The sequence below is a fragment of the Grampus griseus genome (assembly GCF_964374135.1).
Source record: "Grampus griseus genome assembly, chromosome: 3".
NCBI lineage: Eukaryota > Metazoa > Chordata > Mammalia > Artiodactyla > Delphinidae > Grampus > Grampus griseus.
This window is the reverse complement of record NC_139019.1, coordinates 49,382,397-49,454,485: the sequence shown is the minus strand read 5'-3', so window position 1 is coordinate 49,454,485 and position 72,089 is coordinate 49,382,397.

Genomic DNA, 72,089 nt, shown 5'->3' with positions numbered 1-72,089 from the left:
AACACAGAACTCACACCTTACACAAAAATTAACTCCAAATGGATCATAGACTTAAATGGAAAATACAACTTATAAAACATCTAGACAAAAACAGGAGAAAATATGAATAACCTTGGGTTTGTTGATGAGTTTTCAGATACAACATACCACAGGCAAGATCCATGAAAGAAAAAAAATTAATCAGTTTGATTGTATTAAAATTAAAAGCTTTTGCTCTATGAAAGATGCTATTAAGAAATTAGAAGATAAGTTTCGGACTGGAGAAAATACTTGAAAATCACACATATGATAAAGGATTTGTATCCAGATATGCAAAGAACTCTTAAAACTCAACAATAAGAAATGATCTCCCAAAATGGACTAAAGATCTGAACAGACACCTCACCAAAGAAGATATGCAAATGACAAATAAGCATATGAAAAGACAGTCAACATCATTTGTCATTAGGGAAATGGAAATCAAAACAACAATGAGGGCTTCCCTGGTGGCACAGTGGTTGAGAGTCCACCTGCCGATGCAGTGGACACGGGTTCGTGCCCCAGTCTGAGAGGATCCCACATGCCGCAGAGCAGCTGGGCCCGTGAGCCATGGTCGCTGAGCCTGTGCATCCGGAGCCTGTGCTCCACAACGGGAGAGGCCACAACAGTGAGAGGCCCGTGTACCGAAAAAAAAAAAAAAAAAAAACAATGAAACATCACTACACACCTATAAGAATGGCTAAAATCCAAAACACTGACAACCCCAAAGGCTGGCAAGGAGATGGAGCAGTAGGAACTCTCCCTCATTGCTGGCGGGAATGCAAAATGGTACAGCCACTTTAGAAGACAGCTTGATGGTTCTTATAAAACTTATCATAAACTTAAATATGACCCAGTATTCATGCTCTTAAATATTTACCTAATTGATTTGATAACTTATTTCTACACAAAAACCAGCAGGCAAATTTTTATAGCAGCTTTATTAATAATCACAGAAAGCCTTCAACAATCTAGATGTACTAAATAGGCAAATGCATAAACTTGGTACATTGATGCATAAACAAAGTTTGGTCCATTGATACTACGGAATACTATTTAGTATAAATAAACATAAATGAGCTATTAATCCACACTCAGCATGGATTAATCTTAAATATGCATTGCTGAGTGAAAGAAGCCGTTCTGAAAAGGCTACATACTGTATGATTCCAATTATATGACATTCTGAAAAAGGCAAAAGTATAGCTGTAGTAAAAAGATCAGTGTTTGCCAGAGGCTCAGGGGTAGAGGAAGGTAGCATGAGTAAAGCACAGGAGACTGATCTGTTTTTAGCATGGTCAATCTATTCTGTATGATATTATAATTGTGGATATGTAACACTATGCCTTTGTCACAAGCCATGAATTTTAAAGCACAGAGTGAACTTTACTGTATGCAAATTTTTAATAATATTTAGAAGGTTCTGGGATCCCAGGATATAGCCAATTATACAGGCTCCAAACAAAATGTTTTGAACTCTCAAGAAAACAGGGAATATTAGTCACATGAGTCTTTCATGAAGAACTACTAAGAGACAAATTTAGCCTACTTCACCCGAAAAATAAATGGAGAAAAATCAACAGAAGGACTAGTGAATAAAAACGTCAGTAAAATATAAAATAGAAGGAGTGCTCTCACAGATAATTATCTGGTTCCTGATTTTGAAAAGAATGTTCATATTTGCCTTCATTACCTCTGTATCCTATGGATTACTGGCAGTGCCTTTTATTAGGTGAAAAATTATTTTCTATACCTAATTCACTGTGTATTTTTCATCATGAATTGCTGTTGATTTTATGTTTTTTCTGTATCTACAATTATTTTTATATGTCCTTTCTTCTTTAATCTCTTTCTTATATTCCTGAGTTAAATCCTACTTAGTCACAGTATTTTAAGCTATTTTTACATTGCTGCTTTGAGTATGTACTCACTTTTTAAGAATATTTACTTTAAATTCACCTATAGCATTGTAAAACTTTTCCTATGTTCTATTCTTAAGAATAATGTGTGCATGACAGAGATGCGGAAGCTTTCAGAAAATTGCTTGAGTCTGCTAATATTTTGACATGTAAATTTTAACCATTGTACAATTTTTAATGGTTATAAATATATGCAGATAATTTTTAACTCAGGTTTGGTAAATTAGATTTTTAGAATATTTCCTGTTTTATTATGTTCTTAATCTACTGCCATTAAGTGATTTTCATTGTTTTCTTATTATATATGAATCTGAGTCCTATCCCGTTTCACTCCTAACATTATTTTATAGCTTTGAACTTTTTAAGTTGATAAATAGTGGTTTCTGTGTAGAAAATTATAGCATAGAAATATAATGTATAAATTGCAAACCTGTAAAGGAGAATAAATAGAATGAAAAGAAAATCAATCCAAAAGAAAGCTAGAAAGGAGGAAAACAGGATCCAAGATAAAGTGAGACAAGTAGAAATAAAAAAAAATAGGATACAAAAATAAAACCGAGCATGTAGTTATAAAAATAAATATGAATAGATCAAGTTCACAAAGCTAAGAACAAGAATAAATCCAAAGCATATGGAAGGATATAAAGATAAAAACAAAATTAATATTATGAAATATAAAATAATATTATAAAACAGAGACTTTTTAAAAGTTAGATATTAATATTCTAAAATGACTGATAAAACAGACAAAACTCTGGTAAGAGTTACCAAGAAAAAAAAATAGAAGGCACAAATTAACAATATTTGGAATAGGGGATTCTGGAGAAGATGGCGGAAGAGTAAGACACAGAGATCACCTTCCTCCCCACAGATAACATCAGAAATACATCTACACGTGGAACTGCTCCTATAGAACACCAACTGATCACTGGCAGAAGACCTCAGACCTCCCAAAAGGCAAGAAAATCCCCTCCTACCTGGGTAGGGCAAAAGAAAAGAAGAAAAAACAGAGACAAAAGAATAGGGATGGGACCTGCACCAGTGGGAGGGAGCTGTGAAGGAGGAAAGGTTTCCACACACTAGGAAGCCCCTTCGCGGGCAGAGACTGCGGATGGTGGAGGCGGGGAGCTTCAGAGTCATGGAGGAGAGCACAGCAACAGGGGTGCGGAGGGCAAAGCGGAGAGATTCCCGCACAGAGGATGGGTGCTGACCAGCACTCACCAGCCCGAGAGGGTTGTCTGCTCCCCTGCCGGGACGGGCGGGGGCTTGGAGCTGAGGCTCGGGCTTCAGAGGTCAGATTCCAGAGAGAGGACTGGGGTTGGCAGTGTGAACACAGCCTGAAGGGGGCTAGTGCACCACAGCTAGCCAGGAAGGAGTCCGGGAAAAAGTCTGGAGCTGCCGAAGAGAAAAGAGACTTTTTCTTGCCTCTTTGTTTCCTGGTGCATGAGGAGAGGGGATTAAGAGTGCTGCTTAAAGGAGCTCCAGAAATGGGCGCGAGCCGCAGCTATCAAAGTGGACACCAGACACGAGCATGAGATGCTAAGGCTGCTGCTACAGCCACAAAGAAACCTGTGTGCGAGCACAGGTCACTATCCACACCGCCCCTCCCGGGAGCCTGTGCAGCCCGCCACTGTCAGAATCCCGTGATACAGGGACAACTTCCCTGGGAGAACACACGGCACGCCTCAAGCTGGTGCAATGTCACGCAAGCCTCTGTGGCCGCAGGCTCGCCCGGCATTCGTACCCCTCTGTCCCCCTGGCCTGAGTGAGCTGGAGTCCCCGAATCAGCTGCTCCTTTAACCCTGTCCTGTCTGAGCGAAGAACAGACGCACTCAGGCAACCTACACACAGAGGTGGGGCCAAATCCAAAGCTGAACCAGTGAGCTGTGTGAACAAAGAAGAGAAAGGGAAATTTCTCCCAGCAACCTCCGGAGCAGTGGATTAAATCTCCACAATCAACATGACGTACCCTGCATCTGTGGAATACCTGAATAGATGACGCATCATCCCAAACTGAGGAGGTGGACTTTGGGAGCAAGATATATTATTTTTTCCCCTTTTCCTCTTTTTGTGAGTGTGTATGTGTATGCTTCTGTGTGAGATTTTGTCTGTATTGCTTTGCTTTCACGATTTGTCCTAGGGTTCTGACCATCCGGTTTTTTCTTTTTCTTTTTTTTTTTTTTACCCTTTAAAATTTTTTTTCATAATAATTATTTTTTATTTTAATAACTATTTTATTTTATCCTACTTTATTTTATCCTCTTCCTTCCTTCCTTCCTTCCTTTCTCTTTCTTTCTTTCTTTCTCTTTCTTTCTTTCTTATTTTTTCTCCCTTTTTCTGAGCCATGTGGATGAAAGGCTCTTGGTGCTCCAGCCAGTCATCAGGGCTGTGCCTCTGAAGTGGGAGAGCCAAGTTCAGGACATTGGTCCACAAGAGACCTCCAAGCTCCACATAATATCAAATGGCAAAAATCTCCCAGATATCTCCATCTCAACACCAAGACCCAGCTTCACTCAATGACCAGCAAGCTACAGTGCTGGAATCCCTATGCCAAACAACTAGCAACACAGGAACACAGTTCCACCCATTAGCAGAGAGGCTGCCTAAAATCATAATAAGGCCAAAGGCACCCCAAAACACACCAGCAGACGTGGACCTGCCCACCAGAAAGACAAGATCCAGCCTCATCCACCAGAACACAGGCACTAGTCCCCTCCACCAGGAAACTTACACAATCCACTGAACCAACCTTAGCCACTGGGGACAGACACCAAAAACAACAGGAACTACAAACCTGCAGACTGCAAAAAGGAGACCCCAAACACAGTAAGATAAGCAAGATGAAAAGACAGAAAAACACAGAGCAGATGAAGGAGCAAGGTAAAAACCCACCAGACCTAACAAACGAAGAAGAAATAGGCAGTCTACCTGAAAAAGAATTCAGAATAATGATAGTAAAGATGATCCATAATCTTAGAAATAGAATAAAGAAAATGCAAGAAACATTTAACAAGGACCTAGAAGAACTAAAGAGGAAACAAGCAATGATGAACAACACAATAAATGAAATTAAAAATACTCTAGATGGGATCAATAGCAGAATAACTGAGGCAAAAGAACGGATAAGTGACCTGGAAGATAAAATAGTGGAAATAACTACTGCAGAGCAGAATAAAGAAAAAAGAATGAAAAGAACTGAGGACAGACTCAGAGACCCCTGGGACAACATTAAAAGCACCAATATTCGAATTATAGGGATTCCAGAAGAAGAAGAGAAAAAGAAAGGGACTGAGAAAATATTTGAAGAGATTATAGTTGAAAACTTCCCTAATATGGGAAAGGAAACAGTTAATCAAGTCCAGGAAGCACAGAGAGCCCCATACAGGATAAATCCAAGGAAAACACACCAAGCCACATATTAATCAAACTGTCAAAATTTAATACAAAGAAAACATATTAAAAGCAGCAAGGGAAAAACAACAAATAACACACAGGGGAATCCCCAAAAGGTTAACAGCTGACCTTTCAGCAGAAACTCTGCAAGCCAGATGGGAGTCACAGGACATATTTAAAGTGATGAAGGAGAAAAACCTACAACCAAGATTACTCTACCCAGCAAGGATTTCATTCAGATTTGATGGAGAAATTAAAACCTTTACACGCAAGCAAAAGCTGAGAGAGTTCAGCACCACCAAACCAGGTTTACACCATAATGCTAAAGGAACTTCTCTAGGCAAGAAACACAACAGAAGGAAAAGAACTACAATAACAAACCCAAAACAATTAAGAAAATGGTAATAGGGACATACATATCGATAATTACCTTCAATGTAAATGGATTTAATGCTCGCACCAAAAGACACAGACTGGCTGAATGGATACAAAAACAAGACACATATATATGCTGTCTACAAGAGACCCACTTCAGACCTAGGGACACATACAGACTGAAAGTGAGGGGATGGAAAAAGATATTCCATGCAAATGGAGATCAGAAGAAAGCTGGAGTAGCAATTCTCATATCAGACAAAAGAGACTTTAAAATAAAGACTATCACAAGAGACAAAGAAGGACACTACATAATGATCAATGGATCGATCCAAAAAGAAGATATAACAATTGTAAATATTTATGCACCCAACATAGGAGCACCCCAATACATAAGGCAAATAGTAACAGCCATAAAAGGGGAAATCGACAGTAACACATTCATAGTAGGGGACTTTAACACCCCACTTTCACCAATGGACAGATCATCCAAAATGAAAATAAATAAGGAAACACAAGCTTTAAGTGATACATTAAACAAGATGGACTTAATAATATTTATAGGACATTCCATACAAAAACAACAGAATACATATTTTTCTCAAGTGCTCATGGAACATTCTCCAGGATAGATCATATCTTGGGTCACAAATCTAGCCTTGGTAAATTTAAGGAAATTGAAATCGTATCAAATACCTTTTCCGACCACAACACTATGAGACTAGATATCAATTACAGGAAAAGATCTGTAAAAAGTACAAACACATGGAGGCTAAGCAACACACTACTTAATAACAAAGTGATCACTGAAGAAATCAAAGAGGAAATCAAAAAATACCTAGAAACAAATGACAATGGAGACACAACAAGCCAAAACCTATGGGATGCAACAAAAACAGTTCTAAGAGGGAAGTTTATAGCAATACAATCCTACCTCAAGAAACAGGAAACATTTCAAATAAACAACCTAACCTTGCACCTAAAGCAATTAGAGAAAGAAGAACAAAAGAAACCCAAATTTAGCAGAAGGAAAGAAATCATAAAGATCAGAGCAGAAATAAATGAAAAAGAAATGAAGGAAACAATAGCAAAGATCAATAAAACTAAAAGCTGGTTCTTTGAGATGATAAACAAAATTGATAAACCATTAGCCAGACTCATCAAGATAAAAAGGGAGAATACTCAAATAAATAGAATTAGAAATGAAAAAGGAGAAGTAACAACTGACACTGCAGAAATACAAAAGATCATGAGAGATTACTACAAGCAACTCTATGCCAATAAAATGGACAACCTGGAAGAAATGGACAAATTCTTAGAAATGCACAACCTGCCAAGACTGAACCAGGAAGAAATAGAAAATATGAACAGACCAATCACAAGCACTGAAATTGAAACTGTGATTAAAAATCTTCCAACAAACAAAAGCCCAGAACCAGATGGCTTCACAGGCGAATTCTATCAAACATTTAGAGAAGAGCTAACACCTATCCTTCTCAAACTCTTCCAAAATATAGCAGAGGAAGGAATACTCCCAAACTCATTCTATAGGGCCAACATCACCCTGATACCAAAACCAGACAAAGATGTCACAAAGAAAGAAAACTACAGGCCAATATCACTGATGAACATAGATGCTAAATTCCTCAACAAAATACTACCAAACAGAATCCAACAGCACATTTAAAGGATCATACACCATGATCAAGTGGGGTTTATTCCAGGAATGCAAGGATTCTTCAATATACACAAATCAATCAATGTGATACACCATATTAACAAATTGAAGGAGAAAAACCATATGGTCATCTCAATACGTGGAAGCTTTTGACAAAATTCAACACCCATTTACGACAAAAACCTTGCAGAAAGTAGGCATAGAGGGAACTTTCATCAACATAATAAAGGCCATATATGACAAACCCACAGCCAACATTATCCTCAATGGTGAAAAACTGAAAGCATTTCCACTAAGATCAGGAACAAGACAAGGTTGCCCACTCTCACCACTCTTATTCAACATAGTTTTGGAAGTTCTAGCCACAGCAATCAGAGAAGAAAAATAAATAAAAGGAATCCAAATCAGAAAAGAAGTAAAGGTGTCACTGTTCGCAGGTGACATGATACTATACATAGAGAATCCTAAAGATGCTACCAGAAAACTACTAAAGCTAATCAATGAATTTGGTAAAGTAGCAGGATACAAAATTAATGCATAGAAATCTCTGGCATTCTTATACACTAATGATAAAAAATATGAAAGTGAAATCAAGAAAACACTCCCATTTACCACTGCAACAAAAAGAATAAAATATCTAGGAATAAACCTACCTAAGGAGATAAAAGACCTATATGCAGAAAATTATAAGACACTGATGAAAGAAATTAAAGATGATACAAAGGGATATACCATGTTCTTGAAATGGAAGAATCAACATTGTGAAAATGACTCTACTACACAAAGCAATCTACAGATTCAATGAAATCCCTATCAGACTACCACTGGCATTTTTTACAGAACTAGAACAAAAAAATTCACAATTTGTATGGAAACACAAAAGACCCTGAATAGCCAAAGCAATCTTGAGAACGAAAAATGGAGCTGGAGGAATCAGGCTCCCTGACTTCAGACTATACTACAAAGCTACAGTAATCAAGACAGTATGGTACTGGCACAAAAACAGAAATATAGATCAACGGAACAGGATAGAAAGCCCAGAGATAAACCCCTGTACATATGGTCCCCTTATCTTTGATAAAGGAGGCAAGAATATACAGTGGAGAAAAGACAGCTTCTTCAATAAATGGTGCTGTGAAAACTGGGCAGGTAAATGTAAAAGTATGAAATTAGAACACTCCCTAACACCATACACAAAAATAAACTCAAAATGGATTAAAGACCTAAATGTAAGGCCAGACACTACAAAATTCTTAGAGGAAAACATAGGCAGAACACTCTATGACATAAATCACAGCAAGGTCCTTTTTGACCCACCTCCTAGAGAAATGGAAATAAAAAAAATATAAACAAATGGGACCTAATGAAACTTAAAAGCATTTGCACAGCAAAGGAAACCATAAACAAGATGAAAAGCCAACCCTCAGAATGGGAGAAAATATTTGCGAATGAAGAAACTGACAAAGGATTAACCTCCAGAATTTACAAGCAGCTCATGCAGCTCAAATAAAACAAAAAACAAACAAAAAAAAAAAACAAAAAAAACCTACCAATCCAAAAATGGGCAGATGACCTAAATAGACATTTCTCCAAAGAAGATAATCAGATTGCCAACAAACACATGAAAGAATGCTCAACATCATTAATCATTAGAGAAATACAAATCAAAACTACAATGAGATATCATCTCACACCAGTCAGAATGGCCATCATCAAAAAATCTAGAAACAATAAATGCTGGAGAGGGTGTGGAGAAAAGGGAACACTCTTGCAGTGTTGGTGGGAATGTGAATTGGTACAGCCACTATGGAGAACAGTATGGAGGTTCCTTAGAAAACTACAAATAGAACTACCATATGACCCAGCAATCCCACTACTGGGCATATACCCTGAGAAAACCAAAATTCAAAAAGAGTCATGTACCAAAATGTTCATTGCAGCTCTATTTACAATAACCCAGAGATGGAAACAACTTAAGTGTCCATCATCGGATGAATGGATAAAGAAGATGTGGCACATATATAGAATGGAATATTACTCAGCCATAAAAAGAAACGAAATTGAGCTATTTGTAATGATGTGGATAGACCTAGAGTATGTCATACAGAGTGAAGTAAGTCAGAAAGAAAAAGACAAATACCGTATGCTAACACATATATATGGAATTTAAGAAAAAAAAATGTCATGAAGAACCTAGGGGTAAGACAGGAATAAAGACACAGACCTACTGGAGAACGGACTTGAGGATATGGGGAGGGGGAAGGGTGAGCTGTGACAAAGTGAGAGAGAGGCATGGACATATATATATACACTAACAAATGTAAGGTAGATAGCTAGTGGGAAGCAGCCGCATGGCACAGGTATATCGGCTCGGTGCTTTGTGACTGCCTGGAGGGGTGGGATAGGGTGGGTGGGAGGGAGGGAGATGCAAGAGGGAAGAGATATGGTAACATATGTATATATATAACTGATTCACTTTGTTATAAAGCAGAAACTAACACACCATTGAAAAGCAATTATACCCCAATAAAGTTGTTAAAAAAAAAAAAAACTACAAATAGAACTACCATACAACCCAGCAATCCTACCACTGGGCATATACCCTGAGAATACCATAATTCAAAAAGAGTCATGTACCAAAATGTTCATTGCAGCTCTATTTACAATAGCCAGGACATGGAAGCAACCCAAGTGTCCATCAGCAGATGAATGGATAAAGAAGATGTGGCACATATATACAATGGAATATTACTCAGCCATACAAAGAAACGAAATTGAGTTATTTGTAGTGAGGTGGATGGACCTGGAGTCTGTCATACAGAGTGAAGTAAGTCAGAAGGAGAAAAACAAATATCGTATGCTAACACATATATATAGAATCTAAGAAAAAAAATGTCATTAAGAGCCTAGGAGTAGGACGGGAATAAAGACACAGACCTACTAGAGCATGGCCTTGAGGATGTGGGGAGAGGGAAGGGTAAGCTGTGACGAAGTGAGAGAGTGGCGTGGACATATATACACTACCAAACGTAGGGTGGATAGCTAGTGGGAAGCAGCCACGTGGCACAGGGAGATCAACTAGGTGGTTTGTGACCACCTAGATGGTGGGATAGGGAGGGTCAGTGGGAGGGAGATGCAAGAGGGAAGAGATATGGGAACATATGTATATGTATAACTGATTCACTTGGTTGTAAAGCAGAAACTAATACACCATTGTAAAGCAATTATACTCCAATAAAGATGTTAAAAAGATATTTGGAATAAAAGAGGGTAAATTGTAAGGCAAAAATTTTTATGTTAGAAGTCTATTGATATAATAGACCAGTAAAGATGAAAACAGAGATGAGATGTCAAATTCCAAAAATATATATAACTTTCAAAAACTGGCTCAAGAAGACCCCTACTATTTACATAAACATTACATAATTTGAGTAAGAAGTTAAAAACATGTCTCCACAAAGAAAACTCCAGACCCAGACAGTCCAATAGGTGAGTTCCATGAAACTATCAAGGAACAGGTAATTCCAATTTACAAGACTTGTCCAGAGTTTTATAAAAAAAAAAGAGGGCCAACTCCTGAAATTGTTTATGAAATTAGTGTAACTAGAAACCAAAACCACGCAAGTACAATATGGGAAAAGAAAACAATAGACTGACCTCACGCAGGAACACACATTCAAAATCATAAACAAAATATAGACAAGCCAAATCCTGAATTATGTGAAAAATATAGTAAACCATAGGCAAGTTTTTTTTTTACACAGGAATGCAAAGTTGGTTAACTTTTAAAAACTCCAATTAATTTAATTTATTACATTAATGGATTAAAGGAGAAAACAATAGAATCTTATCAATAATGAAGGAAAATAACTTAAAATTCATTACCCCTTTATGATAAACAATTCAGCACATCAGCCCAAAAAAGAAAAAAACCCAAACAAACAAACATAACAAGCTAGTAAAATAAGAGAACTATCTTACCTGATAAAATGATAAATGTGGTATTTATAAAATGTATAGCAAACACAGTGATATGGCCAGATTTGTGATTAGGGGCTTTATCTTACTGGTTAAACAAAGAACTCTGAACTTTGGGGGGACTATTTTGGAGAATATTAAAGAACTTCAAGCAGATTCTCTGTCCATTTTGAAAAGATATTTCTATGGAATATGTAAGAGAAAAATTAAAATATAGGTCATGGTCTACAATCTAGTGTGTAACTCAAATAGAGAGGAATTGGAAGATTTGGAAATGAAGGGAGCGATATGAGATATTGAAGTAAAACAAAGTAAAAGATATCTTAATCCCAAACTCCTAATTTATCATATACACATTACTATATATAACATAGATAATCAACAAGGACCTACTTTATAGCAGAGGGAACTCTACTCAATATTCCGTAATAACATATAAGGGAAAAAAATCTGGAAAAGGATGGATATATGTATATGTATAAGTGAACCACTTTGTTATACACTTGAAACTAACACAACATTGTAAATCAACTATATCCCAATATAAAATAAAAATTACATTTAAAAAAAAGTAAAAGACTTTTAAAGAATTGCCTGTGAAGGGAGGAGAAGCAGAAATAGTGAAGATGTTTAGCTTTATTGAGTAGACACTGGGGGAAACAGGTAAGTCTCACTACCTGGAGGTGGGACATAGAACTACCCTTTAGGCAGCTGTGTGTACAAGTGTAAAGCTCAGCAGAATTGTGAGTGGTAACAGTAAGTGTAGTGCTTGAAGCCGTTCATTCAGAGGAGGTCATCCAAAGAGTAGGTACAGAGGTACGTTTAAATGGAAAACAAAAATAAAAAGAGGAGCATGAAAAGCCAAGGAAATCAGAGGAGAACTAAAGGAGACTTCTGTCATTAAAGGTTTTAAGAAGAAAAAACTGGCCAACCATGTAAAATACTACAAAGCTATAATTCCCTTTTGTTCCCTCATTTTTCACCAATCATAAATCTTCAAATCACACAAGATCTTTTGCAAAGACCATTAATGTATATCTGTGAGCCAGCACTATCAGATCTGTATAAAGAAAAAAAAATAGATATTTATCCCCACCTCTTACCTTGCCTTAATAGAAAGCTAGTTAGCTTCATCTGCCCCAGCAGAGTAAAACAGCTGTCATTAAGGAGGCATTGGTTAGGGCAAAGTCTCTACTAACTGAATTATACCTAAGACTACAACAGCACATTGGAAAATGTTTCTCACAGAAAATGAGACAAATAATATGACTGCAATTATCAATGGACTTCCAATTACTGAGCTTGATAAAGGGAGAATAGAACCCAACCAAGGCAAAATGTCAGGATAAAGGTGCCGTAAGTGGACAATGGCAAAAGTGTCCATGGGAGATTAATGCTAATTCATTTAAATCCACTTAAGAGCTAATTTCCAAGAATTTAATCAAGTACAATGTTTTCTTTCTTTTTCTCAGAAAAAAAAGAAACAGCAACATAGATAAAAGAAGGAAAATATATTCTATTTTGCTACTCTTTCAACAGCCCTCACTTAATTCCATTCTAAACCCAATTCTACTCGCCAGAAATGACTTTTTTAACAGCTTTATTGAGGTATAATTGACATACAATAAACTGCACATATTTGAAGTGCACATTATGCTGTTTCGATCACTGCAATCAAAATAATTAGTATGTCCGTCACTCCCAAAATTTCCTCATGTCCCTTTGTAAACCTTTCCTCCTTCCTCCTGTCCCCAACATACCACCCCCATATTTCCAGCCAGCCACTGATCTAATTTCTGTCACTATAGATCAGTTTATATTTTCTAGAACTTCACATAAATAGAACCCTACCTTGTATTACGTTCTTAGGACTGCCGTAACAAATTACCACAGGCCAAGTGACTTAAAACAACAGAAATGTATTCTCTAATAGTTCTAGGACTAGAAGTCTGAAATGAATGTGTTGATAAGACCACATTCTCTCTGAAGGCCCTAAAGAAGATGCCCTCCTTGACTCTTCTAGCTTCTGATAGTTGCTGGCAATCCTTGGCATTTCCTGTCTTGTGGCAGCATAACTCCAGTATCTGCCTCCGTTTTCACATGGTCTTCTTCCCTGTGTCTCCTCTATGTCTCTGTGTGCCCCCAAAGCTCTCTCTCCTTATAAGGAAATCAGTCATTGGATAATCCAGCAAAGAGTCTATTTTCAAATAAGGTCACATTCACAAGTACCATGCCTTAGGATTTCAACACACCTTTTGGGGACCAGAATTCAATCCATAATAGTCTGCCCCTGGTCTCCCAAAATTCATATCCTTCCCAAGTACAAAATACATTCACCCCTTTCCAACCTCCTCAAAAGACTTAACCCATTCTAGCACCAACTCTAAATCCAAAAATCTCATCTAAATGTCATTAACACAAAAAGTCCCAAAACTCATCTTCTAAATTATCTAAATCAAGTATAATAAGACTTGGGTTATGCTCCATCTTGGGGTAAAATTCTTCCCCACCTGTGGGCCTGTGAAACTAACAAACTAGTTATTTGCTCCCAAAATACAATGGTGGGACAGGTATAGAATAGATATTCCCATTCCAGTTGGGAAGGAATAAAGATGTTGCAGTTCCCAAGAACATCTCAAACCCAGCAAGGTAAATTTCATTAGGTTTCAAGGCATGAGAATACTCCTGGCGTCCTGAAAATGAGTCTATCTTTTCAGTCATCTGTGTTTTTTATACATTTAAGGTAAAAATAACTTTCTCTGAACCTGATTAATTCAGTGTTTATTGTAGTGACTCCTGGACCATCATCATAGGTAGATCAGGTAACAGAATTAAAGAGCTTCCAGGTCTTATGGTTTATACCTCTAGGGAGACACAAAGTCCTATTGGTGGGCAGGAAATGTAGACCAACTTCATCTCTATAATTCAGGTATTAAGATTTCTACCTCTCTACTTATTTAGATATAACTTTTTAATCATGAAGAAGCTTCCTGCTTATCCCTAGATAGAATTTTATAGTAAGGATACCATGCCCTATTACAATGGACAAATTGTATGTCTTGATTTTAACTAACAAGAAACCGAGGTGACCTTCCAAAGGCATTCTTTAACTTACTCTGCTGTATTAATCATGGAAATGTAGGCTGAGGCCACGTTTACCATGACTAGTTGTTTCTCTAGATCTTTTTAAAATTTTCCTGGGCTTTCAAGCTGTTTATTCATGTCAAACTGCATCAATGTACTTATTTGCATACCCTGTATAGGACTTTTCTTAACCTCTCCAGTTCCTACTCCTAGGGCACCATTAACTGCAGTCTCTTTTTACTCTGTATGGTCCTTGTAGGGATCAGAGAGAAGTGAAGTTAGCATTATGTAGCCCCACACTGATGCTCTAGAGTTCAAAAAATTTGAAGCTAGACTCTGGGGGTAATAGTCAACGCTTATTATCCCCCTGTTGGTATAATGAAATATAATTACTGCACTTTAACAGTGTTTAGTAATTACAGAATCCCACTTTCATAAAAAGAGAGGGCACGATTAGTAAATAAGTTATATTTTTTGACCACCTTGAGGAACCAGTGCAGGGCTTGGCTAGAGTTGTTAGGGTGAATGTGTTGGAGTCTTCGAATCCCCCCAATATTCACAGATGCAGATGTCACTATTTGGGGATGACATCCTGCTCCACCAAGCTGGTCTACAGGTCTAGTACTTTATCTTAAAAGCCAACATCCAAAATACCTGTATCAACCTAAATGGGAAAAGAATTTGAAAAAGAATAGATACATATATGTATAACTGAATCACTTTGCTATACACCTGAAACTAACACAATATTGTTAATCAAATATACTCCAATATAAAATAAAACGTTTAAAAAAAGAAAAAAGACAATGACAGGAAAATAATTACTGCCAAATCCAGCAATTAGAAATGGTTTTGGTAAAATGGTAGGAATAGATGCCAAGACGCAATGAGTTGAAAAATTACAAATAAATTAAACTAATTATTAAAGAACACTCCTCAAATTTTTTTAGAAATAAAGAGAAGAAACGGGGTAGGAGCTAAAATTAGATGCTCTGATAAAGAAGCCAAGAAAGAAAAATGAAGATACTCCAAATGGGAGGCTGAGTGAGGCTGGAGATAATGGAAGACAATACACCAGATGAAGGTCACTCAACTGGGGCTCAAAGACCATCCAAATAAGTTAGCTGCTATTATCAGGGAAGTGATTTGTTTAGTTTTGTAGAGGAAGTTCTATAAGTAGTCAGTCAAGGTTCCAGATGAAATGTGAATTCCCACTTTGAGATCCTGTGTTAGGGTTATTGCTCACACTGCCTTTTCTTTCAAGTCGTCACAGACTGTATATAAAGCTTTTTTAACTGATATATTCCATAACATGTTTTGTAATGAGCTATTAGAGAATGTACTATACTTGCAGCTAATAATCATTTTATAACACTGAATTAAACATTTTAAAAGCATATTAATTTCTATGTTATCAACAAGACCTTAACATCCTTATGCATAACAAACATACCAAAAAGGTAGAATTCTTCTAAAAACTACCAGAAAGTGTTAGAAGATGAGGTCTCATTTAAATGCTAATTAAATTTTTTTTTCACATAGCAGACATTTTCAGAGTTAACCTTATTTGGCCATAGTTTATAGCAAAATAATAAAACTGACTTTCAAAAGAGTTTAACTTTTTGCATTTCTAGAAGATTATAATTATTCCTCTGTCCTCTGAGGCTTATAATTTGATAGCCTGTCACTCTTAATAAATAGACCAGTTTTGCAATTCTAATATAATCCTATCACATCTTATTATTAGATGATCATTAATACTTAAACCCAATGATCTCTTCTTGCCCTCTGTTAATATATACTGTCATCCCTTATAAAAGAGATTAAAGGAAACAGAGAGTGTGTTCTCCCTGGGGAGAGGGATGAAATTTGTAATAAACTGGCAAGTAAACCTCATGAATAGCTTCTACACAGTGTCCCCATTCTGATCTAAATCTTTAACCAGTTCAAAAAATAAATAACTAAAAAGTAAAAATACGGATAGGACATAATGAGCCCAAGCACAAACCATGTCAAGAGAGAATCTACTGGGACAATGTCCTTGCTCAGACAACTAAAGGACCACATCTACGTTTCTACCTCTAACTCACTTCTACTTTAGATTTGAGGAGCCTGTGGAATAGTCCAAGTGTCCAAATATTGAACAGGATGCTAAATATCTCACAAGAAAGGGTAGCTGGAAACAACTTGATTTCTGTTTTAGCACTTTCTGTGTTAGCCTTTGATGTTCTAGTGATGAGGCTTTCATGTCTGCTTATGTTCTGGACTCTCAGACCTAGCATTCACTCCTTCATGTTACCTCAAAGCCAAGAGTATTTATACAAAAAGAAATTGGGGAAAAAACAAAGTGGAAGACCAAGTGTATTTGCTTCAGTAGGAGTGGGTTAATAAGGGGGAGAAAGAGTCAAGCAGGAGAGCACCACTGGAGAAAACCCCTCAAACTCTTTTTCTTCTCATGAGTCTCCCTCCAAGATGTGATAACTACTTTTAAAGGTGAGGTTTCCAACAACAGAGAACAATGGTGTCATAAATTACTATTTATTTATTTCAACATTTTGTTAAATAGTAATTTTCCCTAGTGGTTAAACCAGATAGAATGTTATGGTATTAATGGTTCTTGGCTGTGAGGCTTATATTTCATTTGCAATCAAATCAGCAGGCTCCTCATCCTCTAAAGCAATCTGGATTTAAAAAAAAGAAAAGTTACAGCCATCAGAATACTCAAGAGGAAACAAAACCGCACAATAAGGAAGAAAAACCTTTTCAAATTAATTTTTCAAAGGCTCCTAGATGTTATAGCATTAGGAAACCTCCTCCTGGTGTAATTAATGAAGTCTCTGCACTTAAAATGGACCCAAAGCAAATTTAGAATCTTTATTTTAATTAAAAAGGGCTCCGCTGTGAAGAAGTGACCTTCTTGACACCAAAAGGCATAGGACAGAACAAGGCAGAATACTTACAAGAGAACTAATGTAATAAACCTGAAAATGTGAAGGAGATCAAGAGGGATACAATTCTCTCAGCCAGAGCTGACCAAGGTTTTCACTATTTCCTTAGAAAGGAGAAAGTAAAATGCTAATCTCAAAACCCCAGTCTGTAACATTTTAGTTGTTGCATCTTCAAAATAGCTAAATTCTATAAAGTTCTAAGTCTGTAACTCGTGTTCAGTCATTTACAACATACCTTTTTGTTGTTCTGATGAAGCCCCTCTGGGAGTGGGATTTATAGTTATGTGGCCCGTGTGGACCCTGATGGACAAGGGCTGGTGCCCAGAATGGGCAGATCACCCAAGTAAGCCCACCTTGCAGAATAGTACCTTAACATTTATTCCTGAGTAAGAGAATTATAACACCTGATTTTATTCATTCTTCTACAAGCATTCATTGAGCACCTACAATGTGTACTGCCTTCTGAGTAATACAAAAATAACAATTCTTGGGTGGGTAAGAAGAGGGTTCCTAAGGCATATGAATAAATGCCAAATTAAGGACATATCAAAATCTCCTGATTCCTCCTTAAAATTACTCTACCCCCCCCCAACTATTCTGCAATGGCACATGGCCACACATCTCTTACAAACATTTCTACTCTATTATAGTAAGTTACTAGGGAGAAGTTACTGACATTTAAGTTTATGTGCCCAGGGTATTAAAAATATAGTGGGTGCTTTGGAGTATGTCTTTGGAATGAATTAATGAATTCAAAGAACAGAGACTTTACTTTTAGTTCATGTGATCTCTGGAAAGATATCAAGAAGAAGAAGGAAACTCAACAGACATGAAACAAAGAAATTATGATAGAAATAGTGGTGGGACATAATTTAGGAGAAAATGCCTCTGGTCTGGATAATGTAACTGGAAGATGTGCACCCTGTCTCCTGCTTCAGAGTTCTCCTCCCCTGTGATCTACTCCTAGATCAGCCATCAAAATGTAACACCTACAAAAAATGAACAATTACTTAAGACAACTGGAGCTGATTTTTATTTTAATTCAATCTTCAAGACATATTCAGGTAATGGAGGGAAAAGAAACTTTTGATTTGAATTTTCCAGACAAATTATAGCTGTAGACATAGCGCTATTTTTCAGTGAAGTTCCATTCTCTTAAGACATTTTGTCTATTTATTGCATGTTATGGGCTAAATTGGGTCCCATCAAAACTTCTTATGGCCAACAAACACATGAAAGAATGCTCAACATCATTAATCATTAGAGAAATGCAAATCAAAACTACAATGAGATATCATCTCACATCAGTCAGAATGGCCATGATCAAAAAACCTAGAAACAATAAATGCTGGAGAGGGTGTGGAGAAAAGGGGACACTCTTGCACTGCTGGTGGGAATGTGAATTGGTACAGCCACTATGGAGAACAGTATGGAGGTTCCTTAAAACACTACAAATAGAATTACCATATGACGCAGCAATCCCACTACTGGGCATATACCCTGAGAAAACCATAATTCAAAAAGAGTCATGGGGCTTCCCTGGTGGCGCAGTGGTTGAGAGTCCGCCTGCCGATGCAGGGGACACGGGTTCGTGTCCCGGTCCGGGAAGATCCCACATGCTGTGGAGCAGCTGGGCCCGTGAGCCATGGCCGCTGAGCCTGCGTGTCCGGAGCCTGTGCTCCACAATGGGAGAGGCCACAACAGTGAGAGGCCCATGTACCGCAAAAAAAAATAAAAATAAAAAAAAAAAGTATAAAAAAAAAAAAAGAGTCATGTACCAAAATGTTCATTGCAGCTCTATTTACAATAGCCCAGAGATGGAAACAACTTAAGTGTCCATCATTGGATGAATGGATAAAGAAGATGTGGCACATATATACAATGGAATATTACTCAGCCATAGAAAGAAACGAAATTGAGGTATCTGTAATGAGGTGGATAGACCTAGAGTCTGTCATACAGAGTGAAGTAAATCAGAAAGAGAAAGACAAATACCGTATGCTAACACATATATATGGAATTTAAGAAAAAAATGTCATGAAGAACCTAGGGGAAAGACAGGAATAAAGACACAGAGCTACTAGAGAATGGACTTGAGGATATGGGAAGGGGGAGGGGGACCTGTGACAAAGTGAGAGAGAGGCATGGACATATATACACTACCAAACGTAAGGTAGATAGCTAGTGGGAAGCAGTCACATAGCACAGGGAGATCAGCTCGGTGCTTTGTGACCGCCTGGAGGGGTGGGACAGGGAGGGTGGGAGGGAGGGAGAGGCAAGAGGGAAGAGATATGGGAACATATGTATATGTATAACTGATTCACTTTGTTATAAAGCAGAAACTAACACACCATTGTAAAACAACTATACCCCAATAAAGATGTTTAAAAAAAAATTCATATGTAGGGCTTCCCATGTGGCACAGCGGTTGAGAGTCCACCTGCCGATGCAGGGGACACGGGTTCGTGCCCCGGTCTGGGAAGATCCCACATGCCGCGGAGTGGCTAGGCCCGTGAGCCATGGCCGCTGAGCTTGCACGTCCGGAGCCTGTGCTCCACAACGGGAGAGGTCACAACAGTGAGAGGCCCGCGTACTGAAAAAAAAAAAAAAATTCATATGTTGCAATCCTAATACCCCCATACCTCAGAATTTAATTGTATTTATTTATTTATTTATTTATTTATTGGCCATAAATGCATGAGTTTATTTCTGGAAACCCAATTGCATTCCACTGATCTATATGTCTATCATTACACCAGTGTCATACTGTTTTATTTTTTTAATAGATCTTTATTGAAGTATAATTGCTTCACAATATTGGTTAGTTTCTGTTGTTTAACAAACTGAATCAGCCATATGCATATATATTGTCCCCATATCCCCTGCGTCTTGAGCCTCCCTCCACCCTCCCTATCCCACCCCTCTAGGTCATCACAAAGCACCAAGCTGATCTCCCTGTGCTATGCAGCTGCCTCCCACTAGCTAACTATTTTACATTCGGTAGTGTATATATGTCGATGCTACTTTCACTTCACCCCAGCTTCCCTCTCCCACCCTGTGTCCTCAAGTCCATTCTCTATGACTACATCTTTTATTTCTGCTCTGCAACTAGGTTCATCAATACCAATTTTATTTTTTTTAGGTTCCATACATATGTGTTAGCATATGGTATTTGTGTTTCTCTTGCTGACTTACTTCACTCTTTATGACAGACTCTAGGTCCATCCACCTCACTACAAATAACTCAATTTCATTTCTTTTTATGACTGAGTAATATTCCATTGTATATATGTGACACATCTTCTTTATCCATTCATCTGTTGATGGACATTTAGGTTGGTTCCATGCTCTGGCTATTGGAAATAGTGCTGCAATGAACATTGTGATACATGTCTCTTTTTGAATTGTGGTTTTATCAGGGTATATGCCCAGTAGTGGGATTGCTGGGTGATATGGCAGTTCTATTTTAGTTTTTTAAAGAAGCTCCATTCTGTTTTCCATGGTGATTGTATCAATTTACATTCCCACAAACAGTGCAGGAGGGTTCCCTTTTTAACCACACCCTTTCCAGCATTTTTCTAGATTTTTTGATGATGGCCATTCTGACTGGTGTGAGGTGAAACCTCATTGTAGTTTTTATTTCCATTTCTCTAATAATTAGTGATGTTGAGCATTTTTTCATGTGCCTCCTGGCCAGCTGTACATCTTCTTTGGTGAAATGTCTATTTAGGTCTTCCACCCATTTTTTAACTGTATTGTTTGTTTTTTTGATATTGAGCTCCATGAGCTGTTTGTATATTTTGGATATTAATCCTTTGTCTGTTGTTTCATTTGCAAATATTTTCTCCCATTCTGAGGGCTGTCTTTTTGTTGTTTATGGTTGCCTTTGCTGTGCAAAAGCTTTGAAGTTTCATTAGGTTCCATTTGTTTGTTTTTGTTTTTATTTGCATTACTCCAGGAGGTGGATCAAAAAAGATCTTGCTGTGATTTATGTCAAAGAGTGTTCTTCCTATGTTTTCCTCTAAGAGTTTTATAGTGTCCGGTCTTACATTTAGGTCTTCAATCCATTTTGAGTTTATTTTTGAGTATGTTGTTAGGGAGTGTTCTAATTTCATTCTTTTCCGTGTAGCTGTCCAGTTTTCCCAGCTCCACTTATTGAAGAGGCTGTCTTTTCTCCTTTGTATGCTCTTGCCTCCTTTGTCATAAATTAGGTGTCCATATGTGCGTGGGTTTATCTCTGGGCATTCTATCCTGTACTACTGATCTATATCTCTGTTTTCGTGCCAGTACCATACTGTCTTGATTACTGTAGCTCTGTGGTATAATTTGAAGTCGGGGAGGCTGATTCCTCCAACTCCATTTTTTTCCTCAAGATTGCTTTGGCTATTCAGTGTCTTTTGTGTTTCCATACAAATTGTAAAATTTTTTGTTCTAATTCTGTGAAGAATGCCATTGGTAGTTTGATAGGGATTGCACTGAATCTGTAGATTGCTTTGGGTGGTATAGTCATTTTCACAACATTGATTCTTCCAATCCAAAACATGGTATATTTCTCCATCTGTTTATGTCATCTTTGATTTCCTTCATTAGCGTTTTATAGTGTTCTGAGTACAAGTCTTTCGCCTCCTTAGGCAGAGGGAGAAAGACTTAGGCAGGTTTATTCCTAGGTATTTTATTCTTTTTGTTGCAATGGTAAATGGGAGTGTTTCCTTAGTTTCTCTTCTGATTTTTCATTGTTGGTGTATAGGAATGCCAGAGATTTCTCTGCATTAATTTTGTATCCTGCAACCTTACCAAATTCATTGATTAGTTCTAGGAGTTTTCTGGGGGCATCTTTAGGATTTTCTATGTATAGTATCATGTCATCTGCAAAGAGTGACAGTTTTACTTCTTCTTTTCCAATTTGTATTACTTTTATTTCTTTTTCTTCTCTGATTGCCATGGATAGGACTTCCAAAACTATGTTAAATAACAAGTTTTTTAACAAGTTTTTAACAAGACATCCTTGTCTTGTTCCTGATCTTATTGGAAATGTTTTCAGTTTTTCACCATTGAGTATAATGCTTCCTGTGGGTTTGTCATATATGGTCTTTATTATGTTGAGGTAGGTTCTCTCTATGTGCATTCTCTGGAGAGATTTTATCATAAATGGGTGTTGAATTTTGTTAAAGCTTTTTCTGCATCTATTGAGATGATCATGTGGTTTTTATTCCTTAATTTATTAATGTGGTGTATCACATTGATTGATTTGCATATACTGAAGAATCCATGCATCCCTGTGATAAATCTCACTTGATCATGGTGGATGATCCTTTTAATGTGTTGTTGAATTCTGTTTGCTAGTATTTGGTTCAGGATTTCTGCATCTATGTTCATCAGTCATATTCATCTGTAATTTTCTTTTTTTGTGATATCTTTTTCTGGTTTTGGTTTCAGGGGATGGTGGCTTCATAGAATGAATTTGGGAGTGTTTCTCCCTCTGCAATTTTTTGGAAAAGTTTGATAAGGATCAGTGTTAGCTCTTCTCTAAATGTTTCACAGAATTCGCCTGTGAAGCCATCTGGTCCTGGACTTTTGTTTGTTGGAAGATTTTAAATTACGGTTTCAATTTCATTGCTTGTGATAGGTCTATTCATATTTTTTAATTCTTCCTGGTTCAGTCTTGGAAAATTGTACCTTTCCAAGAATTTGTCCACTTCTTCATGGTTGTCCATTTTATTGGCATATAGTTTGTAGTATTCTCTTACAAATCTTTGTATTTCTGCAGTGTCAGTTGTGATTTTTCCTTTTTCATTTCTAATTTTATTGATTTGAGTCCTCTCCCTTTTTTTCTTGATGAGTCTGGCTAAGGGTTTATCAATTTTGTTTATCTTCTCAAAGAACCAGCTTTTAGTTTTATTGATCTTTGCTATTGTTTTCTTCATTACTATTTTATTTCTGCTCTGATCTTTATGATTTCTTTCCTTCTACTGACTTTGGGTTTTCTTTGATCTTCTTTCTCTAGTTGTTTTAGGTGTAGGGGTAGACTGTTTATTTGAGATTTTTCTTGAGGTGAGATTGAATTGCTATAAACTTCCCTCTTAGAACTGCTTTTGCTGCGTCCCATAGATTTTGGGTTGTCGTGTTTTTGTTGTCATTTGTTTCTATGTATCTTTTGATTTCCTCTTTGATTTCTTCAGTCATCTCTTGGTATTTAGTAGCATATTGTTTAGCCTCCATGTGTTTGTGTTTTTTATGTTTTTTTCCCCCTGTAATTTATTTCTAATCTCATAGCGTTGTGGCTGGAAAAGATGCTTGATATGATTTCAATTTTCTTAAATTTACCAAGGCTTGATTTGTGACCCAAGATGTGATCCTGGAGAATGTTCCATGTGCACTTGAGAAGAAAGTGTATTCTGCCACTTTCAGGTGGAATGTTCTATAAATATCAATTAAATCTATCTGGTCTATTGTGTCCTTCAAAGCTTGTGCTTCCTTATTTATTTTCTGTTTGGATGATCTGTCCATTGGTGTAAGTGGGGTGTTAAAGTTCCCTACAATTATTGTGTTACTATCGATTTCTCCTTTCATGGTTGTTGGCATTTGCCTTATGTACTGAGGTGTTCCAATGTTGGGTGCATAAACATTTATAATTGTTATATCTTCTTCTTGGGTTGATTCTTTGATCATTATGTAGTGTTCCTCCTTATCTCTTGTAACAGTCTTTATTTTAAAGTCTATTTTATCTGATATTAGTATTGCTACTGCAGCTTTCTTTTGATTTCCATTTGCATGGAATATCTTTTTCCATCCCTTCACTTTCAGTCTGTATGTGTCCCTAGGTCTGAAGTGGGTCTCTTGTAGACAGCATATATATGGGTCTTGTTTTTGTATCCGTTCAGCCAGTCTTTTCTTTTGGTTGGGGCATTTAATCCATTTACAATCAAGGTTATTATCAATATGTATGTTCCTATTACATTTTCTTAATTGTTTTGGATTTGTTTTTGTGGGTCTTTTTTTTTCTCTTGTGCTTCCCACCTAGAGAAGTTTCTTTAGCATTTGTTTTAAAGCTGGTTTTGTGGTGCTGAATTCTCTTAGCTTTCACTTGTCAGAAAAGCTTTTGATTTCTTCATTGAATCTGAATGAGATCCTTGCTGGGTAGTGTAATCTTGGTTGTGGGTTTTTCTCTTTCATCATTTTAAGTATATCCTGCCACTCCCTTCTGGCCTGCAGAGTTTCTGCTGAAAAATCTGCTGATAACCTTATGGGTATTCCCTGGTATGTTATTTTTTGCTTTTTCCTTGATGCTTTTAATATTTTTCTTTGTACTTAACTTTATATAGTTTGATTAATATGTCTCAGTGTGTTTCTCCTTGGGTTTATCCTGTATGGGACTCTCTGCATTTCCTGGATTTGGGTGGGTATTTCCTTTCCCATGTTAGGGAAGTTTTCAACTATAATCTCTTCAAATATTTTCTCAGACCCTTACTTTTTCTCTTCTTCTCCTGGGACCCCCATAATTCAAATATTGGTGCATTTAGTGTTGTCCCAGAGGTCTCTGAGATTGTCTTCAATTCTTTTCCTTGTTTTTTCTTTATTCTGCTGCTTGGCAGTTATTTCCACCATTTTGTCTTCCAGCTCACTTATTTATTCTTCTGCCTCAGTTATTCTGTTATTGATTCCTTCTAGTGTATTTTTCATTTCAGTTATTGTGTTGTTCATCTGTATTTGTTCTTTAGTTCTTCTAGATCTTTGTTAAACATTCCTTGTATTTTCTCAATCCATGCCTCCATTCTATTTCCGAGATTCTGGATCATCTTTACTATCATTACTGTGAATTCTTTTTCATGTTAATTGCCTGTTTCCTCTTCATTTATTTGGTCTTGTAGGTTTTTACCTTGCTCCTTCATCTGTCACATATTTTTTTACCGCCTCATTTTTTTTTATTTTTATGAGTGGGATTGTGTTCCTGTCTTACTGGTTGTTTGGCCTGAGGCTTCCAACACTGTAGTTTGTAGACTGTTGGGTAGAGCTGGGTCTTGGTGCTGAGACAGGGACCTCCATGAGACCTCACTCCAGTAAATATTTCCCGAGGTCTGAGTTTCTCTATTAGTTCAGTGGTTCAGACTCGGAGCTCCCACCACAGAAGCTTCCTTCACCTGACCCCCGGCTCATGAACGAAGATCCCCCAAGCTGCGTGAGTGGCAAAAAAAAAAAAAAAAAAATTAGGCTAGGAAACTAACAGGTATGTTAGGAAGAATACAAAAATATTGAAACAACCAGAAGATACATCAGCACCACAATAGAAAAAAAAAATGTGGAATGCTTCACGAATTTGCATGTCATCCCTGCACAGGGACCATGCTAATCTTCTCTGTATCATTCCAATTTTAGTAATATGTGCTGCTGAGGTGAGCACTAATTGTATTTATTAAGAGTCCTTAAAGAGGTAACTGAATTGATATGAGTTCATTGGGGTGAGCCCTAATCCAACATGACTGATGTCCTTATAAGAAAAGGAAGTGTGGACATGGACACATACAGAGGGAAGATGATATGAAGACAACAGGGAGAAAATGGCCATCTAATAAGTCAGAGAGAGGCCTGGAACACATCCTTCCCTCAGAAGAAATCAACTCTGCCAATGCCTTAATTGAGGACTTCCAGCCTCTAGAACTGTGAGAAAATAAATTTCAGTTGTTTAAGTCACCAGCTGTGGAACTTTGTTACGGCAGCCCTAGCAAACTAATACACTGCATTTAAATTTTGTAGCCCTTTAGCCATGCTTCAGTTGTTGTTTCCTTCATTTTTCCTAGGGGATTGGAAAAGTCTGCCCATCTTTGACACTCCCACTTTTGCATGGAGGGGATATTATGTGCAAACCAGTGGCCTTGGAGATAACTGGTCCCTTAGGCTGACTCCCTCCCAGAGAAGGCAAATTCATCCCAGCCACTGAACTATCTCTTAGGGAAAAAAAAAAGAAAGAAAATATTTCTGTAACGAGGTAATGACCTCTACTGGCAGCTGTGTGGAATTACAGAGATCCCAGTTAGTCTCAAGACTTAGGGAGAAAAAAAAATAGAACAGGTTTAAATGTTAAGAAGTGGTGACCTCAGAGGAATTTCTAAGGGAGAACACTGTTACCATCAACCAGTAAATAAATCTAAATTAAAGGAAAGTGTAGCAGAATAAAATAGAAGGAAAACCTTCAAATCATGTGTTGCTTATTGCTGCTGAGGGCAAGGTGGGCGAAAGGGAGGGTCACACCCAGTCAGGGGCATCTCCACACTCACATCCTCTGAAAGATTTCTAGCTCCTTGCTACTCAGAGTGTGCTCTGGGGACCAGCAGCTGAGGTCCCACCACAGAGTTGTTGAATGAAAATCTAAATTTTTTAACAAGCTTCCCAGATGATCTATAAACGCGTTAAAGCTTGAGGTGCACTGCAGACTTATTCAGAAAGGTGACATCTTTGTTCTCCTCTGGTAATTCAAAGGCAAATCAACCTAAAGAAGGTTCTAAGTTCCTAAGCTCATTTTTCTTCACATTAGTGCGTATTATCCAAATACCCATAAAATGTACAGGTTGAATTAACAAATGTTTAATTAGTCATTTTTTAAAAAATTTTTAATCCTGAAAACAACTAATGACAGCTTGGAACTCTCTGATTTCCAGGGTTTTCCATGGAAATGATGATCCTTCTAGCCCTCCTGTTAATCATCCTGTGTCAGGGAAGCAGGAAGTTTGAATTTTAACTCTTCTTAATGAATGCATTTCACATACCAGAATTACCTCGGCAATTTGCTCAAGAGCTCTAGAAGGCATTACTAGATTGCAGTTCAAATTCATTTCATCTGCTTCCTAAACTGGCCCTATTGTTCATCTTCACACTATTCTAATGCATGGTACCAAGAAACAGCTACTTTTGTTCAAAAAGAAAAACAGTTTTTCTTGTAAGTGCCCCTAAAAGCAGAGTGTATTAATTTGTTTAAAACACAGTTTATATCTGGTGGTGTTCTGGTGAATGTTTAATAACCAGCTTTCAATACAAAGTTGAAGCTATAATTTACAGCACTTGCCAATTGCCATAGTATAAATTCTCCCATCTTGAACAATTTCACGATACCAACATGATCATGAAGTTGGGGAAATATGCACAAGTTGCTTCATGACAGTACAAGCAGGCATCACTATGTATTTCCAAAATACCATCAAATACCTTCCCATTTCCCAGACTACCTTCAAAATACATGTCAGTGCACAGTATATGTGCTGTGCAATTGTACAACCTTAATATATACCAATAGAAAACTACCAGGTTTGGGATAAAATACTAGTTTTATTAATGATGTGATTAATGCTTTTATTATAACAGTAAGATGGTGATATAAAAATTCAATGCTATGAAACTCTCAGGAGCAGAGATTCAAAACATCTACTCCAAAATTTACTCTAGTAACCTTACCCTTCCCACACTTCCCTGTAGGAGCTGTCTTCTACATAAAGAAGGCTAAGTTTGTATTTAGTGTCCTTGCAACTACCTTAAGGTAGTTCTCCTAGTTATGACAACCCTTCCCACGGTCTTCATTACCAATTACTTTTTGCTGGCAGTTTAAGGCCTTTCAATCTGGGCCAGTCATGCCTCTGGCAGTTTCTGTGCTCCATCTTTAATTTCTCCATCTCACACCAGAAAAACCTGTCTATGTTTTTATTAATTTCCGAGGTCCATGATCCACCTCATAAATTAATTCATTAGATTTTCACCATCAATGCCACCATACAATGGAATGACACTGTTATGGGTTTAACTGTAATCTCCCCAAAATGTTTAAGTCTTAACCATCAGTACCTGTGAATGTAACCTTATTTGGTAATAAGGTCTTCACAGATGATCAAGTTAAGATGAAATCATTAGGATGGATCCTTACATAATAAGACTTGTATCCTCATAAAAAGGAGAAATTTGGACACAGAGCCAGACATGCCTGGAAAGAAGAACACCTTGATTTCAGACTTCCTAGCCTCCAGAACTGAGACAATAGGTTTCTGTTGTTTAAACCAATCAGTTGATGGCAGACCTAGCAAATTAACACAGTCACAATCAGAAGAGGCATGTCTCAACTAATTTTTTTTTACTCACATCCAACTTGGAGAATTAGTGATACTTTTATTCTTATAAAACTTGACCAAATTCTAGGTTATTCTAATAATTACGTCACTTTCATTCTCTGTATTCTGAGATGCTTTCATAATAGGAAGGAAAACAGTAGAGATACAGTTGGGCATCATACACAACACTGACTGCATCAATGAGAAAGAAAAGCACATGTGAACACAACTAGTCATAAGTGTCATGATAGAAAAAGTGGCTGAGAAATGCTACAATATTTGGTACAAAACTATTATCAACTTGCTAATGCAGTTACTAACTCCTACAAAAGGGGACTTAAATATGTAACTAAAGAGACCTCACTTTAACCCATTCCTCTAATGCAGAAATTTCCGAAACTGAAAGCAGGCTGGTGTAGATGTTCTGAGGAAGAAAAACCTACTTGGAATCCTTTGAATTGGTGCTATAGTCAGCCACAAACTCCATCTACATTAAAGGCAAGCTCTGAAAATTAGTTTCTAAACCCAAAGGCACAAAAACAGAAATGTAACTGCTAAAACTCTTATTTATTGAATCATAACATTTTAGATCCTGGAGGGATCTGGGAGCCTCATATTTTATAAGAAAGAAGTAAAACCTAGAGGTACTTCTCTAAGGTTGTAATTAAAGGGAAAACTCAACCCCATTTCTTAGTTTCTTATATTCTAGTCCCAACTACCAGAAATGAAGTTTATGAACCTGATCATGTCTCTTAGTCACTTCAAGAGAGCTTTTATAAAAATGCACATTTCCAGGGCCCAAGCTTAAAAATTCAGATTCAAATCCCAAGTTTTGCTCATGGATCTGTACTTAAATTCTTGGGGACTTCGGCCGTGTAGGGAAGTCTGAAACCACTTTTGAAAAAAATTCTGCCCAGAGACCTCTTACCTTTGGTCTGCTTCTCATTTCACTCAGACTCAGCTCTGTGTGATGATTATCACATCTTCTCTAATCCTGAGAAAAATGCTTAGGGTCCTGTGGACCTGCTGATAATACAGGTTCACACTGACTCTGATAATGTAGAAGCTGCTTCCCTTGACTCCTGGGCAAGTCCTTAGTACACAGAATATTTCAGAGCAGAAGAGGAAAAACAAACCTGAAACGTCTTAAAACAACCTTTTTTGAACGCTCTCATTTCATACTCATTTTCTGCTCCTTAATTTGCCCGAGTACATTCAATTTTCAGCCTCACACGAATAGCCATTTTCCCATTCACCAAGGGTAAGATGATTTATGTAGGGTGAGTTGTAATAAGCACAGGTTTCATTTATTTTCTATCATTGCTGTATCTCCTAGGGGAAGAGTTGATTTTAAAACAATAAACCAAAATGAAAAATTTATAAAACTATGGTGAAGTGAATCACAATTAGTTATAAAATTTGATAGTTCAAACTGGGACCTAGGATATCCCAGGGGATGGGGAGACTGAGGAGAACACAGGAGAGAGCTGAATGTAGGAAATTTAGAGGTGTAAATAACTTCGCATTGGTGGTAGTGGTGGTAGAGGTTGTCAACTGCAAAGTGTGCGACTAGAATGAAGCTGAGTCTATATTCTGGGCATCCATCCTGAGCTTTCTCACTCTCACACTTGAAGCTCCCGTGCAACACCAGAGAGGGAGACTGAAACTTCAAAGTTTAAGAGGTATGGTTGTACTGAAGATTTTACCTGTGAAACATCTCTCAAATATTCTTTCCCTTCTTCATCCCAGCTCTAACTCCTTAGGTGAGACCCTCATCAACTCTCTCCTGAAGTAGCTCAGGAGCCTCTAACTGATTTCCTTGCTTCCAGATTCTTCCATACTCATGCCCTTTCAGCAATACTTCTTTCCCATCTGAGCACTTCACCCTCAGTATCTCCAGCTCCCACACCCCACACCCCAGAGATCACAAGGCTTCTGGAAAATAGGAACTATCTCCTCTTGCCGCCTGTTCGGAGATTCCTGCTGTAGAACACAGGTTCAGGCTGAACTCCTGTAGCCTATACAGCCTGCAGTAATGTCAGGGTTTCTATTCCAAACTGGAGAACCCAAGGAGGATCTGGAAGAGTCATATTTTGAAATCTTCCTAGTTGGGCTGTCTCTCCTTTGGAGCCCTATTTATTTGCAAAGGACAAGAAAAAACAGGGCAATGGGGCTCTTTTGGAATTTGTGCTTCAGAGTCTAGGGTTGACCTTTTTGCCTTTGTTTCCAGCACTGAAACATGAGACCAGTTCGGTTCAGTGGCATACAGCGTGATTAGGACTAAAATCAATTTCATATTCCTTTAGGTCTCCTCAGAAACTGCAATGTGAACCACAATTTTCCTATCTTTTTAATAATGAAATAGATATAGCACATCTTTATATTGACATTTTATGACTTCATATTTCGTTATGGAATACTTCCGTAATGAGCAAGGCATCTTCTGACACAGAGGTGTCCTGAACAAATCACCTCTGGACAAATGAATATGAACCTATGGAACTTTAGGTTCAGGTGAAGCATTTGCACAGTCCTGCAGTGTCCCAGTAGAATAGGGATAAACCTTCCAGCCCTCTGGTACTGCTCTCCAAGAAGTGAGAAGGAATCCAGAAGCTTAAGTACATGCTGTCAGAGAAATTCGAGTCGCCGAGCTTTCTTTTAGGGATATATATCTACAGAGCCCAAGAGGCATAGACGTACATGTTACCTGTCTTAGAAGATCACAGAAAGCTCCTAGATACCTGAATGTGGGGAAATTCGTCCTCATGACTACAGCTTAAGGAAGCCAACACTAGCCAGGCAAGAACTGTGATTTTCCAGCCACCTTGGAGTCCCCCTGGCCATGGTGAAAGCCTAAGTCCCTCACTTCCTTGGCTTTCAAAGACCTTCAGAAAGGAAGAAGGAAGAATTAGAGAGTTCTTGCTGGCTTTTCTTTAGCCTCTACCCCTAGTTACTCCTAAGTGGACAAATACATACAACATAGTGTTGTCCTAAATAAGAACTCAGGAACTGTGGAGTATAAGTCACCATGAAGGCTAGAGAAATCTCAGTAAGTCTGGTAACTGCTCATCTTAGGGGTACAAACGATTAAAAATAATCACAGTAAGGTGCATGGTGTAGCTCTAGAGTCCAGCATTTTCGTATTTCAACTATTCCTTTGATTCTGTAGCTTTTGTCTCTAACTTTGTGTCACCTCTTTCTGGGCCTGATGTCTTCTCTGTGGTCATTACACCATTGATGTCACAGCTGTGTCTGAAGCTTTCAATCTATGCACAGCTCTTGGAGAAATTTGCTCCTTTAACCCTGCTTATCTTCTGTCCAAGTCTCCGCTAGTGTGCTCCTCTCTGTGGAACTGTTCCCTGGCAGTGTGAGGCCCATCATCTATTCAAAGGCGATGATGTATACAGAGGCACCTGGTGCATATAGGTGCCTAAATATTAGTTCCCTTCTCTCAGGGCTACCAGGGAGGACTCCCCACTCAAGCCTAACTCTTTGAGATGAGACTCCCTGAGGCAATACCTCAGCTTTATTCTCTACCATCAAATATCACCTACAATCCTAATCTATTGATATATCTGTGCATCTGCTTTCATTCAAAACCATCTCGAACTTAAACCAGCCTTTGTTTCTGTTATTATTTCCCCCCATTTGTGTTCCTCCCTTGGATAATGACTTCCTCGTCCAAATTAACTTTCACAAATACCTTAATTTACAAAAGCTATAAATAAAATTCTATCAATGCGAGTGGAGATGACACCTGAACGGGGGCACCCTGGTGAGAATTGGTGTCCTGACCTTACAAGCCTTCTTCAGACACCCCAAAGGTGGCTAAGATTGCCTTTGGCAGATTAGCCAAGGGCCCATTTCTTGAGAGCAAAAAATCAAGGCCCTCTGAGCTTTTCCAACTAACAATCGAGAAGCATATAACAACTAATAAAGTTAAATTCATGCATTCTTAAGGAGAAGGGAAACTTCAATCATTCTCCCTATGCTCTGGAAAATTCATGAATAAATATGTTATTGCAAATAGCTCCCACCTCAGAGATAGGTTTGTAAGAGGATGTCCTGTCCTTAAACTAAACTGCCTTCTTAAGCAGCTCTCCCACCTGGCAGTATATCTGGCAGAATTAGTGAGTAGGAATGACCTTTACTCAGTCTGTAATCTGAACATGTAATTGATGACAGACTCCAAAAGGATACTAACATCTGACCTGGTAATATTACATTTTCAAGGTAATTTGTGTCATAATGGTTCATTTAAAAACATGTACAAGCAATCTTATGCAGCATTGAATATAATTACTTGTTCACATTCTCAGGATCTAAAAGAAGCAGAATAGGCTTTTTTAAATCAATAGAAAAGCCTAAACCTAATGGATTATTCATTTAAACCTGTTCTGCTGATCCACAGATTTACAGTCCCAACACAGTTCTGAGCAGAGCTGGGTCAGAGTGAAAGAATCTATCCTACCCACCTCCCACTCTGAGGAAAAACTAGGTGTCAGGGGAAAAGAAGGCTGCAAAGAAGTTCCAGTGGGCAAGAAATTAGAGTCCAAGACAGTTTTAGGATGAACCAAGTTCTACATTAAAGCAGAAAGTGATGTGGTTCATTTTTCTATTCTAACTGTGTTATTCATAACAGCCTAGGATTTAGGAAAATAAGCCTAGGTGTCTTGGGTGGGCAGCAGCAGGAGATATGAGTGGCTGAGAAGAGCTTGGAGAGCACCAAGCATGGGCTGAGGGCTCCTTCTGAATGGAATGTGTCCTGGTTGGTAAGGCAAGAAAACTAGGGGGTTATTTTGACTCAATAAATGATTCTAAGAACAGTACTATTCTACACCTCTGTACCTTAGTAGCTTTCTGGGGTGAAATGAGTATGGAAAGGAGGGTTTTATGGTGAAAGGGATGCCTTCCCTTCCAATGACATGATGCACGGATGAAAGACAGGAGCAGGTTTCTGGATCAGAGGACTAAGCCAACCGACCAAGGTGATAGCAGGGCTCATTAAGCTTCCAGCCACACCAGGGCCTGCAAAACTGACAACATGAGGGTTCTGGGACTCCTCAGTGTATCTCCAGCCACATAACAGGGATGGGACGCAAGGGCTCAAGAGGTGTCACAACATTTTCAAAAATAAAAAAGCAAATTTGGTTCATTTTTAAATACTCACATAGGCCATATAACAACCTGGGAGTCTGCAGAAATTTTTGAAAGGGATCGGGGGGAGTGGAAACATGGAGAAAGCTGTATCCATAGGACAGTCAAATATTGAGTACTTCCATATTAAATAAGTGAATTCAAATGCCAAGGTTCAATAGCCATTCAATCAGATACAATGTTACATTTATATTATCCTTGTTTATTTTGCTATTAGAGATTGATTTTTACAAACCTGCATTCTGGATTACATTTTCTGAATTCTGTAATCTGAATTCTGTCATTGTAAATCAAAAACTCACACATTCAGGGCTTCCCTGGTGGCGCAGTGGTTGAGAGTCTGCCTGCCAATGCAGGGGACACAGGTTCGTGCCCCAGTCTGGGAAGATCCCACATGCCGCTGAGCGGCTGGGCCCATGAGCCATGGCCGCTGAGCTTGCACATCCGGAGCCTGTGCTCCTCAACGGGAGAGACCACAACAATGAGAGGCCCGCATACCGCCAAAAAAAAAAAAAAAAAAAAACAACTCACATTCAAATATCACTTCATCATCACATGGGTATAATTTAAAACACATACACACTATTTAACTTTAATTGCTTTCAATACCCAACAGAGTAAACTTCTCAAAGCATTCATATTTACAGAAGTAAAAATCCATGCCTACTTTAACAACAGCTGTCTAATAAATTGAAATTGAAGCAATAAAGACTTGTAACACGTATCAGGTGAGAAAAAGGTAGACTCATATTCAGATATGGTTTGCTGTCATGACTCATTTCCCCAACCCTCTTGACAATAATGGGGAAAAGCACATAAATGAAATGTTAATTAAGAGTTCATACCAAAATCCTGCTAAGCAAAAATTCTAACTCCTATTTTTCGGTTAGTAGGAAAAGTCAAACATTGACAACATTTATTACTATGGTGTTATGATAACAGATGAACATTTTCCCCAATCTATACCTCATTGCCAGGAATCTGAGGTTCAGGTGTCAGCTGTTAGAAACGAGCCTCCTCCATCTGGAATTTCTAGAAGGTAATGGGCATAAAGGTACTTATCACAGAACCCAGCAGGCAGTCCATAACTGTTAGTTTCTTTTCCCATCCTCCTTCCAACATTACTAACTCACCTGGTCGTAATTATGTCTAGTTCTCATAAGTCTTCCAAGCTCGAAATGAAATATGAACAAATTCCACTGCCTCAAAATATACATAAAAAAGAAAGGTCAACTCTTCTTATCTCTTTTAAGTGTCCTATGCCTATAAATCCCACTTTCCTTAGCTCCAACAACTGTCTACTGATGGGTGACCATCGTGGCCCTCTGTATCCTCTCTGTGCAGCATTGTGTCCCCCTCATCAGGATCTCCACATTCGCCTTGCAGGGATCCACAGGAGACTGGTAGGGACCCAAGTAACAGCATTCAGAAGGGAAACGTTTACTCTCAAGTACTATCAAGTACCATGGCAGAAAGTGAGTAGTGCAAAATGGCACTACCTCTAGGATAAACGAATGTCATTAATTTTAATGTGACTTGGTTATAACAACAAAGGGAAGAGAGAAAATATGTATTATCCTGTTTCTTATTTTTCCTAATACTTTCTATCTCCTTTACCATGGATGACTGATAAGAAATCTATAAATACACTCACTTTACAAGTATTGACATTCTCTGATACATAAAACTTCACAATTTTCTTTAATAAAAATATTCAGAAAATTAATACTTCACTGTTCTGGGAAATTGCCTAAAAGAAATGACCCCAATGAGTCCTCTAGTGGTCTCTGTTATGTTTTATTCCTCTCATATAAAATATTCATTCAACAAATATTTATTGAATGTCTACTATGTACCAAGTATTGTAACCACCACGTACTGAAGTTACAAGAGGGAATTAGAGCGATATGGTCCCTGCTCTCACAGAAATTATATTCTAGTGAGGAAGACTAAAACTTAGCAAGCTGCAACTCTTCCTAGAGTCCCTTAAAAAAAAAATGCACAGGGTGTTGCGATGGAGATGATTAACATGACTGTAAGAAGAGGGCCTAAAGGAGACAGAGCAGAGCAGTCAGGAAAGGCCATTTTGAGCAGGTGACCAGTGATCTGACACTTGAAGAACAAGAAGAAGCAATCCTCCCAAGGGCTGGAGGAAGCACATCTCAGGCTACGGGAAGAGCTAGGGACCTCTGCCTCAGAAAACACTGTGAGCCTTAGCGATTGCCTTGAGGAAGGAAGGCTACATGGTTAGACATTTCTCTTTGCTTGAGATCCTCTTCTGTCAGCCCTTATGTACCTCCAGGAGAACACACACTGCCCCCTTGACTCAGGTACATTTCCAAACTGCCCAAGGATGCCCCACGTGTGGTGTCCATCACGGCATGCCTCCATTGTTCAATCTCACATGAGTAAAGAACTCACTGAGTGACAACCAAAATTAGTCATACTGACTTTGCTTTCTGAAACAAAATCAGAATGCAAGGCTGAAAATCACTAACACAGTGATTTTCATGCTGTGCTCTGCAAAGACAAATGCTCACTCTGAGACTACCTTTATATGAGGCCAAGAAAGTAGAGCTCTACCTCACTATGATCATTTTCATCTATTTAACATAATAGAATCTGTTCAAGAATTCAGTTAATAAAAGAGTTTTGTGAATAAAAGGGATTTGAAAACCATGGTTTCCAGCCTGTTCTAGGACCTCTGAATGAATGCAACTCTCTCAAGTATGGAAGAGATGTTGGCAAATGCTCTTGAGTTCCTCCAGGCTACCTCCTATTTTTCCAATCACTAAAGTTAAATCTTTTCTTTCCTGGTTCCCCAGCTCACATCCCATTTTGGCTTTGTACCTTGCATCCAGTCCTCTGCCTACTTGATAAGCCAACTTCTTTATCCTTACTTTAGGACAAAAAAAAAGACCAAAATCCTTAAAATTAAGATGCAGAGATCATTAATGTATAAAACTAGATCAATCCAGAAACAAACATTTTAAACATTGATTCTAAGTATGTTACTGATTTTCATTAGGGAAAAATTGAGAAAAATAATTAAAAATTCAACTTTCCAACTTTTCAAAATAAATACATGAAAATATACAATGTGATCCAAACACAAATCAAAATACATTGTATAGTCTCTTATTATGACCTTCTCTTTCGTCAGAATATATCTCCCTTCCGTCATCTCTTTACTCTGGAAGGAAAAAAAGACAAAATCAAGAGTTGAAAGAAGAGAGAAAAAAATACAAAGACTGAAAAAAAGTAGAAAGAGAAAGAGAACAGGACTGTTGCAGATAGGTTTAAAAAACAAAAGGTCATCTTTCAAACTTCCAAAAAACTGCTATCTCTAAAATTATTAACCAGATATTCCCATATATATTGTTGTTCAGTGACTTCATATTAGTAGCCTACAGAATGAGCAACCTGCAGAAGGCATCCATCCTCGTTTTTATGAAAATTTTATCAGCAGACTCACTGCATGCCAAGCCCAGGTGGACTGGTCCCTGATGATTTTCAGGGCAGCATGACACAGCTTTCTGGGTTTTCCTTCAGGGTTAGTTAAAATTAGATGCTAAGCACTCGAGGAACAAGGGAACTCATTTTTAGCTGTCACAGATGCCTATGCACCCCAGAGAAGATACTGATATTGCATTAGGCATGGTGGAGATGCCCACTTAATGTCTTGGTCAAATTCATTTACCTGTTGTGATGAGTTCATTTCCACAATGCAATTTCCAATCTGAAGCATGAAATCGAAATCAGCCAACTATATTCTAGCTTGTAATGCAGTGCAATGAACAAGTAGAATTAAAATCAGCGTAGCTCATCACTGCCCAGAAAATTAGTGAAAACCTCAGATTCACAAATCACAGGATTTATGTATGCAGTGAAATCTAAAAAATTATCTGTTATTTAACTCTAAAATAAACACATTTGAACATTGATACTCAAAGTATTCCTCATTTGAATTATACAGAGCTTAGGAAACCAACATGTGTTCTCAAAACACAAGAGCAGGAATAATTTACTGGTCTATTTACATATTAGCAGCACATGGCAGCATTTACAGGCTGTTCCTGTAATCTGTCCAAACCAAATTCATTAATTGGATTTCCTCAGCCTCCTGATATAGAAGATAAATCTGTAAATGTATATACCAGAAGATGTGCCCTTGGATTTCCCTGGGGGGTGAAAAAAACATGTTAAAACAAAACCACAAACACAAGAGGACAGCTATCAGCTTTCAATTATCCTTCAGAGCAGACAGAATGTTCATTTTACATTTTAGGACTTAATAATAGAGAAAATAACTCTATGATCTCTAGTCACTTCTTGAAATTCAAACCTGGGACTCCATTGGGCCTCTAGAGATGTAAACAGTGAGCTCTTCTAAAAAGTTTGGAAAAGAGGCTTCCAGTAGAATAAGAAGGCAATCACCCTTCTGAAGAAATCTAGAGGGACACCATTTTCGCATGCCAGATTGTAAGAGGCAAAATAAACCCTTCCATTTCTACCTTGGGCATGGCTACCATTGCCACCCATTCCAAATAGCCCTACACTGGCTTAGGATGAGGTGGGATTTGGAGGTGCTCACACATCTTTACCCAGCCCCTCCTCCCCCCTAGTAATGAGATAGTGGTGTCCTCCAGCATAATATTTTTGTCTTCGTAAGACCATATGTCCTGGGTTGTCACTCACATTGCTTTACCAAGAAGCAAACACATTATTTACTTAATTGATAAATACAGTTCTAATTAGAATCCCATCTGCATTCATCCTCTTGTAAAATTGCATGTAAATGAGCATGTTTGTTTTTTTGTCGTAATCATAGTCTTATGATGCATTTAAAAATATTTACATAGATAGACCTAGAGATTGCCATACTGAGTGAAGTCAGAGAAAAACAAATATCATATGATATCGTTTATATGTAGAATCTAAAAAAATGGTACAAATGAACCTATTTACAAAACAAAAGTAGAGTCACAGATGTAGAAAACAAACTTATGGTTACCAAGGGAGAACGGCGGTGGAGGGGATAAACTGGGAGATTGGGATTGACATATACACACTGTTATATACAAAATAGATAACTAATAAGAACCTACTGTATAACACAGGGAACTCTATTCAGTTCTCTGTAATGACCTATATGGGAATAGAATCTAAAAAAGAGTGGATATATGTATATGTATAACTGATTCATTTTGCTGTACAGCAGAAACTAACACAACATTGTAAATCAACTACACTCCAATAAAAATTAATTTAAATAAAAATATTTAGAAGAAACATAAAATAAGCCCTTATTCTTAAGAACTATTAAAAGACAAGTAGATCATAGTGCATAAATAAAAGAGGACTCTTAAATAAACACATGTATATCACCTTCATATCAACATAAATATTTTATTTGAGAAGTCATATAACATAACCTTGAAATATTAGTAAAAGTTTGAATTTCTCCCTCTTGATTCTATAATTAGAAGCTAAACTAACCAATCATTTCCACTAAACACAGTGTTTCTACTACAATTTATTATAGTAACATGTTACTATAATCAATATACATCTGTCTTGTGCTTTGTATGTCTTTCCGCCCACCATAATTACTGTAAAGGCAATGTTATAAAACCACACTTTAATTCTTTATCTTGACTATAAATAGAAGGGTTTAGCAAGCCTTCATGGCCTTATATTTTGTGAACTTTATCTGTATACTGTAACTATAAATCCTCTAGCTTAATACATTACAAGTCAGCTATATTACTTTGTCTGCTTAATAGACAATTTATTTATTTTTTTTAACATCTTTATTGGGGTATAATTGCTTTACAATGGTGTGTTAGTTTCTGCTTTATAACAAAGTGAATCAGTTATACATATACATATGTTCCCATATCTCTTCCCTCTTGCGTCTCCCTTAATAGACAATTTAAACTAAATAATTGATAACCCTTGAGTTTTCTTTTGAGGAAAAAACTTATTATTTTATCCAGAAGGTGAGTCACTTAATCACATCTACGTTCACTCCTCTCATGAACACAGCACATCCACGAACCTCATAGGTGTCCGCAGGTCATCAGGTCAGTCACTTTTCCCCAGATCCACCCTGATTCTTATGTATACCACCACTCTATATTACTAGGGTAATTCCAGCATGCCTTTTGCCGGAGAATACACAAATTCTAAAATAATGAACCATTATTACAGGAAATAAAGATTAAGCCTTGAGGGAATACATCCAAGAAGGTAAGTTTGAATTGATATTTGGTGGAGAGATTTGCAGATAAAGGACAAAGGTTTAGAATATGAGATGTATCCCCCAAAAAGGGGAAAAATCAAGGCTGGACTTCAAGGGCAGACACTAAACCTTTCCACTGCCTCATGAAAACTTTATAGTTCCTTAGGTAGGAAAAGGATTCCCAATTAGTTAAGTTTACAGTGGGTACAGCTTTACCATTTTCCCTACAGTTGGCCTTATCAGTGGCCCTTTGACCCTAAAACTTTGGGGTGAATTGGTAATTGATAACATCCTACTAGATGCTCCTTAGCTTGCATGCTTATTACTAAGTTCTCTCTCCTAAAGAGATATGGAGCATAAATTACATGAATCATGCAGACATAATTCAACCTCAATGCTGAATGAGAAGCTTTTCCAAAGAAGCATAAGCTCAACTGCCTGTGATGTTCTCTTCAGGGACAGGCTCTGTCACAAGCAGAAATAAATCTTTAAATGTGATTTAAGCCTCTAGATAAGTTACTGACATACTCCTATTGACTAATGTCAAAATTTTATATACAACTATTCCAAGTTAATATGACTGATGTGTTTCTCGGCTGATTGGCTAGTCACTACCTCTTTTGATTGATGTTCATTAAGTTAATCAGTAAATTGGCACTTTAAGGTTCAATTTGCGCGTCTGGAGCCTGTGCTCCACAAGAAGAGAGGCCACGACAGTGAGAGGCCCACGCACCGCGATGAAGAGTGGCCCCTGCTCCCCACAACTAGAGAAAGCCCTCGCACAGAAACGAAGACCCAACACAGCCAAAAATAAATAAATAGATAAATAAATAAATAAAGTTCAATTTGATAGGTGTGTGTGTGTGTGTGTGTGTGTGTGTATATATATATATGTATAAAGTTAACATAAATTTTCATTAGTAAGGATTTTTTTTTTTTCTGGTACGCGGGCCTCTCACTGTTGTGGCCTCTCCCGCCACGGAGCATAGGCTCCAGATGCGCAGGTTCAGCGGCCATGGCTCATGGGCCCAGCCGCTCCGCGGCATGTGGGATCTTCCCGGACCGGGGCACGAACCCGTGTCCCCTGCACTGGCAGGCAGACTCAACCACTGCGCCACCAGGGAAGCCCAGTAAGGAATTTTTAAAAGGTACACATACGTGGCATGTTAAGGAGCTCGGTATTTCAAAAACAGGTTTCTGCTCTAGAATTTACCATAGTCATCAGTAGAATCTTGCAGTACATGATTGTATAAGTATGTCTGATAAAACTGTCCAAATGATTTCTGTGGAACTTCCCAAATCCTGTATTTCAGACATCATTATATTGGATTTACAGAATGGCTCATCTCTACTCACACTTAACAAAAAGTAAGGGAAGGGGAAGATGTTAGCAGAGAAAAGCTTCCAATCATACTCATTGCAACTATTTGATAGATTGAACTGGTGGAAATAGGAGATTTTCCATCAAAGTTAGAAACTTAACCACCATAGTCACAGATGAAAAGCTGTGATTTAAAATATTAGAAGTTTTAAAAAATTTTATTAGACCAGAGAACTAATAAATGTCTATATTATGGGAAACAAGAGCTGGCATCCAGAGAGAGAATGAGACAGAAAGAGAGATCTTGTGCTCTGGTCACACAGAGGGAAGGAAGGGAGGAAGGAAACTAAATTGACAGCATTTTTCTCCAGATTCCATTTGACAGCCTAAATTCCTAAGGCAGTAAACATTTCTTTAAGGTCTGTGACCTCATTTTGACGCTTTCCAAAAGGCATCTTCTTAATATAATCACTTTAAAATATAATTTCCAAAATACCCCAGTTCCCAGGTAAATAAAAATATTTTCATTAGCAGAGGATGGAATGGGAGAGGATTGCAGTTTAGTCACCTGATCACATTATCAGAGAGCTCTGCTCCTGACCTGAGATGGCTATAACAAACAAACAAACAAAAAAAGAAAAGAAGAAGAATCCAATATCACCCATATTTTATTTTATTTTTTTAACACCTTTATTGGAGTATAATTGCTTTACAATGTTGTGTTAGTTTCTGCTGTATAACAAAGTGAATCAGCTGTATGTATACATACATCCCCATATCCCCTTCCTCTCACCCGTATTTTAAATGTTGAGTGACCTGATATTAGTGGACTGATGGGAAAAGAAGAACATTTCACTTCTCAAAAGAATATCTTTTGAAATTTAAAAAAAAAAGAATATCTGGAAATAATGGACATAGAAATTGCTAAAACAAGAGCCTTAAGCTTACCCAAACTCTACCTGTTTTTTCTGATTGGAGAGGAAGTAATCAAATTACCCTAAGACTGTGGCTTAGTTTAGCAGGGCAGAAAGTAATCAGAAATAATTTGAATTGTGCCAAATACCACCCATCAATACACACTGTTGTGCCTGAAACTCCAAAACTCAGGGTCATTCCTCAAAGTCAAGGCATTTTTTTTCTATAGACTTGTGTTAGAATAAATAATAATATCTGGGAAGGATAAAAATTTACACCTTCATTTTTATTGTTATAATAGTCTCTTCCATACTGAATTCATCACAGAAATTTATTTCTGAAAGACTTCACCAAGCCTTAATATGCTAATGAGAATTGTGAATCTTTAAGACGATGGTATAGAATGCAGAATTTTACAAACTTATTTTGCCAAGTAACTCTTTTTCTATCCCCCTGAGTTGTATCTACTGATATCTGGAGGAACACTAGAAGTTGGGTTTGGGAAAGCATGGGTTATCAGATACTCTCATCTAACAGAAAACATGGCCTTGGGGTCAGGAGAGCAAGGACATGTAAGTTTAAATAGAAGCTAGGCAGAAAGGAAAGGGCTGCAGCAGAGACACAGCCAGAAGCAGACCCAGGTGTGAAGTCTCCGTGAGCCAGAGCATGTGAGTGAGCACTAGGGAAATGTAAAGTGTGGGAAAGTTCTGGGAACAGGGACAGAGGACGCAGGTGGGAGTAAGAGACACTCGAGATGAACTCTGTCTACTGCACAGTTCAGCATAGGCAGGCACTGTTCTTCCAGGACACAAAGCTTACTGTGAACAGATAATTTTTAGGGGTCTTATTAGCTCAGTGCTTTTAATCAACTGGGCTAAACATCCTGTCTGGCCACACTGTCTGTATCAGAAACCGAAGTAATATAAAAGGTTATATATTTTTATCTCTTAATTTGTTTGCAGGATATTAAGCCTGCCTTTGTTAGATAAGAAAGTGAGCAGGATTATTACTGAACTGTCTTCAGAAAGATCAGGAACTAGGCCCCTTCCAAAGTCCTGTTATCACCCTAGGAATGCTATTACCCTGTCTCTTTAAGTGTCCAGAGTCATGTGTCCTGCTTTTCTCCCTTAATTCTAACCCTGTTAAAACCTTTTCTTACAAATGACTGTTGAGTTTATGTACATTATGACTTAAAATCCTGCTAAGGCTTAAAATCTTACCCCTCCCTGGGGGAGCTGTACTTTCATGACTTATGTGTATGTTCAAAGACAGATGTCCTTTCCTGACAAGGGGGCGGCCAACTAGGATTCTTTCTCAGTTTATATCATTGTCTTTAGGCAACAAAATCCCATTCTTCTCTCTCTGTAATTGTTTAATCTTTCTACCAAAATTTTGTTTTCCTTTATAGCATCACTTACTTGACAGTAGTAGCTATATCTATCACAGTTGGTTCTTTGGGACTCTAGTAATCTAAGACAATTAAATTCATGCTTCTGAAAATAGCATTTTTCCATTATAGTAAAAACAAAAAATCAACTTTTTTTAAATAACTAGCCTTCCCCAAACTGATTTTTACAGTAACATACAGGCCAACCAATCATGAAAGAGGAAATCATTCTTGGGAGAGAAACAGGAAAGGGATTACAAGAGTCATTTTAAACTTGAAGCTGTTTCCATGTGTTGACCTAAATAATTTGACAAATATCAGAAAACTTCAAATAACATCATTGTTTAATCAAGAAATCTGAAAAAGAGTAAAGGATCTAAGCTTTTCACCTTGGAACTATAAAGCAGAATTCAAAACTGACATTATAAGCCTCAGTTTCTTAGCCTGAAGAAAGAATCCCTGTAATGTTTAAAAAAAAATTTAATAAAAATTAAAGTCATCACCATTATCTTCAATGTAATCAGCAAGACAGCTGGGGTAATAAAGAATGGGCTCCAGCTGAGGTCACATGATCTATCTCCACCACTCACTTGCTGTGTGAGCTTAAGCAAATTAAACAAGAAAGTTTAGCCTCAGTTTCCTTGTAAGAAATATGGGAACAAAATAGTTTCTTCACAGATTGGGAGGATGAAAAGAGAACTGATGTATGTAAGAGCTCTTTGTATGCTCTAAAGCACAATTCAAGTATTAGTTACGGGAAGGGTTTCTAATAAATAGAATGCACATTTCCACCAAGCTGCTTTGCCCCCAGAAATCTTAATAAACTTTTTCTGCATCCCATTTCCAAGTCCAAAGCTTTCTCCAAATTTCCAGCTTTCCTTCCTCAAAGCTCTGACTGTACTCCAATATTTGTGTGGGTCATCATGCTTAGGCATCCTATCAGTTGTATAGAATTTTCCGCCCTTTCTCCAGTAGTCTCAGGGAACCCAATCAGTCAGTTTACAGTTGTCCTCCCTTATCCTCAGGAGGATATGTTCGAAGACCCCCAGTGGATGTCTGAAACAACAGATAGTACCAAACCCTATATATACTATGTGCTTTTCCTATAATAAATAGCTATGATAAAGTTTAATTCATAAATTAGGCACAGTAAGAGAATATCTGCATTGCCAGCCTCCCTACTCTTGTACTTTGGGGCCAGTTTTAAGTAAAATAAGGGTTACTTGAATACAAGCACTGTGATACCACTACAGTTGATCTGATAACCCAGAAGGCTACCAAATGACTAAGGCAGGATGGAGCAGGATGGTGCCAGATTTCATCACGCTACTCAGAACACTACCCAATTTTTATAACTTATCTATGTTTTATTTCTGGAATCTTCCATTTAATAGTTTAGACCATGGTTGACTGTGGGTAACTGAAACCATGGAAAGTGAAACCACAGTAAAGGAGGGACCACTGTATTGTGAAATAAGTTATTATACTGAAGATTTCAGGCTTCTGCCATCTCTCCACCTGTGCTCCTGATATCTGATCCTCTCTGCTGAGAGCAGTTGCATGGCAAGTGCAGCCTATTCTTCCATTACAAATGCTTTTCTCACAGGGAGTGGTCTCATGTGCCAGTGAATATAGTTATCACCAGCTATCCTATGCATATAACGATTGTAAAAATGAAGATAGAACACAGTTGAAAAGTTATTATAGCAAACTTGACCTACCATAGCCACCCTTGCAAATTATGAAAAATGCTCCTTTTGATTTCTACACTCAGGAAAATGATGTAATCCTGAAGCACAGATGGGAAGGGGGGAATGCAGTACACCCAAGAGGAATTCATGGCTCTTTTACACATTAAACCTACTCTACCCTTTGAGGAAGGGGGGTGGGGGTGGGGAAGAGAGCAGGAGAAGGGCAGTCCCCATGGAAATGACCTTGGTCTTTTTCACTAGACAACACAAGTGCCAGGGTCCCAGTGTTCCATCTTCAAAAGACAGACTTGACTTAGCAACTACCCAGCAACTTTCCAGAGACCTAAGAACCTCTAGGCGACTTCTACTGTTCTTCTATTTACTCTTCTATTTATTCTTCTATTCTTCTATTTAATTGAACAAATAATATTTGGGGAATAAGAAGTTTTCATGGGTAATAAAGCATTCAAAAAATTGGCCATCCTTTCTAGAACTGTAGATGAAATGTATTTGACTCTCCTGGGATCCTGAATTGCTATATCCTGATCAGAGGCCTTATGTAATTTGAGAAAAAAGACGTTTGCATGCAAAGAAATATATATGTTCTCTATGCCTTCCTAAAAATGTCTTTCGTTTTTTCTCCTAGTAATCCGGCTTTTTAGAGAAAAGCCAGATTATATTAAATTAAATTATAATAAATTATAAATGGATCTGGCATTTATTTTCTACTATTTTCTACTCACAGAGATTATTCAAAAGACCATAGCTATAATAATTATTATTTTATTTATTTTAGCTTTTCATTGCCCACAGAACATTTTTATCTGATCTTCCAGAAAACTTGAATGGATGGAAAATACTACTGTGATGATTATTTCAATTTTATAATGAGGAAACTGAGTCTCAAAGCAGTTAATAAACTTGCCTAAGACCACATAACTAATAAAGGGCAGTGCCGGAACTCAAACAGATCTTCTGATTTTTCACCCCATGATCCTATGCTTCAGCGAAACAAATTTGCTGAATCATATGCAGCAAATCAATGCAAAAGCAAAATCTTAAATATGATATTTTGAACCCAGAGTGAGTCTTCATGTTATCTAAAACATTTTCCTCATAAGCATCTTAGTTTCAATAGAACACTATTAGAGTAAAGCTATATCTATTAGTGGTGGAGAAATATTGTAACCATTGATAGTCCCGACTTTCAGATTTTTCTAAGGATTGTCTTTATAAAACAGATTAATGTCTACAGTTTTTCCCTCTTCAAATATGAAGAATAGAAGCAATATTGGTAATGTTGTTGTCCTGGCCAGGGTGCTTTGCTGTAGCCAACAAACCCTGTGTTACTGGTTTAAGCAGAGAGAAGACAGAGGGAGTCCACAGAATCTTTGTAAGGCTGAAGAGTCAGAATCCAAGCTGAGCTTCTGGGGAGAACACCCAGAGCTACATCTCAGAGCCAACCTACCAAGAAGGAAACTGCTTCCTCTGCCATCATCAGAAAGTGCCTAAGTCAGGGGGCTGCTACCATCACTGTCAGTAATAGAGCCTTCCTCAGTGCAATTGTCTAAATGTGTGTGTCCCCCCACAAAATTTGTACGTTGAAATCCTAATCCCTAAGGTGATGGTATTAGGATTTGGGGCCTTTGGGAGGCGTTTAGGTCATGACCACAGGGCCCTCATGAATGGGATTAGCGCCCTTATAAAAGAGGTTACAGAGAGATCCCTTGCCCTTTCTCTGCCATGTGAGGATACAATGAGAAGTCTGCAACCCAGAAGAGGGCCTTCACCTGACCTGGCACCCTGATCTTGGACTTCCAGGCTCCAAAACTGGAAGAAATAAATTTCTGTTGTTTATAAGCTACGCAGCCTGTGGTATTTTGTTACAGCAGCCCAAACGGATTAACACACTTTCTCTGTCTCAGTACCTGCTGCAACATGGAAACTCAGCACCATGCCTCTTCACTACACGTGACTCAATTCTGCATGAAGTCTCTTGCAGGTATATCTGGTGGGTAGAATCTAAATCACTTATTCTTCTCCAAAAACAAAGTTTTCATTTGTTAGTTTCCTCACTAGGATAGTAAGACATAATTCAATGGAATTATTACAAAATGGGAAGGCTTTTAAAAATATTTTTGTGCAACCAGATATAACAGAAGTCCATTACAGAGTTTAACTGTTCAAATGAGAATAACAATAGAACTATCATATGGTATTGTCATATGGATTAAGTGAAATAGAATACATAAAATGCTTAATACAATCAGTACAAAGGAAATCATCAATAGATATTGTATATTATAATGTAAAGGTCTGCTGAGTAGAACCTTTCCTACTATTCTGGAATTGGCAGTGAGGCCTCACAGCTGAGGACACAGAATTGTCTAGTAACACACTTCCTAAATAAACGTACAAGCAACTGGGGAGCAGGACAGCCCCTCCAAGTTCTTGTAAAAGGTGAGTATATTCTCTCTGTTGCTCCAAAACATCCCTCAGGACTCTCCCCCGAGACAGAAACAGAAAAGTAGAGAGGGAGAAAGGGAAGAAGGGGTTGAGGATCCACAGACTCACACGTGACTGATTCTAAGGTCTAATCAGGGTACTGAAGCTTTTCCTCATGGAAGGAGGAAGGAAGGCGAGTGCTCATCCACCAAAGTCCAGTGAGGGCTCCACCAAAAGACCACTTGTAGGATTTGGGGGTGTCTACAGGAAAAAGAGACGAGCATCTCATTCCTAGTGTTACTGCTAATCTGAATAGACAAGAAAGTTGAACACAGATGGCAAAAGTGAAGGAAGGAACGGAAGCCATGTGGTGTCTGGTGATGTTTGAGTACGTGAATGATGTGTGATGTATGAGTGATGTATGAGTCTCTCATATGTCAAGAGAACACTGGAACATAGTAGCAAGGCTTGAGTTATGAGCTCACATCCTAAATAGGAGGGCTCTCTGTTGCTTCAGGAAGCAGCAGGAGCTTATGGCCATGTGATATACTAATGGTGAAGGAATCTGGAGGCCAAAGGAAAAGTTTGAGCTGGAGATGGATATTCCATGAGAGTAATTATGAAGTGGGTCCCTCCCACAGTCCACCTAAAAAGCTTACACATGTGTCCATACATCTATTTCTATCTTCTCCCTCTCATGCCATCTCCTTCCTCCCTAGTCCAACACACCAGAGGAGGAAAAGGGGAGGGAAATGGACTTTAATAGCGAGGGCCTCCTCCCCCCCCCCCAGTGCTGCATGCCCCCTCAGGCCACTGATGAACCCTGAGCTAGGAAGAGGGGGTAGGTGTGATTGAAGTTTTATATTGGACTGGACTAGACTTAATAACTGAAATTTATTTGGAAGCTATGAGATCTGACAAAGATGTTATTAAGATCTAGGAAAGCCAGATTCAACAGAATAATGTCAAAGGCACTGGCTGAGAAGAAATTAGACCCTTGCATGTTTGTATCCATTAGGATAAACTTTCAAAAACCAGTTACAATGGGATTGCTTTTATTATTTGTATTCACTCCCCTGTTTTTCTGTCAGGACTTGGTTCACCTTAGAAAGATAAAGCAACTAGAACCAAGATAGCCAGTGGCCTCAGCTAATGCCATGAAAGTGTCTCACCATCCTCTGAAACTTTTCTCACCAATATAGGCCCAAATTTCTACACTATGTAGGCAAGGCAGATGGAGGACAATGAACTATGGTTTTTCTTCTTTAACATTTTTTTTTCTCTGCCTATTTGTTTGCACCCAACGCATATCTTAACTGGAGCAGTATCTAGGAGAATGTATCTTCATGCTCTCTGTTAGACCATGATCTGCTTCCCCACAACCCCTGATTTACAATGTTGGAATGTTGTAGCACAGCTTCTGAAACTTAAAAAGGCACATAACTCACCTAGGAATTTTGTGAAAATGTAAATTCTGATTTTATATGTCTATGGAAAAACCTGATATCCTGTTTTTCTAACACATTTCCAGGTCTGTGGACCACATCTTGTGTGACAAGGCTCTAGAGTAGAGAATACTCCACCTCATTAAATGAGAGAACCAACAAAAAAACCACACCACACACAAAGCTTTCCAGATCCTCTGAAAAGACATCAGTAAGAGCAAACAAGCAGGAATTCTATTTATTCTGCCATTACAACATTGTTCAGACTGTATTCTGTATGCTTTAGGACTAGATTTTTCATATCTACACTGGTCTCTTTTCATGGTAATGTTTATCACCTGATAGGAATCATATTTTTCTTTCTAGTACATGAGATATTCTTAGAATATTTAATAAAATTCATTTCTCACCTGAGAAAATCAACTGAAGTCAACATTTAAAAGGTGACCTGTGGTGTCAGGAGGAGTCAATCTACAAATTTGACTTATGAGGGGAAAGAAAAGGTGTGGGACCTTAATCACAAAATTCCTAACAATTGAATTCTGTTCAATTCCATGTATGTGCTAGAGTTCAACTTGTCTTTCATCTTACATAGGATTATTCTGCTTCATCTTCTTTTCGTTCTCCTCTTGTGTCATTGTTTATATTTAATAAAATCAAGTATTAGGTATTTTTAGGATAGTCATAGATTTGAATACTCTTGTTAGGGGAACCACTGACTGAAACCACCCTGGCCAGGCATGAGTTATCTTAAAACAGGAGGTCCCGGTAAGGAACTTGGAACTAACAAGCTACCACCAACCAGAAGAATTTGGGAAAGGTCAAAAGGAGAGAAGAGATGCCAGTCCATATGCCTACCAACCTCCCAGAATCCTTCTCGCTGGAATCCATCTTGGCTAAGTGATGCACGTGCCACCAGGAAGGACCCTGAGTCAGAATGATTAGCCAGAGACAACCAGGAAACTAACCCCATTACCATAAAGCTGAGACTGCGAGTCACATGGCAGAGCAGCCCTCCTGGGTTCCCTTACCCTACTGCTCTCTGCCCAGGCAGCCATTCCCAATAAAGTCTCTGTCAGCACATGTGTCTCCTTGGACAATTCATTTCTGAGTGTTAGACCCACTCTAACACTCTAAGAGACCACTCTCGAGCCCTGGAAGAGATGTCCCTTCCTGCAACACTCTGATCTGTGGACAAACTATTTGACCTGATGATGTTCACTTTTGAAACAGGAGGAAAGGGGGCAGGGCACAACCGCTAAAAGAATGACATAGCCATAGTACATAACAAAAATTAGTGAGAACCAACTGGGTCCAAGATGGCAGAATATTCGACTTCCACTAGACCTTGAGCCTCATTATAAGCTCATTGTGACACATTAGCATGTTAAGTGACACACCCACCAATGCCATGACAGTTCTGAGGCTAACCATAAAAGGTCAGAAAGTGGGAGGTGGCCCAATTTCTGGAAATCCCCACCCCTTCCCCAAAATAACTGGAATAATCCTCCCACTCATTAGCCTATGAAATTACCCAGCCCATAAAAATTAACCACCCCATATTTTGAAGCCTCTTGCCTCTTGCCTTCCAAGATGGCCCACACTGTCTATGGAGTGTGTTTCTTTCTAAATAAATCCGATTCTTACCTATCACTGCATCTCCGAATCCTTTCGCGACAAAGAAAGAACCTCAAATTCACCAGGAACACTTTCAATGAGCGTAGAGCCCAGCAATCTATTTTAACAAACACCCCAGTTGATTTTGACACACAAAAATGTGAGAATAATGGCTATAAACCTGTGGCTTTCAAACCAGGCTCTCAAGCCTATCTCCTCCACCACCCCAGTCCCCAACGAGTCCCTGATTCTGACTGAACTGTTCCAGAAGTGGGCCCAGCCACCTGCATTTTTTCAAAACTCCCAGATGAGTCTAGTGCTCTAATATCCAAATAAGGTTGGAAATCACTGCTCTAAGGTGTGTGTGCTGTTCGGTACTGAATCATATATGGACAGATGTACAGTTGAGGACAGAGCTGAGATTTGAACCCACATGCTTGGATTCCAGAATGCAGCACTATGCTAACATTTTGGTTCCCAATTCCTCTGTTCCAATTCCATGTAATTATCTCCATTCCCAGTCAAACTTCAACTTTATGACTATCTGTGATTTCTCTAAGTTTGTTTCTATAATATTTTTCATCATGGCTCCTTCATGCTGGGATTGATCTCTCTCAATCCTCATTTTTTAGGTCACATGGACATTGAAACCCTCCCTTCCTCATACCCCTTTGCTCTCTGCCTCACACACAATAGCTCAATCATTTGGAGATCAAATTCTTTGTTAATACTTGAAATTCCAGGCTGTTAAACCTGAAAGGATCTCTGGGATCAGCAGGTCCAGCTCATTAGTATAATTACTCTAGATTTTCCAGATGAGATCTTCTCAATTATATACATTTCCTGCAAAGGATATGAAGGTAGTGCAAGCAAGTCCTCTGACACAACATGCCAAAGGAAGTTTTGTTCTTTGGAACAAAGAGAGTTGGAATTGCCAAAGTCATCTGTATAAATCTTTATTTTCCTTTTACTGTGGTGCTATGACCCATATGCTCTAAAATCCAAATACAGGACTCATGTGGAGAAGAATCTCAGCCTTTGCTTCAGGGTAAAGAAATAAGCAGAAAGGGGCTGGGAGGGGATTAGTGAGGGATACAAAATCCCAAGCCTATTTAATGGTCTGTGCCTTGTCTCAAAGCACCAAATCACACTGGTGCTTCAAGTTGGAATATATAGATGAAAAAATAGCATTAAAAATATTGGGTATCTTGAAAGTGGAGAGTATTATCTTCAACTACTAGACCATTTTTACGAGCCTAAATATGAATGGGGAATGCTCTCCTACAGTTAAATTATGTGGCATATGTTAAATATGAATAACTCATGAAAATGAAAATTAAAGCCTATTATGAATTAATAATCTAGGGTTCTAGTGCTGCCTGATAATAACAGTTCTCTGCCTCAGATTTCTCATCTGTAAACTAAAAATAAAGCACTTTCCCTAAGAACCTCATTACATTATCCCAAATATAACATAACCAAGCATGTGTGAAAGGAATTTGGAAAACAAAGGTAAGAAGAATTATCTTTACTATTAGCATCCTATAGCCAAGTAATATATTCTTTCCCAGTAACTAGTAGGTTTAGCTTCTGTGGGCAAAAGTGGCAAGTGCTCTGGGTCACTGTTTTGAGAGGAGAACCATGATATAAGGCCCTTAAAGGAGTATCTTTAAAAAAAAAAAAAAAAAAAGACAGCTGCAGCAGCTGTCAAATTCTATCAACTACTGAATGTTCAAATGATCAAATCCCACAAAGATAGACAGCTTGACAGGAATGCTCTAGTAACTTTTTCTAACAGAAAAATTCCTTTAAAGTTTTTACTCACGCTGCGGATCGTAAGCAGTTTTGGTCGTTGATCCTTTTTGAAAATGAAACTGGATAAAATCCTTACCAGGAGAAAGGTGACCTCAAATCATCTCATGAGTCTTACCACAGTGAGGGCTGAAATAGGCACATTTGGCTTTTCTGACCATATATACACTCTTGGAAAATTTACGAGAAAGCCCAAGGGTATTATTACCAGGCAAATTTCATGAGTATAAGCAGTTTCTGTTTTAACTTGAGAGGTAGATGGGAAAGTAAAAAGAATTGCAATCCAGAGAATATACCCAGAGCCCTAGGGATGGTTTTTAATACTACTAATTGGTAGTAAATACTTTTGCCATATTGCCAAATAAGGCTTGTCTAACTATTGTATATTTTTTATAATCTGTATATTGCTACATATAAGAAAACACTGACCTAGAATTAACACTTAACAAAAAAGCAATACTTGGTGAAAAATAATCCAATACTGAAAATAATGAACAATAGTTGAAAGGCACTATTTATAGGAAGACTCTGTGTGTATGGATTCATCTCTGGTTTTCATAGGCACACCTTGCTTGTAACTTCCTTTAAACTACATTTGTCTAATCATCCCAGTCCAGATTCCCCATAGAAATATAAAAGTCCAAAATGTAATAGGCTTCCTTCAGTTTCCTACACATTGAGTCATAGAACATTTAGAACCAGAGGAGACTTGTGAAAGAGCTAATTCTGGACATCTATGCTCACCTCCCTCTAGCTGAGCTCATGGCAGTCATCACTGACCCACCATGGCCCCTTCTTTGATGAACAGTGACATAAACTAAGAGATCTTCTCATAATAGTCCATTGAATATACATGTCAGGGGGCTTCCCTGGTGGCACAGTGGTTGAGAGTCCGCCTGACGAGGGGACACGGGTTCGTGCCCCAGTCCGGGAAGATCCCACATGCCACAGAGCGGCTGGGCCCGTGAGCCATGTCCGCTGAGCCTGCGCGTCCGGAGCCTGTGCTCCGCAATGGAAGAGGCCACAACAGTGAGAGGCCCGCGTACCGAAAAAAACAAAACAAAACAAAACATGTCAGGGTGCCAGGAGGAAACAGTTGGTACCAAATTAACATAATTAACATAATTATGTTAAAATAATTATTATAATTATTAACATAATTATGTTAATAAACCAAATAACATAAATTAAACCAAATTAACATAATTCAAAGAGAGATTAGTAAAGAGACTATTTATCAAGGGAAAATCCTCAGCTTGTAAGGTAGGTAGGGACTATGTGGGTGAGGGATAAAGAGGGACAGCAGGGAGGGTCACACAAGGATAATATGCCCAAGGGCAGTTATGACCTTTGGTTGAGGGACAAAGTCAGCCCAAGGTGAGCTCACAGAGAAACATCCAAGCTCACTGTTATCTCTCCCTCCAGCCTCCTGCTGGGGCTCAGCATTTACCAAACCCAACAGGAAACCAGAAGACTAGGAAGCCTTCTGATATAGCCCCCTGGGACAGAGAGCAGGTTAGAGAAGGGTAGATAGGACATCCAGAGAGGCAAAAGGCAGTTATCCAGCGTGATTTGCTGAGGTGATTTGCTCTAGACCACATAGCTATTAAGTAACAGAAAAGGGATAAAAAACACAAGCTTTCTTGGTCTTATTCTCAAGCCTTTCCTTTGCACACCATGGTGTGTGTGCGTGTGTATGTGTTCACTTGGGGGCATGCACACAGGTGAGTATTCACATGTGCACCGTGAAGATAGGGAATTGGCCACTGAGCAGATTCATCTGGCACTCTGGGACTGGTTGAGTCAAAATTGTTCTTCAGCTCTGTGACCAGCCCAGGCCCTGAAGGTCAAGCACTCTGTGACGGTCTAGATCCAACCAACCTGATCACAAGTGTTGCAGTTTAAACGAGATGGCCTTTAGGACCCTTCCAAGGCAGTGTTGCAATGGACTGTAAGGATTGTTTCTTTCCTTCTACTGGGTAAAACATAAAGCTGCTTTCCAGATTTACGTGAGCCCAAATTAGCTTACCTTTCTGACCCATGGCATTACTGAAAATGTCAACCTGTCTTCAACCCAGTGTTATTCTGGAAAGTCCTGCACCCATAATTAACTCAGTGTCATGTCCCAACCTCCTGTGCATTTGGTGAAAGTAAACGAAGAGGATTTATTGAGCAACTGGCGGACATTCAAGTTTGTTTAAAATGCCACAGTACCTCAGCTACTACTGTTAGCTAGAAAGCCTCCCTCTTCTTTCTCTTAAGCTCATAGCATGAAAATATGTTTTTTGAAAGCACAGGTTTGGGTTGGGACAACTCTTTGTGTACTAAATCTTACAACAGGACCATATTTCTAGACATTCAATAAAAAACATTTTTGGCATGATATTGATATAGAATATTTTGCAAAAAGCTTCAGTTTCCCACTCCAATTTTGTACTGCATAGACAGGATATTAAATTTCCACCTGGATTACTACATGTTCACTTCCTTTGGTGTGAAGAAATCAAATCAGAATTAAAGCAATCAACCAGGAAACAAACAAGTCCTGATTTTCACATTCAATTCACATTAGTGATTGACTCTCTACTGTCATCTAAGTCACAAACCAAGAATGGTACTATTTGCTGAAGAAATTCAGCAACAGGTAACACACAAATAATTAGCCTGAAATATTGACCTGCTTTAAGCTACTCTGTCATCAAAAGCATTAGAAGTGTTATTAGTAAATATGAATAATATGGGTAAATATTCATGATTTTTTAAATGATATGAATTATGTGAAAGACTTTTCACTAAGAATAATAATAGTTTCTAGATGAAAGTCACTAAAAGAAATTCTGGTTTGGCATTAACAACAGAAAGAAGGTCACAAAAAGAAAGAACCAGTAATATAATCATATCGACACACTCATGTTGGCATATCACCCTCACTCTTACAAAATTCTTTCATACCCAGGTGAACCTCTGGTAACAGTTGAGCCTTAGTGGTTTGAACAGGTAAAAGATAATGAAGTAAAGAAAGAGATAAGAGGGGGGATACAAAAGGAAATACATTATCAGTTACTTCACCATTCAGGCCCCATATTCATCTTATCATATTTATTTATCCTACAAGCAACCTTTCCAGTTACCCAACTAGTCAGTGACAGAGCCAGAAACAAACCCAGGTTTTCTGATTCCTCTGGTGCCATTTCCACCATATTTCTTTTGATGATTCTCCTCTATTTGCACTGACTTCATAGCCCCACCTTTCTAGGCAGAGTACTTCAAACAAATGGACATGTATTTTAGTTAAACCAAAATAAGCTGTGTTAGAAATCAAAAGCAATTAAGAATCATATGCCACCTCTTCATCTGAGGTAATCTTACTCCAACAATTTTGGGCTCAGCTAATAAAGTAATGATGCCTCTAGGTTATAATCTCCCAGGTGGCAGCTTATTTTAATGTACAAATCATTTTTTGATAGAAATAACTTCTCTTTGAGGATCTCAAATTGTGTACAAGGCTACATTCAAATACGATAAAGATGATGGATCCTGAAGCCAGACAAACAAGCATAATCAGCGAGTGGGCAAATAAAAATGTAATTGAAAATTAACAATGACAACAGACATAGCTAGTCTATTTCTTTTAGGGCACTGTTTCCAACTATATGTGGTTTTTCTCCCATCCCACTACCAATTTGCTAATTCAGGTCCATGCTGTCTCAATATCTAGAAATGCTATTCTTGAGTTTGCCATATAATTTCTGCTCCTCCAATCTGTCCTCAATATAAATTAAAAGCAGGGAGTGGAGATAGTTTCAGTAAATGACCTAACAATTATTAAGCCCAAACTAAGTAAGTACTAACTCCATAGACACACAGACATATACACACAGAAACATACACTGGATTAGTCAAGGTTCTCCAGAGAAACAGAACCAATAGGATAGTACAAAGAACTCTGCATATGTAGTTCGTCATTTAAATTTATACACTTTGAGGTGAGTAACAATCTCTCCATTTTGGGTGAAAAAACTAGGGCTCAAAGAGGTTCAACGACTTTCCCAAGATCAGGCAGCTAGTAAATCAGAGAACCCAAAATATCAACCCACAATATTTTCCATATCTAATCTAATCCATATCTAAACCACATTCCACGCCTACATTGTGTGGTCATATACATTTTAGTAGCACAGCTGGCAAAAGTAACTCCCTTGGGATCTATGGCAAACGCAATCCCTTTGGCAAGTGATCCTTAGGTTCATGATCCTTTTCCTGCCTTGCACCTGCTACTTCCTCTATTGGAAACTGTTGCCAGTCTTGCGAAACTGAGCTTTGGTCATGTTTCATCTCTTATAGGAAGCCTTCCTCATGTCACAGCTTGATTTCAGCACCCTTCTTCTGCTTTGCTACGCTCATAAGCATACCTCTATTACAGCATATGTCACACTGTAATCCAATCTACCATTCGTCTGTCCCCACAAAAGACAGTGAGCTTGAAAAATAGGTCTGTGTTTTGTGTATCATTATCCAACACCACACTCACTTTCCCACTGTAGGCTTTTAGCCTAAAGCAGGCAGAGCTGGAGCAAAGAAACGAAATAGCATTAAATCAAGTTTAAAGCTTTAATCATGTCTTAGACTGGAAATTCGACTGAATTGAGACAGAGTTTGTGACTTAGGTTAGAGAATGTCAATTACTCAAGAGTGAAGAGAATATCTATAGGACTTGATGGGTTCTTATCCAGTGGCTGAGAAAGTTTTAAAAACGGAGGGAAGAAAAATATAATTTTGCACTTTAGTTCCAACAGGCTTATTCAACAAACTGGTCACTTTGTATCCCCAGTGCCTAGGACTCTGAAGAAATAAAGAATGATTTTCCTTGCTCTAACTATGAAAACTCCCCTAGTAATTTCCTCGGAACTCAGGACATCACTTGTCCTTCTGAGCAAACTTTCCAGATACCAGAGCCCTCATCTTTAGAGATCCAAGAAGTGGGAAGAACTAACTCTGCCTTGAGAAATTTTGGTCATAGTATCTAACATTTATTACACATTTACTGTTCTAAGAAGGGATGTGGAGTCCTGCTACATATATTTTATCATTTAACTCTCATAACAGTCTTAAGATATAGGTATCATTATTGATCTTCCCATGTTATGGACATGGAACCTAAGACAAGGGAAGTTAAGTGACTTGCCTGAGATCACACTGCAAGTTGGTGGAGGATTCCAACCCAGACTATCTGTCTCCATAGCCCCTAGTCTTAACCAGTAACCAAGATTGTCACCTGTTTGGAGGTGGCTTCAAGGAGAATGCAGGAAGAAGGAATAGAGGAATTCCAAGCAGGGGGAGTTGCAGATACAAAGGAGTGAAAAGGAGCCTGGCATATTGGGGGAATGGTTAAGAATTCCCAAGAGCTGGGCTTTGGGAAGAGTGAGTGGTTGTCACAGGAGAGGTGTGTTGGGACCTGGCTGTGAGGGGCCTTTTTGACATGATGAGGAGTTTGAGCATCACCAGTGGTCTGCAGACTGGGGAACTGTTCTGGCAGCAGTAATGGCAGATGGAGAGAAATTCAGAAGGAATGGAGAAGCACAGACCTGTGGGAATCTGTTGATAAGAGTCTGAACTAAGGCAGGGGGAAGGGAGGCAGAGGACAAAGGCTTGCATTCAAAAGACAGTTCTGAGGGAGAAGCAACAGGAGTCAATGGACAATCAAATATGAGGAGTAAATGGAAAGGAGGGGAAAAGGGTGAATCTGGGGCTTATTGTGGGAGACTGGCTGGATGGTGATGGCACTGAGGCACAGGTTTGCAAGGGGAAGTGATGGGTACAGGTTGGGGTGCACTGAGTCTGAGGAACCAGAGTATCCACGTAAGATGTCTAGAGGCAGCTGCCTGTGCAGAGCTCAGGTCTTTCATAGAATGTTATCTGGTAAACTTTTGCTAAAAGTTTCTCTTCTAGTCCACGTTTATACACTGACATCTGGGCTGAAGCTCTGGAAGTGAGTGAAATCATCAGGAAAGTGTATAGAGGGAATGAAAAACAAAAGGGGGGGAGGACATTTTTCCCTTATTTTCAATGCTTAGGTTGTACTCAGGTTCTTTTGATTCAAATGCCTTTTTATTAGATTTCCGATTCTATGAAATCTGACTGGGTAATAAGTTTTTATTCTCTAATTACTCTTTATTCTTTGTTTACATTTTATTTCTATGCTTCTCAGTGGATTCTTTTCTATATCAAATACTAGCTCTATAGACACATAGACACACACACTGTATTAGTCAGGGTTCTCCAGAGAAACAGAACCAATAGGATATAACAGATATGTAAAAGAAGATTTATTATGAGGAACTGGCTCAAATGATTATAAAGACTGAGAAGATCTGCCATCGGCAAGTTGGAGACCCAAGAAAGTCAATGGTATAATTCACTCTGAGTCTAAAGACCTGAGAGTGAGCGGGCTGATGGTGTAAGTCCTGGTCTGAGTCCAAAAGCCCAAGAACCAGGAGCGCTGATGTCAGAGGGCAGAAGATGGATGTCTCAGCTCAAGCAGAGAGAGTGAAACTACCCTTCCTCTGCCTTTTTGTTCTATTCAGGCTCTCAACAGATTGGATGATGCCCACCTACATGGAGGAGGGCAACCTTTACTCAGTCTACTAATTCAAATGTTAATCTCTTCCGGAGGCACCCTCACTGACACACCAGAAACACTGTTTTACCTGCTATCTGGCATCCCTTATCCCAGTCAAGTTGACACATAAAATTAACTATCACAAGCCCACCAGCTGTCAACTTGGCAACTATATGCATCTCCTTAAACCATACTTAATCTCCAGATAAAAACAATAACAAGGTCATAATTCCATCTAACATGATACAACTATCCTACATACAACTAAAAACGCACTAATACCTTTCCCAGAAAAAGAGGTAAAGTCCTTGAGTGATGTTTACTCTTCTCCCGACATCCAATAATTTAAATACTATGACGTAAAATCAACAATATTTAAATACTGATATCAAGTCAATATATCTTACCTTACATGATAAGGGAATAATATAGGAAAGAAAAAAGATATTATACACATACACAAACGTATTCATAAGAAATACGGAGGAAATACTCATAACAATTACAGTCCTCATTTTTGTAACTGGTCATGTGGTTGTAGCTGATATTTATAGCTACCTTCTTCTACCAGACATCCTGTATTCTCTTCGCCTTCGCCAAGCATCTCAGCTAGTCATGGCTCATTACCTGGCAGGGTGATCATTCATTCCTGAAGGGTCTAGGCCATCAGTCCTACTTGGACGGGGTTGCTGTAGTTGACCATATTTACAGGGCATGGTAATACTAAGAGACAATCTAAGGGATCTCCTTTATTCCAGACATACTCTTCCTTACCTCCATTGTAGAAAAGCAGTCCAAGTTCTCCTTGATAATCAGGACCAATCACTCCAGCCAGCACAAGAACTTCCTGTTTTGCCTGCTGAGTCAGAGGCATGAGGACTTCACAGTGGACATGTCTTAACTTCCAGTTTAATGGAAACATTGTGTCTCCTGGTAGAAGCATTCCCCCCTCTGGAATTAAGACCTCTAGGCCAGCAAAACATAAAGTTACAGGAACAGATAGCAAAAATTTTGCTAGTGGGTTACTACAGGTAATGGTGAGTAGTGCCACTCCCATTCCACCCCTTGATACCTGAGCCCATGGACCCTGACTATGGAAAAAACAGCATCATATATTGTATGCTGATTTCAGAGCATATACAGCCCTCAAGAGAACCTTGCCTCAGCTCTGCAAGGAACTGCCACCTAACTGGTGTGGTAACTTAGTTTTCAAATGGCATCCTACCACTCTATCAAGCCAGCTGCTTCAGGATAGTGAACATGGGAAGACCAGTAAATTCCATGAGCATGGCTCCATTGCCATACTCATTTTTCTTTGAGATGAGTTACTTGATCAGAAGCAATGCTGTATGCAAATCTGTATGCAGAGTGTCTATCCCAGTAAGAACAAAGCACTGACCTTTCCTGACGAAAGTGGTCCCATGTAATCAACCTGCAACCAGGTAGCTGACTGATTACCCCAGGGAATGATGCCATATCAGGAACTCAAAGTTGGTGTCTCTTGCTGGCAGATTGGGCATTCAGCAGTGACCACAGCCAAGTTGGCAGTGGTCAGTGGAAGTCCATGTTGCTGAGCCCATGCATAACTTCCATCCCTGCCATCATGGCCACTTTGTTCATAAGCCCACTGGGCAATAACAAGGGTACCTGGGGAAAGATGCTGGCTAGCATACACAGAACAGGTTGCCCTATCCACTTGATTATTAAAATTTTCCTCTGCTGAAGTCCCCCTTTGGTGAGCATTCATATGGGACCACACACATGCATAAATTTCCTTTAATTTTCCTTCTAAAGTATACATGGCTCCATGATGTCTGGGGAACATGCCTGATTTGAAAAGGCACCAGGTCTTACCTTACAAGTATTTTCATCTCAGCAGCTCACATTATTATCATTAAGCTGTATTTATTAAGCATTAGATCACAGACAGCATTTTTGTAAATCCACTTGTAGTAGCCAGATCCCTTTTTGGCAAACTATCGGCTGGAATTTATATGATATAAATTCCAGCCGAGAAATTCATAGCAGCTGGAATTTTCTTTGTCTTAGGCAGAGATATTATCTCAGGCTATACCGAGTCCCACTGGCTTAGTAAACAAAATAGGAAATGCATTATTTATATTGGTCTTCATTAATAATTAATAAAATTACAGGTGTGTGATGTTCCCCCGCTTCCCAACTCACATCAGTGACAGTGGTACATGATTTCCTTCTCCCAAAAGATCACAATTAAATGAATGTTGCTGACCGTATGTTGTTAATTAATTTGCGTGACCTTCTCACACTGAAGCTGGAAAATAATGAGGTAATTTTCAAGTAGATAAATAAGCTATGGTTTGTGAACTTTTTGTTCTTAGGTGTTGAAATTGCAGCAGACTCATTATTTAACTTCCTACAGACATCTAAAGAAATGATTATTATTAAATTATAAAGTTCCAGGAAAGAAAATGAGCAGAAGAGTATCCTTACAGCAGTGTGGGATTTGGCTTTCAAATCCAATTTTTCTTTTGATCACTTTACCTACCATCCACTCAGACTCTTCTTTTTCACCAACACCACAATCTTTTTCTCACCCTTTTACGTAAACATCTCATTTGGTAATTAACAAATAGTTAAGAAGCGCTGATTATACTTTACTGGACAATTAATAATAGTAATATTAGGGCTTCCCTGGTGGCGCAGTGGTTGAGAGTCCGCCTGCCGATGCGGGGGACACGGGTTCGTGCCCCGGTCTGGGAGGGTCCCACGTGCCGTGGAGCAGCTGGGCCCGTGGGCCATGGCCGCTGAGCCTGCGCGTCCGGAGCCTGTGCTCCACAATGGGAGAGACCCGGGTACCACAAAAAATAATAATAATAATAATAATAGTAATATTAAAATAATAATAATTTATCATATTTATAAAAGCTCCCTTAGAACTTTTCAAATGCTATCAAAAATATGATTTTATTTTCATGGTATATGCTAACCTCTGTAGAGATACAAAGATGATTGAGATCCTGCATTCAGTGTGGTAAAGTCTAATGGTAAAAAAATAAAATATGTAGCACAAATGATCAAACAATGCATCAGAAAATAAAAGGCCATGCTCTTCTCCACTCAGAGCTCCTTGAAGGCAGGGTCTTATTTCCTTCCTCTTGATTGCCAATATCTAGCTCAATAGTTGGTACAGTGCTTGTTGACTGAGTGAAGAGCCCTAAGAAAAGTGTCATTCTTTCTATGCTGTGTGTCACTAACTGTGCTGAAAACCCAAGACAGGGCAATAAAGACAACAGACCAGGTTCCCGCCCTCATGGCACTGATATTCTAATGAGAGAAACAGCCACTAATATGGAAGCAAACAAATAAAAAACTGTAACAGATTTGGTAAATTCCATGAAAAAAGTAACAGATAAATGGAATAGGAAATGACGGGAGGTAAGCAGAAGAGGAGGGTGACTTTAGACCAGGAGGTCAGAAGATGCTCTGACCTGAGAAAATGATGTTTAAGGTGAACTAAAAGGAGCCAACAGGAAGAAGCAGGTAAGGAGCATCCAAGGCAGAGGCAACAATAAATTGCAAAGGCTTGAAGGTGGGAAAAGCATAGAGAAGGAATTGTAGGAGGACAAGAGCAAAGCAAAGAGACCAGGTGGAACCCCAGTAAGAGGGGAAGATACCTTGGTCTAGGAAGGTGACAGTGGAGATGGAAAAACACAGGTAGGCTTGAGATGGATCTGGAGACATGGTTTCCCTGCTCTTGATTCTCTTATAAAATAATCTCAACTGCTTTTTATCGTCTAAGAATTCTTTACATTTTTTGATTTTCTAATGCACTTATGGATTTTTTTCAATCTTTGGGGGAAAAAAATGGAAAATGACAAGTCTTTCTGATATTTCAAAGAACGTTGAGTAGAAGGAATTACAGCCCTTTACCTCATGCACATAAAACACTTTAAAGTAAGCAAAGTTTGAGTTTACAGTATTCTTATTTTCCCAGTCTTATCCTCTTTTTTTTTTTTTTTTTTTTTTTTTTTTTTTTTTTTTTTTTTTTGCGGTATGCGGGCCTCTCACTGTTGTGGCCTCTCCCGTTGCAGAGTACAGGCTCCGGACGCGCAGGCTCAGCGGCCATGGCTCACGGGCCCAGCCGCTCTGCGGCATGTGGGATCTTCCCGGATCGGGGCATGAACCCGTGTCCCCCGCATTGGCAGGCGGACTCTCAACCACTGCGCCACCAGGGAAGCCCCTCTTTTTTTTTTTTTTAAATGAGTATCTTAGCTTAGGTTCCCTAGAAAACAGAGCGGGAAACAAAGACAAATTTCTTTTCAGGGACTGCGATCCAGGTAGCAAGAATTAGGGGCAGTGAATGAAGTGGAAGAGCTGGGAGAACCAACAGAAAGAGGCATGATGGAGATGGCTAGCCCCTCCCACCCACCCCATCACTGTAGCTTCAGGAGAGAAACCCTGGGAAAAAAGTGTTCAGATGGGGGCAGATGTACATTAAAGCGTTCACTTGTCAATTACTGCTGTCAAAGATCTCTCAACAGATACAGTTAATTTCATTATCACAATAACTATGGGTGTGTTAGAGGTTGGACAAGTTGAATACCTCCAGGACTCCATTCCATAAGGGTTGCTAAAATATCATGAGAATCATTTTAACTTTTAAATGATTTACACATCAAAACAACTTTTAACACAATAGAAAGATGTAAATGGGCCCCTCTCCTATGCAGGCCATGTAAGAAATTGCTTATTTTGCCTTTTACTATGGTCATCTGCTCATAGTAGATTTGTCAGTTTTTATTTCCCATTGCCTTCTAAGGAACGCAAATTTTGGTATCTGGAGGAACTTCTATTTGTTAAACAGGAGTAAAACTTTTGTTCCTCATATAATGGCCTTTGATGTTACTGTAGGCAGTTTTAACTAGTGAGTGGGAGTGTCAAAGTTTGAATTTAAAACTGTTACAGCACTAAATTGCTCTGCCTAAGAAAGGAAAAATTGAGAATCCCAGATACAGATCTAGAAAATCTAAGGCAGGAGCAAGAAGGCAGAGTGTGGATGGGAAAAGAGAGGGAGGAAATGTGGTAGCTGTGAGGATGACAAGAGGAATTTGGAAAACCAGGTAGGGCTCACTGAGCTTGGTGTGCAAACTGTGAAACAGCAGGCACAGTGCAATACCAACCCTCTCCTTGCCACTCCACTTCACCTCAGTAAATACTTTATCATTCCCTAATGTTCTCATTGATGTGAAATTTTGTTTGGGAGAAAATAAAATAGGAAAAGAGGATGAAAGTAAGGAAGGAAGGAAGGAAGGGAGGGAGGGAGGGAGGGAGGAAGAATTTTTACTATTAATAAACCAGTTTCCCCTCTAAATAAATATTGAACGTGAACACATACTTAATAAATATTGGTTGAAGTGGTGCATTTTTCTTTAATTCTATAGGCCACCACACGAATTTTTCTACACCTGACTAAAGTCTATTTCTACAATCCAAAGTAAATAAGTTTTCCAGCTACATGAGTCAGGACATAACTAATGATGCAATCTCAACTATAGAAGCCAGTATTAATTCTTCAGTATTTAAACGCCTTCTCTGTAAAGCCTGTCATTATCATGGAGAGATGCAAAGGTGGAATGAGACATAACCCTACTTTAAAGGCTTGGAAAATGTTTTTTCTTTTTCTTTTTTTTTTTTTTTTTTTAACTTAAGGGCTTTCCCTGACCTTTCTAGCACTTCAGTCTGTCAATGACAAGAAGTGGGCAAACTATGGAGAACAGTATGGAGGTTCCTTAAAAAACTAAAAATAGAACTACCATACGACCCAGCAATCCCACTACTGGGCATATACCCTGAGAAAACCATAATTCAAAAAGAGTCATGTATCACAATGTTCACTGCAGCTCTATTTACAATAGCCAGGACATGGAAGCAACCTAAGTGTCCATCATCGGATGAATGGATAAAGAAGATGTGGCACATATATACATTGGAATATTACGCAGCCATAAAAAGAAATAAAATTGAGTTATTTGTAGTGAGGTGGATGGACCTAGAGTCTGTCATACAGAGTGAAGTAAGTCAGAAAGAGAAAAATAAATACTGTATGCTAACACATACATATGGAATCTAAAAAAAAATGGTCATGAAGAACCTAGGGGCAAGATGGGAATAAAGACACAGACCTACTAGAGAATGGACTTGAGGACATGAGGAAGGGGAAGCTGGGACAAAGTGAGAGAGTGGTAGTGTATATATGAACATATACACACTACCAAATGTAAAATAGATAGCTATTGGGAAGCAGTCACATAGCACAGGGAGATCAGCTCCATGCTTTGTGACCAGCTAGAAGGGTGGGATAGGGAGGGTGGGAGGGAGGGAGAGGCAAGAGGGAAGAGATATGGGGATATATGTATATGTATAACTGATTCACGTTGCTATAAAGCAGAAACTAACACACCACTGTAAAGCAATTATACTCCAATAAAAATGCTTAAAAAAAAGAAAATAAGGGGGCTAGGAAGTTAAAAAAAAAAGAATTGGGCAACTATCCCTCTGAAAAATTAATAAGACATGATAATGCTAAGTTTTTAAGACCTAATGATATGATTTGATCTGTTAAAAAAAAAAATACCATTCCTCCCACATTCTGGTTATTTGTCAAGGCATTATGGTTCATAATACGGCCTTCTTGGTACAGGTGGGCATATTTTCATTGGGCAGGCCATGGGATGAACATCAGCTAGCCTATTCCATTCACACCAAAGAGAAATGTGCTTTGGACAAAGCATTTCAATTGCAGATTAAAGTACACAACAACATTTTCTGCATTAATATCTATTTCTATTCTGTATACTTCCTTTCCATTCAAATTACTGTGACAGCTTATTTACAAAATTGGCCACAATTATTCCCTTCTCTATATCCATACCCATTTGTAATGTGACCTCCCAGCTGGGCTGGACTTGTGACTTAGTTTTATCAATATAATACAGCTGAAGTGATGTTGTGCCAGTTCTAAGACCAAGCCACAAGAGAACCTGTGTGCTTTGTGTATTAGTTTGCTAGGGCTGCAATAACAAAATACCACAGACTAGGTGGCTTAAATGACAGAAATTTATTTTCTCACAGTTCTGGAGGCTGGAAGTCCAGGATTAAGGTATTGGCAGGTTTGGTTCTTTCTGAGACCTCTTTCCTGGCATGCTGGCCACCCTCTTGCTGTGTCCTCACATAGCCTTTCCTCTATGCATGGGTACCCCTAGTATCTCTCTGTGTGTCCAAATTTCTTCTTAAAAAAGCATCAGTCAGATTAGATTAGAGCCCACCCTAATGGCATCATTTAACTTAATCGCTTCATTAAAGGTCCTATCTCCAAATACAGTCACCGTCTGAGTTAATGGGGGGTTGAATCTTCAACATATGGATTTTGAGGGAACACAATTCAGCACATAATGCTTCCCTCATTCTCTCGGGACCCCACCGCCACCATTTGAACAAGCCCAGAGAAACTTCCTAGATGGCCAGCTAACCTCCAGAAGCAAAGCTGCCCACCTGACGTGCATTCTACCACAAAAGCATGAGAAAATTTTTCTAGGCACTTTCACCATAAACATCTTTAGTGACATCTTTGCCACAAGCATTTGTGCCCAAAGCTAATTGGCCTTAAGGCAATTATTCCATGAAATGTAAAATAAATGGTTGGCAATTTTTGATTAGAAAGTTTGTTTTTATCTGGTTGAATACATTAGCATTTCTTCTGGTTAGCAACGTTATTGGTTTTTTTTGAGTTGACAGATGATGATGATGATTTGTCCCAAGAGTGGGTTTCTTATTTTGAAACACACGACATTGGAAGAGAAAGAGGCCTCAAGAGCCTCAAAGGCACAGAGTTGAACCCACGTTTCCCATAGAACTTTGAAACATCTTTCAACCAGCATGTGAAATAATGCTAACAAACAACAGTGCAGAGGCTTTCCCAACACAATACAAAGCTCAGTTACAAATATGCATCCTAGTGTTTGAAAACTGCTACCTTTATTAATAAAGGAAGAAATTTTAGCAAAAAAGAAAAAGTGTGGCACCAAACAGGGAGACAAATTAACAATCAATCAATCAATGTATAAAATATCATGAACGAAAGCCTTGGAAGACAAGTGCTTAGGTACAACCCACAAAATAAAATCAGTTATACGTGCAGTATTGCATGAATCTACACACATTCTAAATGTATTCAAGTATTTTGTATTTTGCAATAAGGTCCTCTTAACTTTGTTACTCATTTCTCATGTTTTAGTATCCCACTTTTCTTTTTCATTATTTTATCCATGATAGCAAACTTGCCTCACAGCCATTTAGCTATGCAGTGAAAATGTTTGGGGCAAAAACATTTGTGGCAAAGATGTTTATGGCAAAAATACTGAATGTGGGGAAATTTGGCTGAGACCAAGAGAACCAGACAGCTGAGCCCAGTCTAACCCATGGGCCTGCATAACTGCAGCTAAATAAGTGGTTGTAATTTCAAGCCACCACATTTAGAGGTGATTTATTACAGAGCAGTAGCTAATCAAGACACTAACTAAACAATTAAAATGTATTGAGAACTTACCTTACTCATAGCTGTATCGTCAGAGTTCTCTGGTGGCAGCTAAGAGAAACCATCTCTGATTAATTAGGTAAACAGGAATTCATTGGAAAGAGAGCATGCTAACAGAAACCGTGGAAAAGCTTGGAAATAGACAGAAACACACGTAGCTCTGACATCCAGGGAGCAAGAACTATTCTATAGCTTTGTCAGAGTGCTGTGCTGCCAGTCAAATTAAAAAAGAAAAAAAATCCATTTAGGACATATGCCACCAACCCAAGATTCAAAGTCCCAGGAGAAAGTATCATTGGCTGAGTCTGGGTCACACGCTGCAAGACTGTCAATCAAGTGCACAGCATACAATAGGCTTGTACATCACTGAGTTTACTTAGCCTTAAGAAAGCACACAGAAGCCTTAAGAAGAGGGACAACAACATACTGCAACAAGGTCGTGGAGGCCTTGGACACCCCAGACACATCTTCCAATGTCTCAGTCACTACATGGGATACACTTTAGTCATGAGGGACCAGCACTGACATGACAAGAGTGCGAATCACAAAAACACAAGAAAACTGCAGGGCTTAGGGTCCCTCAGCTTAAATATCTTTCTAGTTACCTGTCACTGGGGAACTAAAGGAGAGGCTGCCTGGCTTCCTGTCTTTTATGAGGCTACAAATCAAAACTTATAGATTATACGATAAATTATCTTGACAACCAAGTATGCAAGAATATTCATGGATCAGTAATCTATTCACAGCAAACCCACAGAGACCGTTGCAATGAAAAAATTTCTTGAGTTGATATCGTAAGAAGGTTGACAGTGTTCTATTTTTCCTCAATTAATTATAATGCTGAAGAAGATTACAGTCTAGCTGTTAACCTATTTCTTCCAAAACCTCCTCTCCTGCTTGGCTAAGACAGGACAGGATAGCTTGCATTTACCCACAGTTGTCTACAAAATAGAGGTGAGATGAGTTCCCAGAAAGAAAGCAGAATGTTATTATCAAGAGAAGAGGAATGGAAGAGGAAACAAGATGGCGGGGAAGAAGGACGTGCTCTCACTCCCTCTTGCGAGAATACCAGGATCACAACTAGCTGCTGGACAATCATTGACAGGAAGACGCTGGAACTAACCAAAAAAGATACCCCACATCCAAAGACAAAGGAGAAGCCACAATGAGATGGTAGGAGGGGCGCAATCACAGTAAAATCAAATCCCATAACTGGTGGGTGGGTGACTCACAGACTGGCGAACACTTGTACCACAGGAGTTCACCCACTGGAGGGAAGGTTCTGAGCCCCACGTCAGGCTTCCCAACCTGGGGGTCTGGCAATGGGAGGAGGAATTCCTAGAGAATCAGACTTTGAAGCGTAGTGGGAATTGACTGCAGGACTTTGACAGGACTGGGGGAAACAGAGACCCCACTCTTGGAGGGCACACAAAAAGTAGTGTGTGCATGAGGACCCAGTGGAAGAAGCAGTGACCCCAGGGGAGACTGAACCAGACCTACCTGCTAGTGTTGGAGGGTCTCCTGCAGAGGCGGGGGTTGGCTCTGTTTCACCATGGGGACAAGGACACTGGCAGCAGAAGTACTGGGAAGTACTCCTTGGTGTGAGCCCTCCCAGAGTCTGTCATTAGCTCCACCAAAGAGCACACATAGGCTCCAGTGTTGGGTTGCCTCAGGACAAACAACCAACAGGGAGGGAACCCAGCCCCACCAATCAACAGTCAAGTGGATTAAAGTTTTACTGAGTTCTGCCCACCAGAGCAACAGTCAGATCTACCCACCACCAGTCCCTCCCATCAGGAAACTTGCACAAGCCTCTTAGAAAGCCTCATCCACCAGAGGGCAGACAGCAGAAGCAAGAACTACAATCCTGCAGCCTCTGGAACAAAAATCACAGTCACAGAAAGATAGACAAGATGAAAAGGCAGAGGGCTATATAGCAGATGAAGGAACAAGATAAAACCCCAGAAAAACAACTAAATAAAATGGAGATAGGCAAACTTCCATAAAAAGAATTCAGAATAATGATAGTGAAGATGATCCAGGACCTCGGAAAATCAATGTAGGCAAATATCGAGAAGATGCAAGAAATGTTTAACAAAGACCTGGAAGAATTAAAGAACAAACAAACAGAGATGAACAATACAATAACTGAAATGAAAACTACACTAGAAGGAATCAATAGCAGGATAACTGAGGCAGAAGAACGGATAAGTGACCTGGAAGATGGAACAGTGGAACTCACTGCTGAGGAACAGAGTAAAGAAAAAAGAATGAAAAGAAATGAAGACGGACTAAGAGACTTCTGGGACAACATTAAATGCAACAACATTAGCATTATAGGGGTCCCAGAAGGAGAAGAGAGAGAGAAAGGACCAGAGAAAGTATTTGAAGAGATTATAGTTGAAAACTTCCCTAACAAGGGAAAGGAAACAGCCACCCAAGTCCAGGAAGTGCAAAGAGTCCCATACAAGATAAACCTAAGGAGAAACACGCCAAGACACATAGTAATCAAATTGGCAAAAATTAAAGACAAAGAAAAATTATTGAAAGCAGCAAGGGAAAAATGACAAATAACATACAAGGGAACTCTGATAAGGTTAACAGCTGATTTCTCAGCAGAAACTCGACAAGCCAGAAGGGAGTGGCAGGATATACTTAAAGTGATGAAAGGGAAGAACCTACAAGCAAGATTACTCTACCTGGCAATGATCTCATTCAGATTTGATGGAGAAGTCAAAAGCTTTACATACAAGCAAAAGCTAAGAGAATTCAGCACCATGAAACCAGCTCTACAACAAATGCTAAAGGAACTTCTCTAAGTGGGAAACACAAGAGAAGAAAAGGACCTACAAAAACAAACCCAAAACAATTCAGAAAACGGTCATAGGAACATACATATCGATAATTACCTTAAACACGAATGGATTAAACGCTCCAAGCAAAAGACACAGGCTTGCTGAATGGATAGAAAAACAAGACCCATATATATGCTGTCTACAAGAGACCCACTTCAGACCTAGGGACACATACAGACTGAAAGTGAGGGGATGGAAAAAGATATTCCATGCAAATGAAAATCAGAAGAAAGCTGGAGTAGCTATACTCATATCAGATAAAATAGACTTTAAAATAAAGAATGTTACAAGAGACAAGGAAGGACACTACATAATGATCAAGGGATCAATCGAAGAAGAAGATGTAACAATTATAAATATATATGCACCCAACATAGGAGCACCTCAATACATAAGGCAACTGCTAACACCTATAAATGAGGAAATTGACAATAACACAATAATAGTGGGGGACTTTAACACCTCATGTACACCAATGGACATATCATCCAAAATGAAAATAAATAAGGAAACAGAAGGTTTAAATGACACAGTAGACCAGATAGATTTAAACGATATTTATAGGACATTCCATTCAAAAGCAGCAGATTACACTTGCTTCTCAAGTGCGCATGGAACATTCTCCAGGAAGGATCACATCTTGGGTCACAAATCAAGCCTCAGTAAATTTAAGAGAATTGAAACCATATCAAGCATCTTTTCTGACCACAACGCTATGAGATTAGAAATGAATTACAGGGGAAAAAAACGTAAAAAACACAAACACATGTAGGCTAAACAATATGTTACTAAATAACCAAGAGATCACTGAACAAATCAAAGAGGAAATCAGAAAATACCTAGAGACAAATTGCAGTGAAAACACGATGATCCAAAAGCTATGGGGTGCAGCAAAAGCAGTTCTAAAAGGGAAGATTATAGCTATACAAGCCTACCTCAAGAAACAAGAAAAATCTCAAGTAAACAATATAACCTTACACCTAAAAGACCTAGAGAAAGAAGAACAAACAAAACCCAAAGTTAGCAGAAGGAAAGAAATCATAAAGATCAGAGCAGAAATAAATGAAATAGAAACAAACAAAACAATAGCAAAGATCAATAAAACTAAAAGCTGGTTCTTTGAGAAGATAAATAAAATTGATAAACCATTAGCCAGACTCATCGAGAAAAAGAGGGAGAGCACTCAAATCAATACAATTAGAAATGAAAAAGGAGAAGTTACAACAGACACCGCAGAAATACAAAGCATCCTAAGAGACTACTACAAGCAACTCTATGCCAATAAAATGGACAACCTGGAAGAAATGGACAAATTCTTAGAAAGGTATAACCTTCCAAGACTGAACCAGGAAGAAACAGAAAATACGAACACAGCAATCACAAGTAATGAAATTGAAACTGTGATTAAGAATCTTCCAACAAACAAAAGCAAAGGACCAGTTGGCTTCACAGGTGAATTCTATCAAACATTTTGAGAAGAGCTAACACCCATCCTTCTCCAACTCTTCCAAAAAATTGCAGAGGAAGAA